This window comes from Simochromis diagramma, unplaced genomic scaffold, assembly GCF_900408965.1.
Source record: "Simochromis diagramma unplaced genomic scaffold, fSimDia1.1 OVJJ01000355.1, whole genome shotgun sequence".
NCBI classification, from domain to species: Eukaryota; Metazoa; Chordata; class Actinopteri; order Cichliformes; family Cichlidae; genus Simochromis; species Simochromis diagramma.
This window is the reverse complement of record NW_024387174.1, coordinates 158,386-220,566: the sequence shown is the minus strand read 5'-3', so window position 1 is coordinate 220,566 and position 62,181 is coordinate 158,386. Positions and strand designations below refer to the sequence as shown.

Here is a 62,181-nt window from a genome sequence, read left to right as displayed (position 1 = left end):
TGTGTGTGACCAGCAACCTCCAGCATCCACCCAGTCAGCGTTTACCATCGCCCTGCTGGATATTTATTTTTTGTCTGTGACTGGAGAGTCAGATTTTTTTTGAGGTTGGAGGAACAGCCTCACACTCGCAGAGGTGAGTCAGTTTTCAGAGGTCATTTAAAATCCTCCCACCCTGGTTTTTATGAAGTAGATCTTATTATGTGAAACAATAATATTTCTCTTCCTCTTCCCCCTCTACACATCTGACTTCAGGTACAAGTCTCAGTCATGTCATCTGCAGAAATTCTCGGATGACTCTGCCATTGTGGGTTGTATCAGGGATGGACAGGAGGAGGAGTGCAGGAGTGTGGTGGACAGCTTTGTCGAGTGGTGTGAGCTAAACCACCTACAACTTAACATCACAAAGACAAAAGAACTGATCATGGACTTCAGGAACCATGCTCCTCCTCCTCCTACCGCTGTCACCTTTAGAAGGGGCTGATGTAGAGATCGTGGAGGACTACTGTACTGTACCTGGGGGTACACTTGGACTGTAAACTGGACTGGACCAAGAACACCAATGCTGTCTTTAAAAAAGGGCAGATTCGGCTTTTCCTACTGAGGCGGCTCAGGTCCTTTAATGTTTGTAGGAAAATGCTGACCATGTTCTATCACTCTGTGGTAGAGAGCGCTGTGTTCTTTGCAGCTGTGTGCTGGGGCAGTGGGGTGAAGACAGCTGATGCCAACAGGCTGAACAAAGTGATTAAAAAGGCTGGTTCTGTCCTGGGTGTCAGACTGGAGAACCTGGAGGAAGTGTCTGAGAGGAGAATGCTAAAAAAGCTTCTTTGTATCATGGACAACCCCTGTCACCCCATGCACTCCTCCATGATGGACCATCGGAGCAAATGCAGCAAAAGACTCACTGCCCCGGAATGCAGAATTGACCGCCACAGGAAATCCTTTGTACCGGTGGCTATAAGACTGTTTAACTCTTCCTCACTCTGTAGGTGATTTTCCTGAGACTATTACCAATGTTATTCTGTTCCCTGATGCCTCACTGGCTGAGGATCTAAACCGTTTCTTCGCCCGCTTTGAGACGACCAAGCCCTCAGCTGCCACACCACTTCCACCCGCCCCCAGCACTGGCACACTAACACTTAGGGAGCACCAAGTGAGGTGTGTTCTAAGGTCAGTGAATCCCAGGAAGGCGGCAGGTCCTGATGGAATACATGGAAAGGTTCTCAGAGCATGTGCTGACGAACTGACCGGAGTCTTCACTAAAATCTTCAACCTTTCCTTGTCATAAAACACCGTCCCGCCCTGCCTCAAAACCTCCACCATCATCCCCATCGCCAAGAAGACAGCTGTGGCCAGCCCAAATGACTACAGGCCTGTTGCACTTACGCCTGTAGTGATGAAGTGCTTTGAGAGACTGGTCTGTCAGCACATCAGGGCCGGTCTGCCTCCCACTCTGGACCCCCACCAATTTGCCTACAGGACAAATCGTTCCACCGAGGACGCTATCACCATAGCGCTCCACACTGCGCTGAGTCACCTGGAGCACAGAGGAAGCTATGTGAGAATTCTCTTTCTGGACTTCAGCTCAGCATTCAATCATATCATCCCGGAGATCCTGGTCCAGAAACTGTCTCACCTGGGACTCTCCACCCCCATCTGCCTCTGGATCAAGGACTTCCGGACAAATAGACCACAGTCTGTCAGACTCGGCCCCCACCGGTCCAGCACCATCACACTCAGCGCCGGGTCTCCACAAGGATGTGTTTTGAGTCCCCTCCTGTTTACGCTCTAACACATCCGACTGCTCCCCTACCCATCTCTCAAACACCATCATAAAGTTCGCGGATGACACCACAGTGGTTGGACTCATCTCAAGGGGGATGAGTCGGACTACAGAGATGAGGTCAACAGACTGACTGAGTGGTGTTCAGTTAACAACCTCCAACTGAACACCACGAAAACTAAAGAACTTATCTTGGACTTCAGGAAGGGCAGAGCAGACCCGGCCCCACTTTACATTCACGGGAGCTGTGTGGAGAGGGTACACTCCATGAGGTTTCTGGGCGTGCAGATATCTGATGACCTCTCCTGGACTGCAAATACTACAGCGGTGGTTAAAAAGGCCCAGCAGCGTCTCCACTTTCTGAGAGTGCTCAGGAGGAACAACCTGGAGGAGAGGCTGCTGGTGACATTTTACAGAGCCACCATAGAGAGCATCCTAACGTACGGCATAACAACATGGTATGCAGGGTGCTCAGCTGCAGACAGGAAAGTACTGCAGAGGGTCATCAACACAGCCCAGAAGATCACAGATCACTGGCTGCTCTCTGCCCAGCCTGGAGGTCACTGCAAACTCTCGGTACCTCAGCAGAGCTGGCAATATCATCAAGGACCACTCTCACCCCAGCAACCAACTGTTTGAACTATTACCGTCAGGCCGACGGTACAGGTCACATAAAACCAGGACAAACAGATTCAGGGATAGCTTCTTTCCCAGAGCTATCACCGTAGTAAATAAGCACAAAAACAATTGAACCTATTCCATACCGTCACTGTCATTATATTATGCTGCTATTCATACTGTCATTATATTAATGCTGCTATCCTGTATATATTGTACATACTATTGTTTGAGTACTTACGATTGTTTTTTTTGTACTTTTTATATTTTACATTTATATTTATTATTGAAACTTGCACCAAGGGAGTGGCACTCCAATTTCGTTGTACTCTGTACAATGACAATAAAGGCTATTCTATTCTATTCTATTTCAGACCGTGCAATATTACCCAACAGTAACTTATTGAATATTTGTTTCATCCCTCCATCATACGCTGCTACTCCCTTTATTCAATTGCACAATAATATGTCACTTTATAGAATCGCCTGCACTGATAGTTAAGTTATTTATTCTCCAGGATATAGTTATATATATTACTTCGTTAGAGTTATTTGATACTATGTCTTGCACTATCCTACTGTATATTACTGTACACTACTATTCTTATTGTATATATTGTATATCTTATTCATCTGTTCCTCTGTCTCTCCTGCTGCTTTGAGCATGTACATGACAAAAGAATTTCCCTCGGGATAAATAAAGTTATTCTTATTCTTATTTCAGTGACTGCTGCGTATACCACAGGTGAATACACTGTACAGATCCCTGATGGGAGAATCAGCCCTATTTTAGGCATTACCTGTTCCAACAAAGAAGTCTGGTAGATGTTTGTTTACAGTCTGATGATTGGACCACATCCTCAGCGTCTCTGAGTTTGTTTCTTGGTTATTATTCATACACAGTAATGTGATGTATGATGATATCTAGTATAATTGGACCAACCTTGTGCTCTTCATTGATGAAAGCTGTTTGAGTCTGAATGTTTGACCTTGTGTATCTTGTGTTCTCTGGGCTTTGCTGACCTCAATCTTTTTACAGGATCAGAAAACAAAACCAGGATTACTGTAAATGTTTCTTCTCCAGGTGGATGATGATACGACTGTGTGACACAGGATGCCATCTTTAGTCTAGAGGAAGCAAAGCTCAGAAAGAAGTGTGATATTATATGGTACCCACATGTGTGCTGCTGAGGAGGATGTTCAGGGACACCTGCAACCAAATCCAAGCCTCCTCAGGTTAGTCGTAGTTGCAGAACGCTATAGAAGGACTGAGACAGCTGAGGTTTAAAATGTTTGATTAAACGGATGAAAAAGAGATTTTCTTCACTATAATTATCACTTTTTGAAAATTTTGGCAATTTCAAGTTTGTCAAATTACTTTGACACCTGAATTGACATGATATGATATATGATATCAGAAGATGCTCCACCATGCAACATCTCATTGGCTGTAATTTTGATATATAACACCAAACTGTCCTCTAATCTCCTGTCTGTTCACTGGATTGCTGAAATTAAGAGCTAGTTTGATCAATTTAGATCTAAATGATCCAAACTTGAGCTCTAATGTTTAATAGTAGTAATATTCTAGACCTCTTTAAGTCATTTTCACTATTCGACTGTCCAACCAGCCAACTCCAATAAAAGAACGCAGCAGCACTCAGTGATCACCACAGATGAGCGAGTTCCTGTAACATTCATCATCTGATCCCTGTTGGTCTGTGTGCTTCTGCTTTTGGTAACTATAGTTACCTAACTGTAGTTATCATAACGCAGTCACTATAAACACATGCCATCCACTTTCTAACTACTGGTTACTGGTTACTTCCTGCCAGTTATTTTAGACCCAACACTGTTTCTTCTTGTTCGCCTCAGTGTTGACGTGTCAAATGTTAAACAGCTGGAAATGAAACTACACCAGTGTACTGTGATGTTTCAGCAACATGTGGCAAACGCTGTTCCTGCCATTCATGGTGACGTCACCAGAGACAGCCCCGCCCACCTCAGGACCTCCCCCTGTCATATGTAGATCATGATGATTATGAAGATGACAGTGAGCGCAACTAAGACTGTAAAAATCCACGACCAGGATGTTCAGATGTTTTCTAATTATTAATGAATATTAAGAACCTGTTTGTGTTGTTTATCTTTGTTTTTGTGTCAGTTGTTATTAACAAAGTTCACAAACTCAGACAGTTTACATTCTGTATGTGTTTTCATCTTTACCAGCCACACTTTAACTGCAATTAAGAAAACAAACGATAGAAACTGTTGACTCAGTGACTTTATAAAATATTTAAGTGGTTCAGGTAGAGCCAGCTGTTGGATTCCCGTGAACACTTACCATATTGTACCTGTACAGCATGTTTTTGTATGAGACAGATTTGTAACAGAGGCCTTGCTCTCAGTAAGTTTGAAGTCATTTCCTGATTTGTTTTGTAATCTCTGCTCTTTCTGTGTTCTGCTCAGTTTGAATGCTTTGTCAGCAAAACAGACAACAAGTGAACAATTTTGAATAACAAACTGTAGCATGCACTAATATTACACATCTCCAAACAACAATCCACTGAGACCATGAACTCCACTTCTTTGAAGCAATCTTCTTCTTTTTGGCATGAAAAAGAAAGAAGAAACAGCACGAGCTGCTTTGATCTACCAAAAGGAAAAAACAAGATATCTGAGGTGAAATCAGTCAGGTGAAATAATTAAGATATAAACAATAATTCAATGCAATGTCTCAGGTAGCTTATTCTGCTACAACTGTTGATAAAAACTAAACAAATTAACACAGTGTCAGGGAACTGTTGTGTGGGAACTAGTGGCTTTTATGTCTGCAGTCATTTAACTTCCATCTATTCATTTAACTTAGGGGGAAGAAATGTCAGGTTGGTGCAGGCTGGTTAGGTGCATTTGGTCCTCTGCTGTTGTAATTAGATGAGTTGGTTCACTTTGTGGCTCAGCTGTATGTGGGGTTATATCTTGGGCTGGGTATCGATTTTGATTTCTACAATCATTTTGATTCCAATTCACAAGGTCCCGATTCGATTCAATCACCATTTCGATCCAATTTTGACTCAGCATATGAAGATTACGTGATGCTGCTGAAGTGAAGCAGAGCAAAGGTACAGAGGTTTTACTAGAGACACAGCTAAGCGTTTTGCAATTTGGCATCATTTTAAAAAGTTCAGATTTCTTCAGTATTGAACAGCCGAAATGAGGCTTTTTTGTCAGAGGTTATTTCATAAAAACAGCACCTGACAGCGCTGTACACAACGGTAGACTGGTGCATAATAAGCAAGTGAATAATGCAGAGAACAGATTTGAGATGGGAAACTGTTCTTGAAGTACACTGAGAGAGAGAGCTGTGCAGGAGGTGTGATTTTACCCTGGTGGAACCAAAACAGCAAAGGTAGGAGGGATTTTATGATGATGTTCATCAAATGTGAAGCAGTTTTGATCTTCTTTGCTGCTCGTTCTGTGAATTTTGGTCAGAGAGTGACAAAACCTGCAGCTTCAGAAAATGTGAGATGTCAGCATTCAGCCCCGACAGCGTGTCTGTGTACGTGCCATCGGGTGAACGATCCACGCTTTGTGTTTACATCTTTGTGCTGAATCTGTTTAGCTGCTCTCACTTGCTGTAGGTTGCCTCCTCAAGTGGCCGGTCTCCACCATCACTGCAGTGAAGCCTGTTCATTTAATCAATGTTTGCTAATAAAGTGTTTTCATTCACGGTTCTGTGTTGACAGCCCTGCTATCTAAGGAGTTTCTTTCCTGCAGCTCTACATTTGCAGTTATTTTGTCTAAACTTTGTTTTATGAAACTGACCTTCCTCACCTCTGACCTTTCACACATAGTGGTCACTACAGTGGACAGCTATTCAAAGGCTGTTTTCTTGTATTTGTGTCAGTGTTGATGGTATACTTGCACATAAACACAACACACAGTGTCAAATTCACAAGTTGAAACATATGTTGTCCACCTTAGTGGACATGTGAAAAACTCTTTGAAAACGACGTTTAAAAAACTCAAGTTCAAAAATCTTTTCTTCATGACTAAAGATGAATAAAAATACTCAAGAAAACAATCCTGAGTGAGGTTGTCATAATTCATCCATGGTAAATGGCCTGTATTTGTATAGCGCTTTACTAGTTCCTAAGGACCCCAAAGCACTTTACACTACATTCAGTCATCCACCCATTCACACACACATTCACACACTGGTGATGGCAGCTACATTGTAGCCACAGCCACCCTGGGGCGCACTGACAGAGGCGAGGCTGCCGGACACTGGCGCCACCGGGCCCTCTGACCACCACCAGTAGACAACGGGTGAAGTGTCTTGCCCAAGGACACAACGACCGAAAGGAATCGGAAGGTTGCTCGAACCGGCAACCTTCCGATTACAAGGCGAACTCCCAACTCTTGAGCCACGATCGCCCCCATCATCCATGAAAGGGTTAATAACGAGCCCGTGTGCCTTTTGTAACTGTTACGTTTGCACTGGCTATTGTAACCTCTCCTGGGGTGTAACTTCCTCCCCAGGTGGCGCTGTCAACACCATCTAGTTGCCTTTACCTGTTTTCCACCTTTGTGCCACCACATTTGCATATATCTCTATCAATTAAGTCTGATTTGAGGTCTGCCATATTTTAAATTCAGCTATTTCTCTCAGAAATTTGGGATCTAAATGACAAATCTGTTATACTGTCACTGTTTAGTGCAAATGACTCATTGGGACATATAAAATTACAAATTTAAAAATTTTTATTAAATCGCATCACCTGATATTGAGTGTCCAAGAATATCAAACCTGTAAAAATTGTTTACGGTCAGAATTCATAAAAACTAATTGTAAGTAAATTCAAACACGTGAGCTTTTCTTTGTGTTTAATATCAACACTTAAGACTGTGAGCTTTACTTTAGAACAACCAACAACTGAGTTGAGTTTGCTTTATGTTACATTGTAAATATGTTAGGTTCTGGTGTTTAGTATTAGTTAGGGTTTAGTTGAGATTTCACCTAGTTTATGTTTCTCCTTCGTCTCCTTGTTTGAGTCTCTTTCTGTTTTTTCCATGTGTTATCTCCTCGTCTGTAGGTTCCCTTTGTGTCTCGCTCCCTCTGTCTCGTGTCAAGCTTGTGTGTCCCAGTTCATGTCTCAATGTTTCCTGTCTTATTGTGGATTCTGTTCCATAATCAGTGTGTTTAGTTGTACTTTCCTGTGGCGTTCAGGTACATTTGTGTCAGCTGTGTTTCCACTTCCCTCATTACCCTTCTGTGTATTCATGTCCTCTGCCTTCCCCTGTTCTTTTTCAGGTTGTGTGTTTTCTCCATGTCAAGTCACGTCTGGTCACAGCGTTTTATTTCTACTTCTCAGGTTCATGCTCATGTTTTTTTTTCTTCATGTTCCGGTTCAGTTTCATGTTTCAGTCATCATAGTAATTTAGCTGCTCCCAGTTTAGTTTGTAGTTTAGTTTGTCCCAGGACGTTTTGCCCTAATTGTTTTCCATTTTTGACTTCAGCCCAAAAGAAACGGTTCACCTTTTTTACATTTTTTTTTTCTTTGATTTTCTCCTTTGTCTGCGTTTTCGGTCCACGTCATAACACTGTCATTCCAAATGTCTATTGATAACAAAAAAAATTTAGTACACAATCTAGATTTCTCCCCAACTTTAGAATCTGTCGGCTTTGTCTGCTGGTCTGAAGTCAAAAAACCACAAGAAAGATGATTTTAGTCATTTTATTTGCATCGTGCAGTTTGACTGTATCCATTCAATTAAACTTTATTTATATAGCGTCAAATCACAACAAAAGTTGCCTCAAGGTGCTTTATATTGTAAGGCAAACCCTACAATAATACATACAGCGAAAAACCCAACAATCATATGACCTCCTATGAGCAAGCACTTTGGGAACAGTGGGAAGGAAAAACTCCCTTTTAATACGAAGAAACCTCCGGCAGAACCAGGCTCAGGGAGGGGCGGGGCCATCTGCTATGACCAATGACATTCCAACCAATGTCTGATAAGAGATGAGACACAGCAGCTGAGCAAATGATCATTTCATGCTGAAGACATCCTCAGACAGAATTAAATACATACATAAACACAGCCTGGTGCCAATAACACAGCTAATGACACTGCTGTATCACTGGCTTTACTGATTAAAGACCATATCTGAAGGAAATCTTTCAACACAACAGAAAGTGACCTTTTGAACCTGCGACACTGAGGCTGCATTCAAGGACCATTAAAAACATCTGAAAGGACTTAAGAACATGAAGAAAATGTGACTTGTTTCTCTGTAATGAAGCTGTTTTAGTGAAGAAAGTTGAAAGGTCACAGAGCGACTGCTGAATCTTCTGCTCTAAACATGAACTCTGAACTTTGTGATGCTTCAGGAGGAAAACTGCTTCAGTTATTCTCTCAGATTAGTTTCATATTTTCTGCATCAGATTTGAGTGAGATCCTGGAATGAAGACAGAAGAAAAGACTTTGTTCAAAGTTTGATTTATAGTCAAACCTTCCAGTTTATTCACACAATAAAACATCAACACAATATATGAATTCATTCATTAAAATCACAGTTTTTCCTCATTTGTTTGATGATTTTGACAAAAACAAACACAAACACACACACATGGTCTGCAATACTCATAAAGAGAAATGTCGACATTTTTCAAGACAAATATTCCAGAAACATTTAGAGGATAGAGAAGTTTACATTTTCATGTGGAGAAATATTTTAGTAAATCAAAATGATGATGAGCAGTGATAGCCTCCATAAACAGTCACAGGAAAGATCTCCTTTAAAAACTCAGAAACATCAAGAGAACAACTAGAAGATGTGGAGGTACCACCCATAATGTTTGACTGACAGCTGATCTCTGTGCAGAAATGATGGAGAGAAAATAAAATGAAACTAAAAAACAGATTTAAACCCACAATATGAAAGACTTCAGTCTATTTGAGCTTAATCAACTCAGCAGTGTCTCCATAATAGTGAACCCAAAGTCCAGCATAGAGCGGCTGAGTGAATGTGGTCTGGACTCTGTGGAGGAGAGTCATGGTTTCAGAGACGCTGTAGAAGGACAAAATACCTGCTGTTGTTGTTACAATTTAATACCCAAGATTTGTCATTATGTCCAAATTTACATTTAATCCCTTTTCTGCTGATATTCTTGTATGCGACTGCTACAAAAACTTCTTTCCCTTTCCTCTCCACTTCAAAGTAACAACGTGCAGTCAGACTCTCTCTACTCAGAACCTGAAACCACCAATTGAATCTGTCTGGATGATCAGAATAAGACTGTTGTTCTTCCATTACTGTTGCTTTTCTGTTCCCCACTGATAATAACAGCTCTTTGTTTGCTGTGTTTGGATCCAGTGTGATTTCACATGAATATTTTAAGAATCCAGCTCTGGTCTTTGGCTCTGGTGGATCTGACAGTAAAACATCCACTTCAGTTTCCTGCTGGGATCTGATCTGCTGCTTCACATCAGAGCTTCTTTCTGGATGAGATGGATCAGCTCAGTGAAGATCTTCTCACTGTGCTCCACTGTTTGATCAGCAGACTGATTGATGGCCTCCACCTCCTGTTGAAGCAGCTTCACATCTTTCTCTCTGTCCTGGATTCTCTGCTGGATGTTTTGTCGACTCACCTCCAGCTCTCTCTGCCTCTCAGTCCTTTCTGCTGCAGCTGAGACTGTGTCGTGGCCTTTATGTTCATCCACAGAGCAGAGATAACAGATACTCTGCTGATCAGTACGGCAGAACATCTTCATCACCTCATCATGACGAGAGCAGATGTTCTCCTGGAGCTTCTTGGAGGGCTCCACCAGCTTGTGTTTCTTTAACTGAGCTGCTACATAATGAGGCTGAAGGTGTTTCTCACAGTAAGATGTCAAACAGAATAAACAGGACTTGAAGGCTTTCATTTTTCTTCCAGTGCAGACATCACAGGCCACATCTTCAGGTCCAGCATAGCAGTGATCAGCAGGAGCAGCTTGGAGTCCAGTCTTCTTCAGCTCCTCCACTAAATCTGCTAACATGGTGTTTTTCATCAGGACAGGCCTCGCTGTGAAAGTCTGTCTGCACTGAGGGCAGCTGTAGATTTTCTTCTTTTCCTCTTCATCCCAGAAGCTTTTAATACAGTTCATGCAGTAGCTGTGTCCACAGGGAATAGTCACCGGATCCTTCAGTAGATCCAAACAGACTGAACAGCAGATTTTTGTTTGATCCATTTGATTCATGTGCTGTGCCATTTCACCGTCTCTCAGTGACTGTCAGACAGTTTGACTTCCTCTGAACAGAAACTACCTCTGTGCTCTGAAGGGAAACAGATCTCTGCTCTTGTTCACCTTTAGACCCATCCTGATACAGACACATCTGTGAAGGGAGATATATTCTTACAGAGCGACCAAGAGCCAATCACAAGATGCAGGGTGTGGTATGTGTGATTACATCATGCAGTAACAAGTCTGACCCAGTTAAAGTTTAATAGTTATCTTTACTTGGTGCTTTGAAATGTGACAGTCAACACTCAGTGATTTCATTCTATTTTTCAAAAAGTTCAGCAAAGTTTAGGATGCTGTGATGAATAAAAATAAATCAAACTTTATATTTTGACATTTTCTAATCTTAGTTCATTCTCACACTTACAGAATGATGCATGGGAACAACTGACTCCACTAAATCAAACCTATGTTCAAATGAGATTATGATCATTAAATAGTAACAAATATTTAAATTTAGCAACAACAAATGCAGATCGGTCCACAGTGTTTACAAAAACAAACAAACAAACAAACAAACAAACATTATTTTGTAGTTTTTCCTGTGTACACAGTCACAGTGGAGTTTAAATGCAAACTTTCCAGTTTAATTCAAGGTTTTAGTAAAATTTTGCCTGAACTGTTTAGTAATTTTTCACAAAGTGTCCATGTCAGTAATTCATTCAAATGTATTTTGGTCTTAAACTGATCCAGTAAATGTAACTTTTTCTCACCTACTTAATCGAGTATTTTAGTTGTTTAACTGTCATTATAACTAAACTGAACATCCAAAGCTTTTCTCACTGCAGTTTTGTTGTGCAGTTATAGCAGCACTTTGAATCATCCACAGTTTTATAGAACTGTCTGTTGAATTGTTGTTTTGTTTGGTGCGATGGTTCATTTATTTAAATATTGATGATAATTTGATATATTTGATTATTTATTACTGGTGCAAACAATTCATTTCTTCATGGTGCAAATATATAGTAGACTCAGGAGTTTAACTCAGTTTTTCTTGGCCTTTGTTTATCGTTTCATTTAAAATCTTAATGGGTAAATCAGAATCAGAATACTTCATTAATCCCAAAGGAAATTAGGGTTACAGCAGGCAGCACGCTAATGGCGCATGCGCACTTACAAAGAAACCTTCTGACCAACTTTACACAAACATCACATTGGGGAGACATGTCAGAAAGGTAGGCTGATAGGAAAAAAACAACAAAAATACATAACATGAGGTGAGAGGAGGAGAAAAAAAAACTCCACTCAGACTGAGCTCCTAGTGGGAGAACAGTTTGATAACAGAAAAAACACCTCAGCACAAAAAGCACATGACTATCAATACACCATAGAAACACAAGATAAGCAACAGGGGCGGGTAAAGGGTAAGAGAGAGCCGGTGTAGACAGCGCATCCGATCCTGCAGCATGTCTGCGCTGGTCCAGTCGACTGCCATCTGCCCCGGTAGGGCACAAGCATCGAAGGCGTTTGGAAACGGAGGGGGGATCAGTGTGTGCATATCAGTGTAAGTGTGTGTGTGTGTGTGTGTGTGTGTGTGTGTGTGTGTGTGTGTGTGTGTGTGTGTGTGTCCAGAGTTCAGCTGAGACAGTGTCCTTCGCCCTGCTAGGCTAAGTAAACAGTCTTCCAGCCAACCCAAGTGGCCTTGCATGGAATGGGGGGAAAAGTCTTTTTTTGTTTCACACAGCAGTAATGCATTCCCACACACAACCTTCCTTTCAATTAAAGTAACACTGTTTCCATGCATGAAAAGGAGCAGGAAGAAGAATAAATTCTTATTGATACCTGCCCCCTATCTGTGGTAATACAAGTAGGCAACCAAAATTACACTATGACAATTTTCTGCACATAACAAAACAAAGCAAACAGAACAATATACTCAACAATGAGCAATACCACTAAATATCAAACTAAAAGATCATTTTTCTACAATTAAATTCTATTCTTTTCAACTTCTTCATATTGGTTTATCATTTTATTCTTATAGCAGATTTTAAATTGAGAAACATTTATACAACACTTAAGATGATCACTGAGAGAATTCCAGTTTCTTATGCCTATGACTGTTGGACACATTTGCCTTTGTGTGGTTCGAGCAAACCGGTGCTTAAAATAAAACTTCCTTCTGCCGTCCCCATTTTCTGAACACAATACAAATAAACTTTGTAACTTAAGAGGTAGTGTTTTATTTTTCGCCCTAAACATAATAGTTAAAGTCTGTAATTTCACTATGTCTTCTAGTTTTAACATTTCGATTTTATAAACAAATTATTAGTGTGTTCTCTATATTTAACATTATGCATAATTCGAAGTGCTCTCTTCTGTAATAAATATAATGGTTTCATATTAGTCACGTATGTATTCCCCCATACTTCAACACAATAGCTCAGATAGGGTAGAAACAATGAAAAATATAATATTGTCATTGTCTTGTAATCTAATATATATCTAACATTACCCAGGATATAAATACTTTTAGCCAACTTTTTTTAACATGTTCAATATGTGATTTCCATGTTAACTTGTCATCCACTATTACACCCAGAAAACAGAATTATGTCACTCTTTCAATTAATACTCCGTCTATAGATAATACTATCTCTTCCTCCTTTACACGGTTTCCGAATATCATAAACTTTGTTTTTTCCAAATTCAGTGATAACTCATTTACATCAAACCATTTTTTCATTTTTTCATTTCAATAACCATAATTTTAGCCAATTCTTTCAAGTTCTCTCCGGAACAATAAAAATTTGTATAGTCTGCAAACAAAACAAAATTCAACATTTTTGACACATCACAAATGTCATTTATATATAAATTAAAAAGTTTTGGTCCTAAAACAGAACCTTGAGGGACCCCACATTCTATTTTCATTCTATCAGATGAATTGCCTAAACACTGCACATACTGAAACCTATTATGTAAATAGCTGCTTAACCAGTTCAATACTATTCCTCTCACACCATAAGTTCTTAACTTAGAAATCAAGATGGAGTGTTGCAGAGTGTCAAAAGCTTTTCTTAAATCAATGAATAGTATATTTATTATGATGTGTTGCTGATGAAATGTCTTCAATAGTATTCATTAATGCTATTGCTGTTGATCTGTTCCGTCGAAATCCGTACTGACTTTCGCTTAACAGTTGATGTTTTTCAATGAAACTATCAAATCTTTGTGCAAAGAGTTTTTCAAGCACTTTAGAAAACTGTGATAGCAATGATATTGGTCTATAATTATTAAAACTATGTCTGTCTCCTGATTTATAAAGTGGGATAACTTTTACCACTTTCATTCGGTCAGGAAATACAGCCGAATAAAATGAGAGATTAAAAATATAACATAGAGGTTTGATTATACAATCCAAGGTCTTTTTTACGATGACCATGTCTAACCCATCATGGATTTCTTGTTTTTAGATTCTGCTACAATGATTTCTTTTTCAGTGATTTCCCCTAAAAACATAGACTTTACCACTCCATCTCAAAATCATCTCAAATCATCTCAAACTGGTTTCTTGAACATGAAGATGAGTTCACTGTACTCCAATAGAGCATCTTTGGGATGAGGTGGAACGGCAGATTCAAGTCAACAATTAATGAACATGACTTCATGACGCAGTTCTGTCAGCAACAGGGGTCATACCTGCTGTAAACAAGGTGTACCTAACAAAGTGACCAGTAATTGCATATATGCTGTTATGATGGATGTTTATAATAAATATTAACTGAGAGAGAAAAGATACACCAACGCTACTCTAGGGTAATAACAAAACGAGGGAAATTAACAAACTACATCTAACTGTTTTGGATTCAGAACAATTATTTTCAGCCTTTTATAAGGATTAAAATTTAATTCTGGATTAATTTTGGCAGCTTGAACTAGTTAAAGAAGATGCTGCCTATCCTGACATTTACATGAAAAGTCAAAACTACTATTTAAGCACAATGACGACAGACTCCAGGCAGACAATCCTGTAAAACATGCAAATATGAAGCATCTCTGATGGCTCAACACAGTAAGAAGAAGGGATGGAAATGATGTATAACTAGTTGAATACTGGAATCAGTGTTTTAAGCTGTGATGTAATAAACTAGTGCTGGGAAAATGAAAAAGAAAGAAGACAAATGTTTCCCTTTTGTGTTTTCCTGATTATGTGTCCGATATTTAAAAAACAACAACAACTATCTATCATGTACAAACTCTTTACAGGAATAAACCTGAAACCAATTGTTCTGCTGGGGAAGTTTTGTAAGTGGTACGAAGTTTAAAAAACAACATTCACCTGAGGGAGGCCCCCAGGAGCTCAGGTCTGACTGGTTTCAGCGACCAGAAACTGGAATGTACGGTGAGCAAACTGTGTTAAAATGCAGTGACTGATAAAAGACGGATGAGCACCATCACCATCACAATTAGTTGATCAATATTCTCAATAATATAACAAAAGGCTTTCTTACAGACTGTATTATAATACAAATACAAACCACACATGGATTATTGCATGGTCCTGAAGCCAGCAGCGCCCTTGGTCATGAGATTTGTTTTAAATGTTTGCTGTATTATTGTTTTTAAATCATTGGAGTATACAGATTTTAAAAGTGTTTTATGATTACAATAGTTCGTAAAGTAGCAGAAGTATTCACACATCACAGTGACGGAGGTTAAAGGTTAATTATCAACCTTCTGTGGAGGAAATAAGGTGCTTGTTGTGCATTACGTTCAACATTTTCCTAATGTACCTTCAAACAGCTAATACCGCTTGAGCATTCCTGTCTGTGCCTAATGTCGAGTCATAGTCATGTAGTTTCTCTTTTCAAGTTCTTCTTGATGAAAATCACACTTTAACCTTTGACTTTCATAAACGATGTGACAGACTTAACACCATGTTAAGTCTATTTGGCAAATTCTGATCAATTATGAAGGATTATCCAGAATATTCTGACCGGCTACCTTTGATAACGCAGAAACAGAAATCTTGAGTTGTGGTATCAGGGTGCTCAGCCCACAGATATTGAACTTCACATACCCCATCTGCCTCCATTTGGGACTGCAATGGCCTTAAAAACCCTACACATATCTTCCCTACTTAAGTGCAGCCTTTTTTCTAATGGAATTACAATATCGGCATCTGGTCTCTGACTTCTCATCAACTGTGTGGGCGTCCTTTAGAGGACATTTCATCGGAATAAAGGCAAATACGGTGGTGCCTTTATCTGCAGAAATATGTGGCCTGTAGCCAGTGGGTGGGGCACCACATGCTCGCTCTCACTGTTAGATTGGATAGAAAAGTCTGCAGCAGGACAAGCGAATATTAATGACGTTTCTGAGTGTTTCGATTCCATCAAGAACAAAAACAAATCTTAGCTAACCAACACTCACTGGGTTTTAGTGGATTACTATATTTCACAGAAATATTACAGAAACAGTTTCTTTGGTACAATAATCCAGCTGTGCAGAAATCAGGGAGTCGGGAAGAAGCAGCTCATTAAATTCTGTGCTTGTTTAAGACTGAAGCACATATTATATTATCATAATACCAGAGCTGAACTGGATGACTCATTCCTCGTTAAATTACTTCAGATGTTATTTAAAAAATATATATATTTTATGCAAGTGAAGCTGCTTGTGCTGCCACCTAAACCAATCATAACGTGGCCTCAAATGTTAAAGTAACCTTATGAGCAGAATCTGATATAAGAGACTATCAGTTATGGAGACAAAGACAAAGGCAAAAAAAAACTGTATTAAATTAAATAAGCAAACTGATATGAATGAACCTTACATTTAGATAATACAAATCATCAGCAAGAATAATAAAAAACAAGCAAAAACAAATAATAAAACAAACCTCAGCTAACGTGGAAGCTACACTGCAAGGTGGTCTGTTTAATAAATAAAATGTGACAGGTCACATACAGGACCACTAACATCTCTGTAAACAGAACTCAGCTCCCACAAAGCTCCAAATGAAGAAAAACTGCATCTGCATGCAGAGAACTGTTTGTGGAGACATCCAGCATATCGACGCACAGTGAGTGAATGATGAAGAACAAACCATAACGAGGGGCAGGGCTACTACACTGCATTGTGTCCATCAGGTAAAAAAAGAAAAGAAATCTGTTGGCTAATCTACACCATATCAATAACAGCTTCCTTAAGGTTTTAAAATGCACTGCAGCTGCATTTTAAAACACATCTACAAGCAATGCCAAAGAAACACACAGGTATGAGTACAGAGGTACTATGAAGGTAGCTCACTTCTTACTGGAGTATATCACCATAGTGACTTAAACTGTAGAGCAAAGCTGCTTCAGAGCAGGTTGTGTTTGAGATTACGGATCAACAAGTATGAAATCACCACTTAGCTACCAATCAGTTCTCTGGAAAACTGCTTTACAACAAGTACCTGAAAGATCCCTTTGGACTGCTGTGCCATGGATAGTGGGAGGATCTTTCCATTGATGAGCATCAGTAGTCTAATCAGTTTAGATTCTTAAATTCAACTTCATTCTTTGACTTTTCCCATTTGTCTGCAGAACAATTTCACAACATTTTCAATTCCTCTATAAACATTAATCTCGTTTTTTCTTTTATCTGCAACGCTTGTCCCTAGCATGCCCTCGTCCATGACAGCATTTAATCTTATCTGAGCAATTCCTCTTGGTCTCCTGTATCACTGCTCATCATTCGACATGCTTTTCCCAGTATATCCACGCCCATTTTTGTATTTATGCTTGTATTTTCTCCCAGACTGGTAAACATCAACAGAGCTCAGCAAAAGAACTTTTAGTTCCTATTTGAACTTTATTAATACAAGTGTTTAACCTGTTCATGTTTATACTTTTATCTTTCTTTGTAAAGTCAGCTGTTCTGCTGCTCTGTATGTGATTGGTCAGATGCCCCCAACACCACCCCTTTCATGTAAACAGGCTAGTAGCTAAAATGGGAAACCCTGGTTTACCTTATAGAGTTGATAACTAGCGTCATGTGATCACTTAGTCTGATTGACAGTGTTGGGATAAGTTAATCAAGATAACAGAAAGATTTCTTGAGTATGATGAACAATGAATTTAACTCCTAAATGTGACTTCCTAACACAGAATGTGATGACGTCATACGCTTTGTACTTTGATGTGTGGTGATTGGAAGTGTCTGTGTGGTGCAGCCTGGACAGACCAGACCAGCTGCACCACACAGACACTTCAAGAGAATGATTGTTATGAAACTTTCATACAAATTGAGGGAAAAATGGAGAGTTGTTGCCTATGAACTGCAGGAACAAAATGGTCACAGAGCAGTGTTCACTGATCTGGTTGCCTTCATAATAAAACAGGTGAAAGTAGCATAAGATCCAGTGTTTGGCAACATCCAAGACTCACAATCTGGAAGCAGCTTTAAAGTTTCAAGTTCCACCAAGCAAAGAAAAAAGGGAAGTAGTTTTGCCACTAATGTCAGTACGGTTCCAGGAGTCAAAACTCAATCAACTGGAAGCAGAACAAATTCCACTGTTCTGCATAGTTGTTTGTTTTGTTCACACAGCAATCATTTACTAGAGAATTGTAAGCAGTTTAAAGCTAAAATGCATCGAGATAAGTTGACTTTTATCAAGGAAAGGGGAATTTGTTTTGGTTGTTTAAAAGTTGGTCACATAAGCAAAGACTGTAGGAGTCGTTTGAGACACAGCAGCTGAGCAAATGATCATTTCATGCTGAAGACATCCTCAGACAGAATTAAACACATACATAAACACAGCCTGGTGCAAATAACACAGCTAATGACACTGCTGTATCACTGGCTTTACTGATTAAAGACCATATCTGAAGGAAATCTTTGAACACAACAGAAAGTGACCTTTTAAACCTGCGACACTGATGCTGCATTCAAGGACCATTACAAACATTTTAGAACATGAAGAAAATGTGACTTGTTTCTCTGTAATGAAGCTGTTTTAGTGAAGAAAGTTGAAAGGTCACAGAGCGACTGCTGAATCTTCTGCTCTAAACATGAACTCTGAACTTTGTGATGCTTCAGGAGGAAAACTGCTTCAGTTATTCTCTCAGATTAGTTTCATATTTTCTGCATCAGATTTGAGTGAGATCCTGGAATGAAGACAGAAGAAAAGACTTTGTTCAAAGTTTGATTTATAGTCAAACCTTCCAGTTTATTCACACAATAAAACATCAACACAATATATGAATTCATTCATTAAAATCACAGTTTTTCCTCATTTGTTTGATGATTTTGACAAAAACAAACACAAACACACACACATGGTCTGCCATACTCATGAAGAGAAATGTCGACATTTTTCAATACAAATATTCCAGAAACATTTAGAGGATAGAGAAGTTTACATTTTCATGTGGAGAAATATTTTAGTAAATCAAAATGATGATGAGCAGTGATAGCCTCCATAAACAGTCACAGGAAAGATCTCCTTTAAAAAACTCAGAAACATCAAGAGAAACAACTAGAAGATGTGGAGGTACCACCCATAATGTTTGACTGACAGCTGATCTCTGTGCAGAAATGATGGAGAGAAAATAAAATGAAACTAAAATACAGATTTAAACCCACAATATGAAAGACTTCAGTCTATTTGAGCTTAATCAACTCAGCTGCGTCTCCATAATAGTGAACCCAAAGTCCAGCATAGAGCGGCTGAGTGAATGTGGTCTGGACTCTGTGGAGGAGAGTCATGGTTTCAGAGACGCTGTAGAAGGACAAAATACCTGCTCTGTGATCCAGGTACACTCCTACTCTGGAGGAACGAGGACCTGAGACACGAGTTTGGATGTTGTTGTACCAAAATGTAAAACTGTTGTTGTAACACTCTAATGACCAAGATTTGTCATTATGGCCAAATTTACATTTAATCCCTTTTCTGCTGATATTCTTGTATGCGACTGCTACATAAACTTCTTTCCCTTTCCACTCCACCTCCCAGTAACAACGTCCAGTCAGACTCTCTCTACTCAGAACCTGAAACCACCAAATGAATCTGTCTGGATGATCAGAATAAGACTGTTGTTCTTCCATTACTGTTGCTTTTCTGTTCCCCTCTGATAATAACAGCCATTTGTTTGCTGTGTTTGGATCCAGTGTGATGTCACGTGAATATTTTAAGAATCCAGCTCTGGTCTTTGGCTCTGGTGGATCTGACAGTAAAACATCCACTTCAGTGACTGTCAGTGAGATGTTTGTCCATTGCTCTCTCAGAATGTCCTGTAGTTTATCTCTGACCTCTGACACAGCTGCTGTCACATCCTCAAAGTAGCTCAGAGGACGGATATTGATGCTGGATGAGTCTGTAGACTCACTGAGTGCTGACAGTGAGGGGTAGTTGTGTAGAAACTGGATGTGATCCTCTGTGTGTGAGAGCTGCTTCAGCTCAGCATCTTTCCTCTTCAGCTCAGTGATCTCCTGCTCCAGCTTCTCCTCAAGCTCTTTGACTCGACTCACTTCAGTTTCCTGCTGGGATCTGATCTGCTGCTTCACATCAGAGCTTCTTTTCTGGATGAGATGGATCAGCTCAGTGAAGATCTTCTCACTGTGCTCCACTGTTTGATCAGCAGACTGATTGATGGCCTCCACCTCCTGTTGAAGCAGCTTCACATCTTTCTCTCTGTCCTGGATTCTCTGCTGGATGTTTTGTCGACTCACCTCCAGCTCTCTCTGCCTCTCAGTCCTTTCTGCTGCAGCTGAGACTGTGTCGTGGCCTTTATGTTCATCCACAGAGCAGAGATAACAGATACTCTGCTGATCAGTACGGCAGAACATCTTCATCACCTCATCATGACGAGAGCAGATCTTCTCCTGGAGCTTCTTGGAGGGCTCCACCAGCTTGTGTTTCTTTAATGTAGGTGAATCATAATGAGGCTGAAGGTGTTTCTCACAGTAAGATGTCAAACAGACCAAACAGGACTTGAAGGCTTTTATTTTTCTTCCAGTGCAGACATCACAGGCCACATCTTCAGGTCCAGCATAGCAGTGATCAGCAGGAGCAGCTTGGAGTCCAGTCTTCTTCAGCTCCTCCACTAAATCTGCTAACATGGTGTTTTTCACCAGGACAGGCCTCGCTGTGAAAGTCTGTCTGCACTGAGGGCAGCTGTAGATTTTCTTCTTTTCCTCTTCATCCCAGAAGCTTTTAATACAGTTCATGCAGTAGCTATGTCCACAGGGAATAGCCACCGGATCCTTCAGTAGATCCAAACAGACTGAACAGCAGAATTTTGTTTGATCCATTTGATTCATGTGCTGTGCCGTTTCTCCGTCTCTCAGTGACTGTCAGACAGTTTCACTTCCTCTGAACAGAAACAACCTCTGTGCTCTGAAGGGAAACAGATCTCTGCTCTTGTTCACCTCCTACAGGAAATGAGGCTCACCAGCAACTGCATTTACACCATGTTGTTTAGACCCATCCTGATACAGACACATCTGTGAAGGGAGGCGCTAAACAAATATTTTTATAGAGCGACCAAGAGACAATCACATGATGCAGGGTGTGGTATGTTTGGTTACAGCATGCAGTAACAAGTCTGACCCAGGTAAACTGGTTTAACTGGTTTAAACTGTTAAAATTAGTTTGAACTGGGTCAGCCCAGTTTAACTTTTCTTGAGTTATGACAGTCAACACTCAGCGAGTTCATTTTATATTTCAAAAAGTTCAGCAAAGTTTAGGATGCTGTGATGAATAAAAATAAATCATTCTTTATATTTTGACATTTTCTAATCTTAGTTCATTCTCACACTTACAGAATGATGCATGGGAACAACTGACTCCACTAGTGGAGTCAGAAAATCGCAGATTGCTGGATCGAAGATGGCGCCAATGTGTATGTCTTGCCGTCTGTTCCTCCAAATTTCTGTTTTAATGTTTTTATTCTGCTATGATGTAGACTCCCTGCTAGTCTATCATCGCCACGTTTTACTTGATCTTCGACTATCTCCCAATACGCCGGTGTGTAGACTGGGAAATGCACACAAAATACCGCCTCCACTCCTGTCGTTGGTTCCTACTCACCTGCTCCGTGTACCTGTGCCGTCTCTGCGGAAGCGAGGTCGCCGTCGCGGCAAACGGAGTGGGAGATTAGTGAAATTGAAGGCCTGTCTCTCATTTGGTTTTGCTGTCCCTGGCGTTGCCTGTCGCCCCCCTTTTCCCTGACATCTTCGTAAGCCATTCTATTCGTATCTGGTGCCGCTTGCTGGCTCTGAGCTTTTCCCGCCCTTGCATTTTATTTACCCCCAAAACAGTTATGTACAAAACGATGAAGAACTTGGCAGGTCCGTACGAAGACAGACTTGACGAAAAGGCCAAAAAACAAAGTACGAGGAAAAAGTCAAAGGAGTGAAAGGGTCAGACCCATACGAGCATACAGAGTGGAGTAAGCACGTTAGCGTGCTGCCCAACTTTCATCATGCACATATTTATTATTATATGATCCTGAGTGAAGTGTCACAAAATGTTTAGTAACTTTAGATCCCTGCAACAAGCCCAGGTCCAGTTTACTTTGGTGATTTGGACTCTTCCATTTCACCGCTGTTGTTACATTTTTGTTCTTTATCTCCTGTACAGGCCAACGCAATCTATTTGTTGTTTCAGGTTGTAGTATTACACAACATTTTCAGATCTAATAGAAAAAAGAGTGTTTTGTTATTCATTCAATTTTTCTTTATTTATAACTGGCATTATTGTTTCATTCTATTCTAGAATCTTACAACAAAGAGGCAAAATTGTGTTCCATCATGCTTTATTAGCTGTGTTGGTGAAAAACAAATCAACAATGAAAAACAAAACATACTGGAAAACAGTTATTCATCACTTGCTTGCTTCAATACAACACTTGGGCACATATATGCGGACTTTTCGTGGCTGTTTTGATATCGCTCTCTCTCTTAACCGATCAAATCTCGCTGTGGTAGCAGCTTTACACTCGATATGACCAGGGCTGGACTGGGACAAAAAATCAGCCTGGGCATTTTGACTAGAGACCGGCCCACCAGGTATTATAGGAAAAACCATAAAGCCTTTGAATGAAAACAAACGTCGTTGTGACAGTGATGTACACTGTCTTGTTGGTACATATGTTTCAATCTAATAAACTTAAACCTACACCATCCTTAGCCTTAGTACTTAGCTGAAACCCAAAGTGTCATGGTCCCCGTGCCTGCTCGGTTGGCCCTGTGTGGCTACATGTTATGTTTTTGTCTATTCTCTCTCTCCTCTCTCTCTGCTCGCTGCCTGGGCGGAGCTCATTGTGAGCTCCCGGCCTCCACCACCTGTAGGCAATCACCTGTGGCTCCTCACCTTGTTTGCTCCCGCTACTTAAGGCAGTGACTGAGGGCACCTCGCCGCTGGACTATTGAGTAACGCTCGTCAGTGCTACTTTAGCCTCAGCCAGTTTGGAGCGCTGTCCGTGAAAGTTCCGTGCTAACTCTTGTTCTCTGTATGCAGATCTCTCGTGCTTGGTTTGGGGACTCTGGACGCTTTTCCCGACTCCTCTCTGCACCCCTGGGAACCCTGGCCCCCTTCTCCTTCACCTGTATATAGTGCACCTGGAGTGTGTAAATAAACCTGTTTTTCTGAGATTTCAGTCTGCGCCGAGTCCTCCCTGCTCCGCCGTGACACAAAGACTGCTTGGTTGAGTTAACTTCCTGAACTATCTACAACATATGGTGGAAACCTGAAATTAAGACAGAGAAGACTAGAGGTGAGACATGACCATTACTGAATATTAAAAATAATAAATGACAGATTTAGTGATATTTTCATAAAGTATTTATTTGCCACATCAATAAACAGCATGGCAGGGCAAAATATTTTTTCTAACATGGCAACCTTTTAAAAGTGAAAGGAGACAGAAAGACTGGTGAGAAAGAATAAAACTTAACTGACTTTTTGATGGCATTTTACACACAGTACTAGTACAGTATCTAGAAAATGTGGGAAAATACTGGCATCATGTACAGTACTTTCTTCTGAAGAAATTATGTTGGGACCCTGAAAAAAAACTTACTATGTACAATAACGGATTTCTATAAATTTGACATCAGATGAAAACTTTGATTGTAAGATTCGGATAATTACTTGTTAAAAGCTAGAAATTTTAAATGAGAATAAGAAAGAAAAGTATTTCTTTGTGCCCCCCTTTCCCTGTTAATGCCGTACATGGACCCCTGGCAACACTTTGCTAGACCCGCCCCTGCACAGTTACCAGCTGTCAGCTACATAGAAAAGGATCCTGGTGTAAGTTGTCTCTCAGAAACAGTTCATAGCTTTCCTTCAACCCATTCATGTCACCTAAAAGGTAAACCTGTTTCTCCATCACCTGTTCAGCTCTGATGAGTCAGTAAGGACATCTCCTGGTTTCATCTTCATGTTTAGCTCTCACCAGATATACAAACAGATATCATGACCAGCAGCTTTTACGGCCGTGGCTCCAGCAAACATCAGCTGATACTAGAAATTAATATTAAAAAAATTCTAACAACAGCTGATCAAGTTTAAAGGCGCTTCTGCTGTTTAACGCGACCTCCGCTAGTTTCCTCTTTCTGGCACAAAGCGGGAGATAAACAAGCAAGAGAGACGGGACTTGTGGCAGAAACGCCGATCAGCTGATCATTGATCAGTTTCATGATTGAAGTAGCAGCAGGAGAGGGAGGGGGGAGAATGAGAGAAGAACAGGCAGCTGACAGCGTAAAGACACAGAATAACTCCAGCTTTTTGTCTTTTTTTTTTTTATTGTAGCTGAAGTACCGGACAAATCGTGTTTATTTTCAGCTCAATACGAAACGCGTAATATTAACTCTGAATACCAGAGGATTCCGTTTTTTACGGGACGTATGAATAAAATAAAGTTCACCAGTAACATCATAGCACCCACCCAACTGTATAGAAACTCCGTCATGCTAGCTAGTACACAGTACGAGTTATTGTAACTGACTGTAAAAAGTTAGCACAATGAAAATAAACTACACCTAAACTTGGTTTATATCTGACCCAGAAAGTCTGCAGGTCATAACTTCTTACCTGAAGCTCATTTCACCTGACAGTCGGACCGGCGGCCGCCTTCGGTCTCTCCACCTCCACCTCCCCTTTCCCCCATCCACCTGCTGGCCTCCACCATAGGGGTGGGCAATATAAACGATATACGATAAAAACTATATAAATTTGGCCAACGATAGAGATTTTGACTATACCGCTCTATCGCGATAACGCATGTTGATGATGTCATCAAGCTGCGCCTGTTTTGGTCGAAAGCGTCGCAGAGGTAGCCGCTGATAAACCATTATAAACCATTATCATCTGCAAATTATGCCGACAGTCATAGCAAAGAGATGAAGCACTTTTGAAATATGGGGAAAGCCAAAAACTGCGCTTCCTCCACTTCTGTAACATTGATTCATTAATGTTGAATTCTCTCGCAGCTGCTCTATTCCCATGTTGTTGCAGTATATAATAACTAACCTCGTATTGTGGATGAATGATCTCAGTTGTTCTCCTGACTGAAGTTTGGCCCGTGTATAGCATCCTGCTATGTGATTGCATTTGTCCCTGACCACCAGAATCCGTCACGTTAACTTTTATCAAGTGGAAAAAAAGTTGCCATTCATCCTCCAGCTTTACTGTGCTAATGTTATGCTAAGTGTACAATAATGTTGATGTGATATACAGGATGTCAGGAAAGAAATTCTGGTTTTAATGTGATTCTTGATTTAAGAATCAAAGGGTGGGATTGTATAGGAATTTCTTTCACTTATGTATTAATCACATTATTGTATGATGCCTTGGTGCCACTGGATTTTAACATGTCTGACACTCATACGTTAAGAGGGGGTGAAGTAAGGATGTTGGGGGAAACAGGAACTCCACAGGAAGAGCCTTTTGTCTCTTCTAGGACTCTGGGAAGTAGCAAGGGAGTGTGAACCTTAAGGTGTGAAACAGCTGTGTACTGCCTTTTGTTCCTGGAGAAGCTATTTAACTGAGAGCCATGCTAGGCTCAGTGAGACTCTGCTGACCCTGCCCCGTGGTCATGTAGGCTCTCCATCAAGCTTGGTTGTCTGTTCTTTGTGTGTTTGGATTAAAGAATGTTAGCTACCGCTCACCGCTCGTCTGCAGGCTTTATTTAAATGGAAAACTTCCACAACAATGTGTTGATGAAAGGGTAAGCAAGCAAGCAGGACGTGGATCAACAGTTTTCTGACCGTTACCGTTTGTAGTTGTTTTAGATATAGTATCATAAAGATGTAAATTCAGTGTTTTCTCATCAGAAACCTGTGCATGAATTTAAAAATCATGCTCCACCCAGGCGCTACCGTATGTTACTAGTCAAAATGGAAACACTTGAAGTGTACAAGCCTTCTTATCCGCTGTTGTGTTTGCTCGTCTCTCAGGTGGAGAAGTACGGGACGGAGGAGTGGAGAAAAAGGATTCACTGGTGTTTTCGGGAGAAGGAATTCACACGGAAGGAGTGCACACCGACCTCACGGGGAAACTCACCTTCACCACTTTTGGGAATTGAGAGAAAGGACATTGTTGGATATCTCGCTGTTTAAAGACTATATTTCAAGCACTGTAAATAAACGCACTGTCTGCTTCAACCCAGAGCTCCGCGCCTGAGTCCATACCGTCCATTAGCCCTGACAGCTTATCAGGTGTCTCAGTCGCTTTCTTTCTCTCGAGTTTCTGTTAGACAGAGACTGAAGTCACTGCAAGAGCATACTTTCGCTGTGGAGTAATTACACAGGTGTTTTTATTTTGTCTGACAGGTTAGACAGGAATGTGTAGATGTAAACTGAATGAGCATGCATAGCATGTTTATGACACTGGTTAGTTTTGCTTTTGGTTAGCCTTTTTCTTAACACCATGAATTCAGTCTATTTTCATGGTACACACTTTCTCTGAAAGTAAAAAAAAAGTACGACATTAAACTGAGACAGAGCATTCATTAAAGAGAAGGTTCAAATTCTTAAAGTCCATCTTAAATAGTCATTCTCAATCAGAAACATCTATGGGCAGATGTTATGGTTCAAAAAGCAGCAAGATAGCAGGTTGAAATGTGAGGCCAGTACGTTCTCTCTAATTACTGGCGGGAGTTCAATCTGCTCTCTAAAAAAGAAAATCTGACTGTATAAAATACACACACTACTGCTCTAAAGTTTTAGACTGCTGGCTACTCCATGTTTTCAAGCTTACTATCAAAATATATGGAGTTATAATGAATAAACTTTGTACTTAATGTCACAATATTTTGTAATCTTACTTCTTTCTGACACTTTTGGAATAAGACATGGGAACAACTGTCTCCAATATATCAGACTAATTACCAAGTAACTTATTCATAATGGAGACTCTAATTTAAGAATTTAAAAGATAACATCATCAAAACCCAACAAACACTCCATTTAAATTACTAACGTTTTTGTAAGTGTGTAAGAAATCTTCTAAAAAATCTTTTTCATTTCATCATTTCGAGCTCACAGAAGTTTACAGTTTCATGTAAACGTCAGTCGTGGCCTTTATGTTCATCCACAGAGCAGAGATAACTGATACTCTGCTGATCAGTACAGCAGAACATCTTCATCACCTCATCATAACAGGACTTGAAAGCTTCAGTTTTTGTTAAGTGAAATGATTACACGTGTTGAAGCCCTTACTCTTAATGTCACAGGGGGAACTTTGGTTGAGACTTTACGGTACAACTTGTTGTGACATCATTACTATGTTTGTTATGGGCTCTCACCATGATGGTGGGGCGCTGTATGTAGATGAAGATGGACTCTGCTCTTTATGTTAAATAAATATGCCCAAAGGCTAAAGAGTAGTGATGGGCAAAGCGAGGCTTCAAAACAATCTGACACCATCTCCACAGCGACACCTGCTGGACAATTTGGTTATCGCCACATCTTGATGATGCTGTTCTGTGAAACAGTGACACAGACGAGCCGTGCACAATTAAAACAAAGCTACTTATTATATCAGACAGTCAATAACTGCGATCAACACGTTATTTTGGAGAAATTCTCACAGAACGAAGGAAAGAAAAATGATGAGACTGTTAAAGACAGCAATCTGTGAATGTAGTGATCAGTGTGCTTCAGCAAAGATCTCCATCTGTTAACATTCGTGTTGCTCACAATAAATCGATTTATAAAGTAACACATACAGAGAAAAGACTGCAGTGTTTACTATAATAACCACACAGGTTTACGGCTGTTTTTGGGCTCAAAGTTTGGATGTGTTTGGTTGACTTTTAAGTTTTCTGGGAGTTCGTGTCTGTCATCAGGTTTTTTCTACACCTGTCAAGCAAAGCTAGAAGCTGGCATAGTGTTAGCTTTGATTTTAATCAACTTAATATTTATATATTGAAATGAAAAGACTAAATGTGTTGTCTTTCTTTATAAAAAGTTAACATTCATCACATTCTCTGACCAATCGTAACACTCCATTTCACACACATCTTTAAATCATCCTCTGCTGAGCAGCCTGTGAAGCATGAAGAAACCTTCCTGAACTTTCCACTGCTGTGGATTTTCCATTTTCTAACATGTTTTGCTGTCAGTCTGGAGTTTTGGTTATAATGAACCTGCATTACTTCAGTTGTTTTTGAGTTATTCACAAAGAAGCATCAGTGAGAAAAAACAGGAAAAAACTCTGTCGTGAAAAGAAGAAACAGATCACGTGTAATTAATGAAAGTGTTTTTCTAGCTTTTCTTTTTTACAGTATAAATATATTCTTCACGGTGACACAGTGAGTAACAGGTTATAGTGAGGATGACGTCACTTAATACTGAAAATAACATTTTCTGTTGAAAGTAGAAAAAAGATCGAGTCAGAGCTGAAATTCCCGCCTGTTTTATTTTCTCACTGTATTACCCTTCAAGGACCTGCAGCTCAGTAAAGCGTCCCTCTGACAGCCACACCCATCTGTTCTCTGATTGGATAGTTAAATTTGTGATTGACATGACATTGACCAATCAGCTGAAAGGAAGAAAAATCGGGTCAAAATTCGTACTTGTAAGTTGAAACTTGAGGGCGGAGTTTCACTCGTGTTTTTCTGCTTTGTATCTGTAACCAGAGCTTAACAAAAATAATTTGTAACTTGTGTAAATATTTTTACACACAAATCTTTTTTACATACACACAAATACAGATGCAAAAATATATGCATTCTGATTTACAAGTACAAAATATTTATGACCACAATTTGAGCCCATACAGGAGGAGGCTCCACCTCTATACACACACACACACACACACACACACACACACACAGAGAGAGAGAGAGACTGCTGAATCTTCTGCTCTAAACATGAACTCTGAACTTTGTGATGCTTCAGGAGGAAAACTGCTTCAGTTATTCTCTCAGATTAGTTTCATATTTTCTGCATCAGATTTGAGTGAGATCCTGGAATGAAGACAGAAGAAAAGACTTTGTTCAAAGTTTGATTTATAGTCAAACCTTCCAGTTTATTCACACAATAAAACATCAACACAATATATGAATTCATTCATTAAAATCACACTTTTTCCTCATTTGTTTGATGATTTTGACAAAAACAAACACAAACACACACACACGGTCTGCCATACTCATAAAGAGAAATGTCGACATTGTTCAATACAAATATTCCAGAAACATTTAGAGGATAGAGAAGTTTACATTTTCATGTGGAGAAATATTTTAGTAAATGAAAATGATGATGAGCAGTGATAGCCTCCATAAACAGTCACAGGAAAGATCTCCTTTAAAAACTCAGAAACATCAAGAGAACAACTAGAAGATGTGGAGGTACCACCCATAATGTTTGACTGACAGCTGATCTCTGTGCAGAAATGATGGAGAGAAAATAAAATGAAACTAAAATACAGATTTAAACCCACAATATGAAAGACTTCAGTCTATTTGAGCTTAATCAACTCAGCAGTGTTTCCAAAGCAGTGAAGCCAAAATCCAGCATAGAGCGGCTGAGTGAATGTGGTCTGGACTCTGTGGAGGAGAGTCATGGTTTCAGAGACGCTGTAGAAGGACAAAATACCTGCTCTGTGATCCAGGTACACTCCTACTCTGGAGGAACGAGGACCTGAGACACGAGTTTGGATGTTGTTGTACCAAAATGTATAACTGTTGTTGTAATACTCTAATGACCAAGATTTGTCATTATGTCCAAACCAGCATTCATTACCTACTTTTCTGCTGATATTCTTGTATGCGACTGCTACATAAACTCCTCTCCCTCTCCACTCCACCTCCCAGTAACAACGTCCAGTCAGACTCTCTCTACTCAGGACCTGACACCTTCCAGTGAATCTGTCTGGATGATCAGAATAAGACTGTTGTTGATTCATTACTGTTACTTTTCTGTTCCCCTCTGATAATAACAGCCATGTGTTTGCTGTGTTTGGATCCAGTGTGATTTCACATGAATATTTTAAGAATCCAGCTCTGGTCTTTGGCTCTGGTTGTGACAGTAAAACATCCACTTCAGTGACTGTCAGTGAGATGTTTGTCCATTCCTCTCTCAGAATGTCCTGTAGTTTATCTCTGACCTCTGACACAGCTGCTGTCACATCCTCAAAGTAGCTCAGAGGACGGATATTGATGCTGGATGAGTCTGTAGACTCACTGAGTGCTGACAGTGAGGGGTAGTTGTGTAGAAACTGGATGTGATCCTCTGTGTGTGAGAGCTGCTTCAGCTCAGCATCTTTCCTCTTCAGCTCAGTGATCTCCTGCTCCAGCTTCTCCTGAAGCTCTTTGACTCGACTCACTTCAGTTTCCTGCTGGGATCTGATCTGCTGCTTCACATCAGAGCTTCTTTTCTGGATGAGATGGATCAGCTCAGTGAAGATCTTCTCACTGTGCTCCACTGTTTGATCAGCAGACTGATTGATGGCCTCCACCTCCTGTTGAAGCAGCTTCACATCTTTCTCTCTGTCCTGGATTCTCTGCTGGATGTTTTGTCGACTCACCTCCAGCTCTCTCTGCCTCTCAGTCCTTTCTGCTGCAGCTGAGACTGTGTCGTGGCCTTTATGTTCATCGACAGGGCAGAGATAACAGATACTCTGCTGATCAGTACGGCAGAACATCTTCATCACCTCATCATGACGAGAGCAGATGTTCTCCTGGAGCTTCTTGGAGGGCTCCACCAGCTTGTGTTTCTTTAATGGAGCTACTTCATAATGTGGCTGAAGGTGTTTCTCACAGTAAGAGACCAAACACACCAGACAGGATTTCACAGCTTTTAGCTTCATGCCAGAGCACAGATCACAGGACACATCTTCAGGTCCAGCATAACAGTGATCAGCAGGAGCAGCTTGGAGTCCAGTCTTCTTCAGCTCCTCCACTAAATCTGCTAACATGGTGTTTTTCACCAGGACAGGCCTCGCTGTGAAAGTCTGTCTGCACTGAGGGCAGCTGTAGATTTTCTTCTTTTCCTCTTCATCCCAGAAGCTTTTAATACAGTTCATGCAGTAGCTGTGTCCACAGGGAATAGTCACCGGATCCTTCAGTAGATCCAAACAGACTGAACAGCAGAATTTTGTTTGGTCCATTTGATTCATGTGCTGTGCCGTTTCTCCGTCTCTCAGTGACTGTCAGACAGTTTGACTTCCTCTGAACAGAAACAACCTCTGTGCTCTGAAGGGAAACAGATCTCTGCTCTTGTTCACCTCCTACAGGAAATGAGGCTCACCAGCAACTGCATTTACACCATGTTGTTTAGACCCATCCTGATACAGACACATCTGTGAAGGGAGGCACTAAAGAAATATTCTTACAGAGCGACCAAGAGCCAATCACATGATGCAGGGTGTGGTATGTTTGGTTACAACATGCAGTAACAAGTCTGACCCAGTTAAAGTTTAATAGTTTATCTTTACTTGGTGCTTTGAAATGTGACAGTCAACACTCAGCGAGTTCATTTTATATTTCAAAAAGTTCAGCAAAGTTTAGGATGCTGTGATGAATAAAAATAAATGACACTTTATATTTTGACATTTTCTAATCTTAGTTCATTCTCACACTTACAGAATGATGCATGGGAACAACTGACTCCACTAAATCAAACCTATGTTCAAATGAAATTACTGTACAAGACAGGCAGCAAGCTTGATTTCTTGATTTTTTTTTTTAAATGGTAAAATATATGTAAATGTATATGTTTAAAAAACAAATACAGATAGTGTTCTAATTCTACATTCTTTAGTAATGTTTCCTGTGTACCACCATGTATTTCGAAACAATACATTAATATGTGCTTTAAATGCAGACACTCAAATATAGCTCAACATTCACACTGAAGATACACAGTAGACATAAGAATCAGTTTTTATGCCCTTTGTTTATTCTTTCATTTAAAATCTTTGTGGTGAAGATCATCATAATTACCCATTAACTTTCATGTTCAGCTTAAATGTTTCACTACACTGTTGGCAGCAAAGATTACACAGCAAATCCGATTAAACTAGAAGCTAAACGACTCTTCAGTCCTCTTTTGGAAGCAGTCTTTAAATGGGGACAAGCATTAACTTTTGTCATAAACTGTATAACCACCAGATGGCGATATTAGTTTGTAAGTAATAAAACGGCATCAAAACAAACCTCTAGTCCGACCTGAGACACAGCTCCTGATCGAATGATTATTTCATGGTGAGGAGATCCTCAGACAAAATGAACTTAAATACAGATTAATAACAGTTTGCTAAAGATGGAAACTCACTGCAAGGACAGAGAACTGCGTTTTTTTTCACTTTGACATTTTTGTTTTCACATTGAACTTGAACATTTTTCTGTTATTTTGCAAATTCTCCTATTTTATATATTTCAATAGAAAACTCAGGAGAAATTCTTTGGTAAGTTGAACATTTTTTGGAAATAAAACTGTTTCTGAGGGCAAAGCCAAATATTCATCGCATCTCACCACCTGAGAAACATCCCCATAGCAAACAGGTTTCACAAATTCACATTTCTCAAAAACCTCCCAAAAGTCTTTACACGTCTCTTCTGTTAATCAGTGTCTAAAAGTGAATCGACACTTTTAAGGTGTATTGCTACTCTCAAGTGTCAGTGAAATATTTAATCTAATTTTACATGTTTTTGTTTTATGAAAGTATTTTTGTGACCTTCAGTAACTCCATATTGTGGACAAAACCTCCACCAACAGCAGGGAACAGTTTCAATAATTTAACACTGTCTTGGTCATGATGTGCTGTGCAGCAGACAGAGGCATAAACCCAACATGCAGATACTCAGATGCAGAAGTGAACCTAAAAGGCAGCTTTATTGCTGGACTTGCAGGCAACCATAGTACAAAGAACTTCACTAGGAAGCTAGACTACAACACAGACAAGACACACAGCAAGGGTGAGCTCATGACAAGGGCTGTGTCCCAATTCAGGTTCTGCAGCCTTAAAGTACGCAGCCTTAATGCTACTCAAGGTCCGCGTACTCAAAGACCGCTAAGACCGGAAGTGCGAGGCTTGTAGGCTTGTTAAAGCCTCCGTCGCGCTGCCCAGGTTGCCTAGCAACCATGATACAAACCGCTGGAAACGTTTCATTCAGCTTTGTTTGACAGAAATGAAGGAGAAGATATTTTGTTCATTTGTTTCTACATGAGCTCTGTGTGATTTGATAAGTATCTGAGGCTGAGACCACAGGACTGTAAAACATGATTGTTGGGCTTCATTTCTGTACTGAACGGTCATTTTAAGATTAGCTAGTAAATAACAATTAGCTAATGTTGTTCATGAGACTAAAGTCATCTCACTGTGGTAATGTAAATATAATATGGCCAATATTATAGTTATTATATTTATCATTATTAGTTATTACAGCAGTGAGTTTGAACTCTGTGTCAAATACTGAGCTGGAGACAAAAGGACAAAACACAGATGATATCAGAGAGACAGAGAGACGACAACAGGAGAGACTAAAGACAACACAAAGATGAGACAAATACAGACTAGACATGAAAAGGGGACAAACATGAACAGAAACAAGAACCAAAACTTAGAAACATAAGCAACAAAACTCAGAGGCTCTCAAAACCTGAACATAACTATTTCATAATTCTGAAAAATGAATAAAATGTCCAACAAACTCAAAAACCTGGGTCAAATTCCCAGGAGCATGACAGTCAGACATTAACCTTTTTCATTGAAAGGTATTCTGTAAAGTTCAGTTTTCAGATTCCACTTGAAGAGTCTCTTAAAAGCACCTGAAGGTAACTTCAGATTATCTTCCAGTTTCTAGGGCAGAATGATGGTCTTGTGTTATCAAACCTCAGGCTGGTGCCTCCAGTGTCCATGCATGCAGAAGCTTCTGGTTCATGTGTCAAACCATCCAAAACAGGAGTTTCCAAAGTTGCCGGGGTGCAGTCTGTTCAATGTTTCATGTCATCCCTGCAGAGCCAGAGCACCAGGCCTCCTATTTTCAGTCAAGGAAGGTGAGACAAGCAACCTGTAACCATAGTGCTCTGTGTCAAATATTTTCTATTCTATTGTTTCTTTTCTATTCTGTCACTGTGTGTTAACCCTGTGCAGGGTGAACGCTGCCTTTTGCCCAGTGAAACCAGAGGTTGATGGATGTTACTGAGTATTACTAATCATATCACAGAATCTATAAGACAAACTCATTTTACACTGTGGGCCACTTACAGGTAACTTTGATCACAAGTGGGCCGGACATGTGAAGCTGCACGATTAATGTGTAAAATTACAGACAAGTTCTTTTAGTTGATTCCCCAGACTGTCCTGTAATTATAAAATATAAATTCTTTCATTAACTTAAAAATAATATCCTATTTTTCAAGAATCCACTATAAAAAAAAAAGACAAAGAAATAAACTACAAATTTAGTGAAAAAAAACAAACAGGAACTTTAATTGTTTAACTGTCACCTAATGACTTTGGTGTAGTATGAATAGCAACTAAGGGGGATTCTTTAAAATGTCAAGAAAACCTAAAATTGTTATTATTATTAGTGATAAATGTTAAAATTCATTTCACAGTTTCCAGTTTCTGTAGGCTGATTCTGCCCCCAAGCTTTATGTTTGAAACCTTTGTTATAAGGGATGTAAATATAATAAATGAGGAATAATCATCGTCTTTATCAGAAAAAATTATATTGCTATACAACATGTGCAGGTACAATTTAATAAATTTTAAAAGATTTTTTGCAAAAATTAAGACATAAGTGAAGTGATTATATTGTATTTATAGAAAAAAATGCCTGACATAAATAGAAATTAATTACAAATATTAATTAATTAATTACACATTCCTCCAGCCAACCTAAAAAAATACCTTGTGGATAAATTTAGGCCCCTGCAGGTCAAAAAGGATGTCGCCTTATAGGAAAGTCTTATTTGGTTAATCTGCTCTTTATTTTCTCAGTTAATCACTTCACCGGCTGGTCTAAGGAACTGATCTTTTTCATCCAACCTTCAGTGCAGTACACACTCCAACATGCACAATGAAGCAAAGCACTAAAGAAAATCTGCAGGATTGAGATTTGAGGAAGCAGAAATAGAGAAAAACTATTCAAAACTATTCAAACAATAAACTCAGTCATTAAAATTGAAGCAGATTAATTTTCTGGCTTTAAATTAACGAATTCATCTCATAATCATTTGAGTTATTCTGATGTTTTTGTTTTTATTGAATGAACTGAGTTTGACAGAGCAGGTGGATTTAAGTAAATACTTTCCATTTTCATGTATAAGCTTTAAACTGGAGATGTACTGATAGGACTGGAGGAGAAAAGAGCTCGTCTGTAGTCTGTGGCTTCTGACTCTGACAAACTCTTTGTGCTCCAGGAAAAAACAGATGTTTATACCTCTGGAGTCCTCAGCAGGAACTGAAAGACTGAAGATTTGTTTCATAAAACTGAGCAGGCACTGAGTCGTCTCCAGCTACGGTACATTTCTCATCTGCTCTGAGATGCTTCTCAAAAGCCTGCTGATGGATTAAATTTCCTTTAATTGTAGCTAAAGGCGCTGACTTTTTGTTGGATGCGACAGGCGCGATCTAAAGCGACTGTTGCCGTAAACGCCTTTATTTTCCATAAACCTGCAGACGTTGAGCTGCAGCCATCTGCAGAAGCACGGTCATGTTAAAGCTACATCTGATAAAATGAAGCGTTCACAGCAGCAGCATGGGGATGTGCAAAAGTCTCCTCAACTTCTGCCTCAAAACTTTTAATACTCAGTGATAAAGTTTTATTGAGAAAGTGACAAACTGGGTCACGTTCTTTTCTTTTTTACTTTAAGTACAGCTGCATGAAGAAAGTTATTTATACTTTATTAAGTATATTTTACCGCTTTCTGATTGTAGCACAAAAAAGAGATTAAAGATAAAAAGAGTCATTTATGGGAAATGACAGAGACAGACACCTTTTTATAGGCTCACTGTATTATTATCAGTTAAAACCCAGCAGCACTGTCACCAAAGCACTTGCTCATAAAGGTCATATGATTGTTGGGGTTTTCTCTGTTTTCTGTATTATTGTAGGTTCTTTACTTTACAATAGTAAAGGCATTGAGGCAACTGTAGTTGTGATTTGGTGCAATATCAATAAAACTGAATTGAACTGATAATGATTTGTAAAAAAAATCTCTTAAACTTACTTAAAGAACATCAATCTCTAAGCACAAATTAAATTCCAGAAAGAAAGACAACATATATTCAGTCGTCTGGCTCATCGTGACAGGTTTGATGAGCCCTGTGGTGTTCAGGTGTATAACGTGGTGTGGAGGTGTGTATGCAGCAGCACCGAGGTCCTCAGCTGATTTTAATTTCAAATATGTGTCTTGGGCGTAACTTTGTTTATGACAGCCTGTGTGATTCATGCTGTATTCACCTTGCACGCTAAGGTGCTGGCCAATTAAATCACCAGGAAGGCCGATGAACACCCGCCAGGCTGCATAAAGTCTGATTAAAATCTGCTGCAGAACATAACTGTGAATTCTGACAGCCAATTTCACATGTTAGTGTTTCAGTCACTAAAGACTGGCAGTAAATGGAAATGTCAAATGATTCATTACAAGGAGCTGCCAACTTTAGAGGCTGGTTAATCGTGACAAATCTTTTCCTTCACTCAGGTTAGCTAGTAGATTGCGGCTCAAGCAGTGAACACATGTTATCTCTATTCGTACTTCCCCAAGTGTTCTTTATTTTTTGCTCTTGCTGTTTTCTTGTCCCAGCTGTGGTTCAGGTGGTACAATTGGTACCAGTCACAGGGTCAGTGGATTGGTCCACAGTTTCCTCCAGTCCACATGCCAAAGTAACCTTGGACAAGACACTGAACCCCAAATCCATCAGCGTGTGTGAATGTTGGCTAAAGCCCTCAGGCACAGATAGAAGTGCTGCATGAACGTGTGTGACTGGGTACATGAGACATGTAGCAGAAAGTGCTGTGAGTAGACAGGACCTATGCAAGTACCACACCGTTTACAAACAACCAACACTTTTCATTTTCACTTTTTTCACTTTCATTGTGTTTTTATTTTGCCAGGGTGCATGCCTTATTTTCTCTCATCCAGTGTTATGTTGAATTATTCATCATTCAGTCTTATGTGGAGTTCAGGTCCAGAGATAATAATTGAGGCCAAACGCCACTTTTAAGATTGGATATAAAACTTTCTTTTTAAATAAAAAGGGCAGTGATGCTAAACCAGCCTTTAGTTATGCTGCTATCTCCTTAAATCTAGTGTTGCTAGCTATTTCCCAGGCTAACTGCTGCTCAGTTCCCCCAAAACAAACAACCACTGAGGCACAACTCAAAGTTAAAAATGTGCTCTGATGAAATGATCAGTTTGGCTGGACTCTCTGCTGTTGCAATAAAGTAATAATGTCTTAACATCCATCCATCCAGGGTTTCTGGAGATGAGAGGATTTAGAGGTTAGCAGTGAAATAGCTCAATAAAGGAGAATCCATGTTCTAGTATTTCTGAAACAAACAAACAAAAACATGGAAAACCATCTAAACTTTGTATGAAATGTAAGGAAAGTTGTGTCTGGTCATTTATTTCTTTGTTGTAAAAATGCTTCTTGGCAGCAAATCTTATGCCAGTTTACCTAATATGACATATGTAGTAGCAAATAATAAATAAATAATAACCTGTGGTATGCTTACACTTGATCTACATGCAACTATACAAACATGTCAGGATTATTATATTGACTGCTTGATCTACTGCAGTGACAACACTGAGGCCTCAAACCTGTCACGATCCTGGATCATTGACGCAGCGTTTTGAGTTTTCTTGTGTTTTGATGTCATTTTGTATTATGTCTCATGTTTAAGTCGTCTTTGGTTAAGTTGATTCTCTAGTGCCGAGGTTGTCCCTGTTTAGATTTGTATTAGTTAGTATTTCCCCCCTTGTGTCTTTGCCCTCTGTGTCTCCCTCTGTGTGGCTGTGATTGTCTTTGTTGTGAGTTCTTGCTTCCCTCATGTTTCCTTCTGTTCCCCTTCCTGTCATGTTATCCATGTTTCCCCAGTCATGTTCTCTGGGGCTGTGTCCAAATTCAGGGGTATCATGCTTCGAAGGACCCGACCTACCCGGTCCACATAGGGTCGGTCCTTCGAAGGCCGGGTAGGCCGGAAGTGAGCTGCTGTGAAATTGGACAGTCTTCTAGCCTTCAGTAAAGTCTGCACTCACTTCTGTGTTTTTCCGGAAAGCGTGACAACTTTAAAATGGACCCAGAAATGTCACAGTGACTGAATGATTGCTGGTCATTCATGCACATTTACTATATTATATAAAATATGTTAATCAAATCTCTGTGAAACTTATAGAAGAACATTTTCTATTTCTGTTTATTTTCTATTATTCATTTGATCCTGTAACTTATTTGTGTGCATAGATGGCCCTGGAGTGTCCTCAGGGAGAGAGGGAATTAGGACAAGAAGCAAATCAATACAACACAACAACTCTTAGTAATTGCATTTATTAACTTGTGTTCTTAAGAATTATCTTCTTGATATCACACATACATACTTTGTATTTTTAAGATATCCCATTTCTTTCTGGCCTGCAGGGGGTGACTTTCCCCTGCAGGCTCATCTTCTCCAGAATTGTCCTGATCACACACAACAAATAAGAGACGAGAGAAAATTGTACAACCACCAGATGGTGAAAGAGTCCCACTGCAACTTTAAGCCATGAAGGATGTGTCTTGATGTTTGCTTGTGATAAATCTGCTTTATGTGAGTCTTTTTCAGAAAGTAACAGTAATATGTCTGATTATATGTCTTTAATCAGTAAAGTCTCGCTTTGCTAGAAATCAATCAATAAATAATAAAATTGTAAACATGCAGCTGTATGTTAGAAGTCAAAGGGTCCTTAAGTCTTCTGTAAATTGACGGGGATCAAATGAAGGACACAAGTATCTGTTCTTACTCTAATAAATGCTGCTTTAATATCCAACAGACTATTTTCCTTCCTCATCAGCAGTAAACAGCTCGACTGCGTCTGTGCATTTGTGTCCTCCATACTTGTTTCCACAGACATCTCAGGCTTGATGCCACGATGCAGTGTAGAAACCTGACAACCCTCTGACTCATGTTCAAATGTTCAAGGACATTTCTCAGGATCATGTATGACCCCTTTTTGACATTTGGACTTTCATTAATAATATTTGTGTTTCTGAGTCATTTTTGTGGAGACTTCTGTCCAACGTAGTGTCCAAATGAAGCCTGAAGCTTTCCTTCACCCTCTTGTCAGATGGTCAGCAACAAAACTCTGTTCCAACCAATGTCTGATAAGAGATGAGACACAGCAGCTGAGCAAATGATCATTTCATGCTGAAGACATCCTCAGACAGAATTAAACACATACATAAACACAGCCTGGTGCCAATAACACAGCTAATGACACTGCTGTATCACTGGCTTTACTGATTAAAGACCATATCTGAAGGAAATCTTTCAACACAACAGAAAGTGACCTTTTAAACCTGCGACACTGATGCTGCATTCAAGGACCATTACAAACATCTGAAAGGACTTAAGAACATGAAGAAAATGTGATTTGTTTCTCTGTAATGAAGCTGTTTTAGTGAAGAAAGTTGAAAGGTCACAGAGCGACTGCTGAATCTTCTGCTCTAAACATGAACTCTGAACTTTGTGATGCTTCAGGAGGAAAACTGCTTCAGTTATTCTCTCAGATTAGTTTCATATTTTCTGCATCAGATTTGAGTGAGATCCTGGAATGAAGACAGAAGAAAAGACTTTGTTCAAAGTTTGATTTATAGTCAAACCTTCCAGTTTATTCACACAATAAAACATCAACACAATATATGAATTCATTCATTAAAATCACAGTTTTTCCTCATTTGTTTGATGATTTTGACAAAAACAAACACAAACACACACACATGGTCTGCCATACTCATGAAGAGAAATGTCGACATTTTTCAATACAAATATTCCAGAAACATTTAGAGGATAGAGAAGTTTACATTTTCATGTGGAGAAATATTTTAGTAAATCAAAATGATGATGAGCAGTGATAGCCTCCATAAACAGTCACAGGAAAGATCTCCTTTAAAAACTCAGAAACATCAAGAGAACAACTAGAAGATGTGGAGGTACCACCCATAATGTTTGACTGACAGCTGATCTCTGTGCAGAAATGATGGAGAGAAAATAAAATGAAACTAAAATACAGATTTAAACCCACAATATGAAAGACTTTAGTCTATTTGAGCTTAATCAACTCAGCTGTGGCTCCAGGGTAAAGAGTCAGTCCAGCATAGAGCGGCTGAGTGAATGTGGTCTGGACTCTGTGGAGGAGAGTCATGGTTTCAGAGACGCTGTAGAAGGACAAAATACCTGCTCTGTGATCCAGGTACACTCCTACTCTGGAGGAACGAGGACCTGAGACACGAGTTTCAATGTTGTTGTACCGAAATGTAAAACTGTTGTTGTTACAATCTAATGACCAAGATTTGTCATTACGTCCAAATACACATTCACTCCCTGTTCTGCTGATATTCTTGTATGCGACTGCTACATAAACTCCTCCCCCTCTCCACTCCACCTCCCAGTAACAACGTCCAGTCAGACTCTCTCTACTCAGGACCTGCCACCTGTTAGTGAATCTGTCTGGATGATCAGAATAAGACTGTTGTTGTTTCATGAATGTTGCTTTTCTGTTCCCCTCTGATAATAACAGCCATGTGTGTGCTGTGTTTGGATCCAGTGTGATTTCACGTGAATATTTTAAGAATCCAGCTCTGGTCTTTGGCTCTGGTGGATCTGACAGTAAAACATCCACTTCAGTGACTGTCAGTGAGATGTTTGTCCATTCCTCTCTCAGAATGTCCTGTAGTTTATCTCTGACCTCTGACACAGCTGCTGTCACATCCTCAAAGTAGCTCAGAGGACGGATATTGATGCTGGATGAGTCTGTAGACTCACTGAGTGCTGACAGTGAGGGGTAGTTGTGTAGAAACTGGATGTGATCCTCTGTGTGTGAGAGCTGCTTCAGCTCAGCATCTTTCCTCTTCAGCTCAGTGATCTCCTGCTCCAGCTTCTCCTGAAGCTCTTTGACTCGACTCACTTCAGTTTCCTGCTGGGATCTGATCTGCTGCTTCACATCAGAGCTTCTTTTCTGGATGAGATGGATCAGCTCAGTGAAGATCTTCTCACTGTGCTCCACTGTTTGATCAGCAGACTGATTGATGGCCTCCACCTCCTGTTGAAGCAGCTTCACATCTTTCTCTCTGTCCTGGATTCTCTGCTGGATGTTTTGTCGACTCACCTCCAGCTCTCTCTGCCTCTCAGTCCTTTCTGCTGCAGCTGAGACTGTGTCGTGGCCTTTATGATCATCCACAGAGCAGAGATAACAGATACTCTGCTGATCAGTACGGCAGAACATCTTCATCACCTCATCATGACGAGAGCAGATGTTCTCCTGGAGCTTCTTGGAGGGCTCCACCAGCTTGTGTTTCTTTAACTGAGCTGCTACATAATGAGGCTGAAGGTGTTTCTCACAGTAAGATGTCAAACAGAATAAACAGGACTTGAAGGCTTTTATTTTTCTTCCAGTGCAGACATCACAGGCCACATCTTCAGGTCCAGCATAGCAGTGATCAGCAGGAGCAGCTTGGAGTCCAGTCTTCTTCAGCTCCTCCACTAAATCTGCTAACATGGTGTTTTTCTCCAGGACAGGCCTCGCTGTGAAAGTCCTCCGGCACTGAGGGCAGCTGTAGATTTTCTTCTCTTCCTCTTCATCCCAGAAGCTTTTAATACAGTTCATGCAGTAGCTGTGTCCACAGGGAATAGCCACCGGATCCTTCAGTAGATCCAAACAGACTGAACAGCAGAATTTTGTTTGATCCATGATTCATGTGCTGTGCCGTTTCACCGTCTCTCAGTGACTGTCAGACAGTTTCACTTTCTCTGAACAGAAACAACCTCTGTGCTCTGAAGGGAAACAGATCTCTGCTCTTGTTCACCTCCTACAGGAAATGAGGCTCACCAGCAACTGCATTTACACCATGTTGTTTAGACCCATCCTGATACAGACACATCTGTGAAGGGAGGCACTAAAGAAATATTTTTATAGAGCAACCAAGAGCCAATCACATGATGCAGGGTGTGGTATGTTTGGTTACAACATGCAGTAACAAGTCTGACCCAGTTAAAGTTTAATAGTTTATCTTTACTTGGATGTTTGAAATTTCACAGTCAACACTCAGTGAGTTCATTTTATATTTCAAAAAGTTCAGCAAAGTTTAGGATGCTGTGATGAATAAAAATAAATGACACTTTATATTTTGACATTTTCTAATCTTAGTTCATTCTCACACTTACAGAATGATGCATGGGAACAACTGACTCCACTAAATCAAACCTATGTTCAAATGAGATTATGATCATTAAATAGTAACAAATATTTAAATTTAGCAACAACAAATGCAGATCGGTGGTTTTGCATATTACTGGTGCAAACAATTAATTTCTTCATGGTGCAAATATATAGTAGACTCAGGAGTTTAACTCAGTTTTCTTGGCCTTTGTTTATTGTTTCATTTAAAATCTTAATGGGTAAAGATCATCATAATCAAATATGAAATTATATGTACAAATTATATGTTCCATTACACTATTAACAGCACAGATTATACAGCAAACATCAGATTCATGGATGGAGCCAGAGGCTAAATGACTGTTCAGTCCTCTTTAGGAAACGATCTTCATATGACGACAAACACGACAACAATCAGCTGTCAAACTGTACAAGAAGTTCACAGTAATGTAAAAGAAGTTATATCACTTTATTTTTAAACGTACGCACTCAGGGTCAGGACTGAAGACACTGATCGAGAAAATACTCTAAATATAAATATTCACCTAAACATTCAAAATGATTCAATTGCATGAAAAGAAATATGAACTCTCTACAATACTGGCTTCTGATTGGTTGAAAAAGCAGGTGCTGAACTTCAGAAGAGCTAAACCTGCAAAACTGTGTAAACCCAGAGTGGATGCTGCCCTCTGACCTTTCAGAAGTACGATCTTTTTATGAGGACACAGAGGCAGAGTTATTATTCATCACTTTAAAGATGATATTCGTTACATGTTCTTCACTCGTTGTCTAGTAAAGTCCAGAGAATGAGACACATGATTTGAAAACATACAGCTGCATGTTAGAGATCACAGAGTTCTTCAGTCTTATGAGAACTCATGGAGACTAAATGTCAGACACATCAACAGTAAATGTCGTTCCTCCCCCCGTGAGTTTGTGTCCTCAGCACTTGTTTACACAAACATCTGAGGTTTGAACAGTGTGCAAAACCACATGTTACAAAGCTGCTGAGCTACTGAATACTGGAATATTTCATTCAATATCACCATCTGACCAAAGGACAAACACAGAGAGGATTAGAGCGCCAAACTTTGTTTCAAACTGATTCAGATTTTAGAAATTTTTCTGCAAAAAGCAGAATTTCTACCTGGACAAAGAAATCAAAGCAGGAGAAAAACAAGCTTTTTACATTTATTCAAAGGCATTATGTGAATGTACTCTGAGCCACAGCCTCCTAAAGTAAAGACATTTGATCATCTAAACCAGACAGAGTCATGTTTTCAGCAGTGTCTGTATCCTCCATATAGACCATGCCATGGTCCACCTAGGGTGAGCAGGTGTCTGACTTTATGTGGGACTACACAGCGCTCAGTCCTTGTTTCCCTGTGCCACACACACATTGAGCCAATGTCCAGTTTTTTTATTGACTCTAGTTTCTGTCGATCGGTAGGCCCACAAAAAAACCCTGTACAGGAAGTAGATTTCATCTCTCTGATAAAAGGAGTTCTAATCCCTGATCCTATGAGTCTGACCCAGTAGATAATATTGATATGATCATATTTATGCCTTTGTTGTTCCACAAAGGGTTAAAAACATTCACAGGTTGGACTGTGGTTCTCCTTTTAGCGTCTCTGCTGGAATTTGAACTGTGAACCTCTTAGATCCAAACTTCTGAACTGCTCATCTCACAGAGGACAAAAGGGAAGAACCCCGAATCTCTTCTTCACCTCACTTTTATACCTGCTCACCCTTTCTCCCCCCTTCCTTCACTGGACGCCACATCTTCACACTTGGGCCAATCAGGTTGTTGACATTTGATCATCTGATGTGCACCCACACCTCATCTCTCTCTCTCTCTCTGACTTACAAGATTTAACACAAAGTTTAAACTTTAAAATCACTTCATTACATTTTCTTTGTTATTCTTAACACAGAAAATTCACATTCAAAAACTTAACACAGAATAAAACAGAGTAGCCAGTAGTGGGACATGGTTCCAGCAACTCTGATGGTGACGGCCCGTTTGAAGCTGAAGCTCCGGCACATGTGTCAAAAAATCAACACACTGCTTCAGAAACGCTGTGCTGAGGCTTGGTTTGACTGAACAGAGTCACGTGATCAATGACGTCTGAAGCTTCATTCAGCACGTCACTGCTTCAGTACCTGATTCAATGATTTATAAGGAATTGAACCATTGGTGGGATTTGTGCTGTGTTTTGGTGATTTTGTGAGAGCGAATCAGTGTGTGACATAATTATAGACATGGAGCCAGGAAGAGAGGACGCTCTGCCTGTTCCTGAATAAAAACCAGTTCATCAGCATTTCTGCTCCCAGGTCTAAAATGTACATAAGAAATATGATATACATGTAATTATAATGATATAACTTATAGTATATTATATATAAACGTACCAGTCTGCTGGTTAATTACATAATCAGGTGGAGGCAGTGACCTCACAGCACAATACTCACAACTATTATAATATTATGCTTTACATTGTTATATTTAGTGTATTTTTTATTACTAACAAACTACAAGAAGTCACAAGCAACAGGAGAACACACCATGGCACATGTTTACACAAGAACGTTTTATTCATCTAAATTATTTATTATTAAAATCGACATAACAGAATTTTTTTCACGTAAAACAAATACATGTTCAAAGCACCATATCAGCCCGATATCAGACACAACTGTCACGTGACATTAAAGAGAAGCTGTCAGTTCATCTCTGCAGAGTGGGCAATCATAATGAAGCAGTTCATTATAAGCTGTAGATTCAAGCTGCGCTTCATAGTTTTGTCCACCAGATGTCACCAAACAGGACTGTGTTGAAAAGCTTCGAGTAATGAACCGTTTTTCAATCCAAGCTTCAGAAAGCTTCATTTGGACATCAGAGGCCGTCTGATGTTAACTGGCAGCCCTTTATAGACTGCTGCTACTTTACCCTGAAGTCAAACCACTATCTGGGGTTACATACTGAACTAAGCTACACACACATTTTACACACAATCAAGAGAAATCACAGGTAAGACAATCGTATCCAAAATTCTTGTCTGCAAGCAAAATACAAAAACATAAGAACAAGCAAAATATAAGAACGGGTAAATCTGAGGATTATAAACAAACATTCAATAAAACATAACAAACTTTTGTTTGAGTTAAATATCAATATTAAAACCACCCATGTGTGTTTATATGGTTAAGTAGTGAAGACGACCTTCATTATACCCTCACACACACACACACACACACACACACACACACACACACACACACACGCTGTGTGAAGCTTAGAGAAATGAACGTTTTGTGAACCACTTGGCTGGAAGACTCAACTGCTTCTAGGTGCACATGGAGTAAAGACAGGAAAGGCACTCACACGAGCTAGCTGCTTACCCTAACCATCAAAAATGAACGCCTAACCCTGACCCTTACCCTAAACCTAACCATAACCTAATTGTAACCCTGACAATAAAACCAAATTTTTAGTCTCAAAAATGCCTTCAAACATGTGGGGACTGGGATTTTGGTCCTTGTGAGGCCTGTTTGTCCCCACGAGTATAGAAAACTACCAAGTTTTGGTCCTAACGAAGATGTTAATACCAGCTCTGGTAAAAAGCAGCTCTGATATTTAATGCTGAGCATTCAAACTGGGCAAACTTTAAAATGAGATGCCTGACCATCACTCCTGAACCCCAGAAAGTTTACACTCATTTAAAGCCACCTGTTTCATTTGCTGCACAGTTTGAGCTCCAGCAGGTGAAGGACAATTTTTAAACCGTTTTCTGGCGTTTAACCTCTTTCACCAAACTAATAAAAGCGTAATAAAAGCAGCTGTTTAAGCAGTAAGACTTCAGACAGATACCAACAGGTCGACTTGGGCTGTATTTTTATGCATTCATCAAAGATTCAGTAAAAGGACTCGATGTTGCAGTCCCTGACAATGCATTGCTTTAAATGGAGAAAATCTTGAGGGATGGCTGTTATGAGGAAAAGCAGCCCAGAAACTTGACCAGCGGCACACATCGTTGTGTGCCTAAACTTTCGTTCTTTTACCCAAGCTAATCTGCCCTTTTTCCTTGGTTAGATTTAAAGAATTTAAAATTCAAAATAGTTCAACTCAAAGGTTTGAGCAAGTCTAGGCATACCTGTAAAAAGAGAACAGTTGCTCATACGTTTACGTTATACCTGCATTATTGACACAGTATTGTCACTTCATTGTAATCGTCAATACACGGTTATCATGAAACTCATAACAGCCAACAAACAATCGATCAGTCGACCCTTGTTTTTGTTTACAGTTACTGCATTATTATTATTATTATTATTGTTTTACACGTGCTTCCTATTTTGTTCCCCTCAGAGAGTCGCGGTGCATCTTGTGCAGCAATAGGATAAAAAATAAAATTCAAGCTGGAATATTTCAAGATGAGGCGCGTGCTGGAGCTGATGACTGACTGGTGAGCTTTAAGGGTTCAGTGATGTTAAAAAAGATTCTTGTTTTAATTAAAGTGATTATCATGGTTGAACAGGTTAGAGCTCATGTCTGATGCAATAACATGTTTCTGTAATGTTAGAGTGACTTTTGAGGTGATAAAATTAAGGACAGGTGGACAATAATCACACACAAGAAACGTCGTTGGGACAAAAAAAAAAATCGCACCACTTCTCAGTAAATGGAAGGAAAACTTGACGCACGATTCCAGTAGAGAAAGTAGAGTAGAATCAAATTTCAGCACATCATTCCGTTTTCATGTACAGCGAGAACAACTAATACAAATCTCACCCGTGTCCGTCTGTGTCGTGTTAGAGATGCTCGTCCATCCGTTTAACATTTAACAACCAGAACATCTGCTGTTTCAGTTTGTCCATGCAGCGCTGCGGTTTAGCTGCAGGCGGCGCTGTTTCACGTCTCAAACGACACTGGGGGGATGAACTGCTGACACCAGTATTTCTTGATGGCTGGCTTTTTTTCCCTTTTTGATACCACACAAAAAGAAAATGGGAAGTTTTTGTTTAACAGGAGGAAAAGGTGCGTTTATTGGGGACTATTTTTCATGGCGGATTAGTCAACCTGTTACTTTTGGGGCAGCACAGTGATGCATGTGGGAGTGGGTCTGTGTTCATGGTAACAAAGGAACATTTCAGTCGTCTTTGGACAGCGGTGCAGTGCTGTTAGGAGGAAGTTTGTGGCTTTCTGGGTGTCGTACAGCTTAATAAACCTCGTAATGAGGCACACAGGAAGCCTCCTAATCACACACCTGGACCACCTGATGCACTGATAGATATACTGTAATCTTTATAATGAAGCTCAAAGCTTTTTAAGGGGTTCAAAGGTCCAGAAATTCTCACTTCTCATTTTAGCCGCACATAACCAGCCGTGCAGGGTGGTGTCAGTATTTCATCCTCCGGCTTCAGGATTTTACCACATCGAGTCGTTTACCTCACATGTGGTTTTATACATTTCTTATATGTTAGATTTCTGTGGTTTGCAGTTCTTTAGATGTTATTCTGGGTTCTTATGTGACCTGGATGAGTCACTGGTAGCTTCTTGGAAAGTTCACCTCTCCGTTGTTCACTGGAGCCCCAAAGCCTTACAAACATCTGCAGACTAATAGATGCCAATAACTTTGTAATTTTTCTTATAAGTTTTCTTGAGCGTCTTTACATCGTGGTGTGATGTTTGTTTTTCTGAGCTTTTAGCCTGCTTCACTTTGACAGACAGGTTCTGTTTTGAGTGATTTCTGGATTTCTAACGAAATCATCATTATAATAAAACACTTTTTTTACTTACTTGGGTTATTTTTTATCTAATATTAAAATTAGTTTGATCTTAAAATACAGGCCAAATTAAAGAGAAATGGAAACTAGAACTAAATATTATTATCACTGATAATGTATGGGAAGATGTGTAAAACAAGGGAACAAGTAGTCAATTATGGAGAGTTTGACTGGAAATTTAAAATTTACAATTTTTTAATACACCTCTTGTTATCTCCTCATATTGTAAGGAACCCAATGCAGAACTATGTTGGAGAAAATGTGGGGGAATAGGAGACGATTCACATATATTTTGGGACTGTCCAATAATTCAAGGTTTCTGGATAAGAATCAAAGAAGAAACAGAGAAAATCCTACAAGTAAATCCTGCACTGAACCCACCATATTTCTCTTGGGAGTTATACCTAGAGAGAGGTACACCATAGATGAAAAATATATACTGATAGCTAAGAAAAGGATAACTGTGAAATGGAAACAAACAAACTCACCATCCATAACTCAATGGAAACAGAGACTGAAAAGAGTTCATACAATGGAAAGAATGACAGCAAGCCTGCAACTGAAGGTGGAGATCTTCCACCAGAGATGGATGTGTGGCCAGATACTTGGGTGAATGAACACGAACTTTGGAACATTGTAATATAAAGCTATAAATCTCCCCTACGACATATCATTATATTAATCGTGGTCTGTTTTTTTTCCTCTTTCTCTCTTAAATGGTCTTATGTCAGAGAATGTTAATATGTTGCTTGTTTGTTTGGTTATTGCAACAAAAATTACTAAATAAAAAGTCCCCCCCCCCAAAAAAAATTAGTTTGATCTTATTTAATGAATAAAAACTACATTAAATTAAACAAAGGTTGAGCTGTATTTATGGATGCAGCATGCTTAGCAACAAAAAACAAACTAAAATTTAATCTAATCTAAACCCAAACTGAGATAAAAATAAAACATTTCAAGACTTTGAACTTGGAAAACTAAACTAAAAATAGGGGGTAAATCTTTATTTTTAGTGATCTCTCTGCTGATTTTCATAAATGTTCCCTCTGACATTTGGCCTCCATATAACAATAATAATTTAAAAGCCTAAAAGTAACTGAAACTACTAAAAACTACACTGAAAGAAGAAAATTCACTCTGGAGACTAACTGACACTAAACTGACCTTAAAAAGTCAAAATGGAATGAAAAATAAAAACTAGAAAATTCAAAACTAATAACTCTAGTAAAAGCTCACCTCCATCTTTTATCTACAGTCCATGTATTCAGTAGCATGTCTTCTTTAAAAATAAGGCTTAATCTTTATTTAATTCAATAAATGTAATTAATATATTACACACAATTAAAATAAAAGTCCCCCTTTCAGTCTGTTCACCTTAATTAAGACTAGTAATTAGGTTTAAGAAAAAAATAGAGATGAAAAAGGAATATTTTTTTAATAAACAGCTGAAACAAACTGATATTTTCACATTTTATTTATTCATAAGGCTAATTTATGTCCAAGTTCTTATTCTGTTGATCTCTTTAAGGTCGACGTTTGACATAAACAATTAAACAAAACCACATAACCTTTAACATTTTAATGATTCTGTTATACAGACGGGCTTTTCTTTAAAAAGAAAAAAAAGAATAAACATCCACTGAGCTTGCAAAGCATGCATGAAGATATGTACATTTGCATTAGAACGTTTCCCCGCCCGTCACAGCAGCTTTCGAGAGCAGCGTCCCTTCTGTTCAGTGCACTAAACCCAAATCTCCGAGTGTACATGCTGCACGTTTATGGCTCGTTTTCTTTAACACACAATCCTTCACTCTCGTTTCAAAACAAACAGTATCGTTCACATCTCTATATGTTACCTTAATATTCTTTCATGCACATTTTTAAGACATTGAAGTAATCATAAACATCTCTAAGAGTTTGACTTTCTCTTCCTGCTACAGTCTGGTCTGCAGGCTCAATACTGGCTGAACAATCCTTTCTGTGGCATCCATGAGCTTATTTTCCTTTGCAGTGACTCAACCGAAGCACAAGAAAATGATCACAGAATTATAAGTAAACATTATGCTGGAAATAAGACATTAACACTCTGTTTTTTAATTGAAAGTGTAAATATATATTTTTTAAGTTTTAAAATGAATGTAATGCTTTGAATGATGGATGGATACTGATAAGGATGTAATGATTTATTTCTGATAAATCTCTTGTAAGGTCTCGAGTTCCTTAAAGGTGGAGAAACAAAACTCATACAGTAACCAGAGTTCATGACACTGAAACTTTTAAGTGGCACTTTCCCGGTCGCGGTGTACGTGCAGAAGGCTGATATCAGAACGTGAGCTGCATTTGTGGATATGAACAAATACAAACTAAAATGGCTGAAGGTGTAAGGCAGAAGTTTTCCCCTCAGTAGCACAACGCTGGAGGACCCAAAAATCCCTCCATGTTCAGGATCGGAGATCCTGTGGAGAAAAAAACAGCACATCAGACTAATACTGTGGATACGAATCCTGACTGACGTCGGTCATTACGTATTCTTACCTGTTAAGTCACTTGTGTAATGAGCCCTTTTTCAGGTTCGTGTTTATCATCCAGCTCCTCGTCAGAGTCTGAACACGAAAGGGAAATCGGTCAGCGTTTTTATAGAAACACCACAGAAAATGTAGGATGATAAAAGAACGGCGGAGCCAGGATTTTAACTGCCAACCTTCAGATTAGAAGACGACCCCTCTGAACCCGGACGGCTCAGGTATTCATGCCAACTAAATGTATTATCCTTAAAGACATTAATGGCATCTACAACTGCTTAATAGCAGATGATGCCCTGAGCTCTTATTTTGAAAATCCAGCCACTGATAACCAGCCTGACAATTCCCGTCTTGTCAGGTTTCATCATTTTTAAATTGTCTTGTTTATTGACCTGTGTGAAACATCTGAGGCGCGCTTGTCTTAATCGTCTGCAGGAGGCTGCAGGTTCAAAGCAGCTGCAGGAGGCTGGTGTGAGAATAAACCTTCACTTTTAATTCTTCACATTTTACAGAAACGGGAATTATTTTTGTATTTTGTGTTATCGACTGCAGCTCTGCTTCTGCTCTGGAGAGTGTCTGTGTCTGCAAAGGATGGGCCCACCCATTGTAGGGAAGGCTCACTGCAGAGGCAGCTGAGTAATTGAATTATTTTCTAAGCAATAAGATGTCTGCAGATGAAAAAGCTCCTTTCACTGTGCAGTGAAACAAATACTGAAGGAGCTACGCCACTCATTGCTGGGTGTGAAGTGCAAAGCTGGAAATCTAAAAACTCTAATAATAATAATAATAATGACAATAACATGAACTGTATATCTTCATATTTTGTGTCTGTGCGCTCATTTAAATGGGGATGAAGAGTCAGAATCATCAGACTGAGCAGTCTGAAGGAGCGACAGCTGAAGCGAGTGTGTCGGGTGTGTTTGGGTTTGTCTGATGTCAGTGGGAGGAAACAGACCTGCCAAAGACTCTGGCGGAGAGTAGAACTGCCCATCAGATAAAGGACCTGGACCCAGGAGAGGAGCCCTACTTGTATCTATGATGGACTGATGTCCTGAAACACAGAAGGATGAAGGAAGCAGGAATAACTGCATCAGCAGGACATCAATGAGGTTAGAATAACATAACAGTGGTGAAATAACTTTCATTTATCAATTGAGTAAACACATTTGCAGATTTTGTTCATAGCATATAATTATTAATAATTACCTGTGAAATAGCAACAGGAAGCTGATGCATTACACTTTTTACTCTAACAGTATAATAAATAATTATAATATTAACTTCTTATCCCATGATCTTTTATTTTAAATAAAACTACTGAATAAAATTACTCAGTATGTAGCTTTGAATGTTCACCAGCAGGTGGAAGTGTTTCACCAGAGCGCCTGCTGCTGTTCTTTATCGTTTTCTTGTTTCTTTTTCATTCTCCACTCAGAGGCTCTTGAGTCATAGTACTTGTTTTTTCACATTCTTTTGCTAACTTAAAGGAAGGTTTTAAAAGGAGCCTGTAAGGTAAACGATCTGTTGACAGAGATCACAGCAGTGACAGCAGCAGTACTGCAACAGTAATGAAGGTGCCTTTTTTATTATTAGCTCAATTGAGACTCACTGTTTTTGTCTTCGATCTCCTGAGGCAGGACCTTGAAGTCGAGCAGCCACGTTTCTATCCAGGCCAGAACGAAGGAGATGATGGGCAGCAGGTACCCAAAGGCCCCCTGACTCAGCAGCTACACAAGAAACACACACGTCCCAATATGAATACGTAATTCTACACAAAGCATACAAAATCTGACCATTTAAAATTTAGAAGCTGCAAAAACAAATATTTATTATTGTTAAGCAGCAGCAATTACAGGTTTTCCTGTACAGGAAGTTTGCTTCACTTCCTTAAATCCTCATACATGTTTGCATCGCCATCGGGGAATATGGAGCAAAGACTGCAGAGGAAAATTAACTCCAACAACAAACTGTCCTCTAAGAGGTTTTTGTGTGTGGACATTGACACCAATACTAAAATAAATAAAGATATTATTAGAAGTAAAAAACTAAAGTCAGTGCAACATTTTTGTTACAAACAATGAAAATATTAGATGTTGTCAGGTTTCTTAGATCAAAGCTTTAAGTACCACCCTGTTTTCTGAGGTGCTGTTAAGGTGTTTGTGTGTGTGTGTGTGTGTGTGTGTGTGTGTGTGTGTGTGTGTGTGTGTGTGTGTGTGTGTGTGTGTGTACACCCAGGAGTGCAGACAGTTAGGAATTGTAAAGCTTTTTCTTGCCTTCGACAAAATGACTTTAGCAATCAGGAAAGCACAGCTGACTGCAGTGGTGATCTGCACAAAGACAGAAAACATCAGAAATGCTCATGCTGTTATTTTTGCTAATATTTTAAACAGAACCCCTTTTACCTGAAAACATCCTCATGTTAATGGTCTTTAACTCTCTAAATATACTGAATATAATGAAGTGAAATGGAAAATCACAGAATCAGCCTGTAACAAACACTGATGCCCCCTGATGACATATTTAATGCACAGAAACAAGAATTAGTGCATCCTCCTGCCAGACACTTCACTGTGCACCCAACAATGTGAGCTCTTGCTGGGCAGCGCCCTCTGCTGGCGCAATTACAGAAACACTGTTGTGGCGTACAGCCTTAAAACCTACCGCGATGGCCCACCAGTGACGAAGCTTGCAGACAGCGTAGGCCAGGATGAGGACGGCAAACCTGAAAACTGCCAGCAGCTGAGGGAGGGGAGGAAGGTGGCACAGAAGGAGGAGGGAAACAAAAAGGAAGGAAAAAATAGTGAAAAAAAAGAAACCCCACATAAAATAAATGATATAAAGTTGATCATTTAAAGCAAAAGAAAGAACCTTACAAAGATGTCGAAGAAGGAGGCGTGGTAGTCGTAGTGCAGGACTTCTTGTTCCAGCCGATTCTGAATGCCGCCGTTCACCTGACAAACACAAACAGCTCATCATGACAAATACTCTGAATGTTAAAGTTAACCCTGACACAACTGAGGCTAAAATGACCTGAGTGAGGCAGTTATATTCTTTGTTACTAGAGGAATATTTTATGTAAGTTTATTCCATCTAAAATAATAATCATAAGTTTTAATACAACACAAAAACATGAGAAGTTGTAGGATTCAAATAAACATTTGGGGTTAGGGCTGTGCGATGACCAAAATCTCATATCCTCATGTAACACATTTCTCATCCTGATAACGATGTACATGACAAAAAAGGGCTTTTTATGTAAACTCTGTGAATCCAGAGTGAATGATGAAGAACAAACCATAACGAGGGGCAGGGCTACTACACTGCATTGTGTCCATCAGGTAAAAAAAAAAGAAATCTGTTGGCTAATCTACACCATATCAATAACAGCTTCCTTAAGGTTTTAAAATGCACTGCAGCTGCATTTTAAAACACATCTACAAGCAATGCCAAAGAAACACACAGGTATGAGTACAGAGGTACTATGAAGGTAGCTCACTTCTTACTGGAGTATATCACCATAGTGACTTAAACTGTAGAGCAAACCTGCTTCAGAGCAGGTTGTGTTTGAGATTACGGATCAACAAGTATGAAATCACCACTTAGCTACCAATCAGTTCTCTGGAAAACTGCTTTACAACAAGTACCTGAAAGATCCCTTTGGACTGCTGTGCCATGGATGGTGGGAGGATCTTTCTATTGATGAGCATCAGTAGTCTAATCAGTTTAGATTCTTAAATTCAACTTCATTCTTTGACTTTTCCCATTTGTCTGCAGAACAATTTCACAACATTTTGAATTCCTCTGTAAACGTTAATCTCGTTTTTTCTTTTGTCTGCAACGCTTGTCCCTAGCATGTCCTCGTCCATGAAAGCATTTAATCTTATCTGAGCAATTCCTCTTGGTCTCCTGTATCGCTGCTCATCATTCGACATGCTTTTCCCAGTATATCCACGCCCATTTTTGTATTTATGCTTGTATTTTCTCCCAGACTGGTAAACATCAACAGAGCTCAGCAAAAGAACTTTTAGTTCCTATTTCAACTTTATTAATACGAGTGTTTAACCTTTTCATGTTTATAGTTTTATCTTTCTTTGTAAAGTCAGCTGTTCTGCTGCTCTGTATGTGATTGGTCAGATGCCCCCAACGCCACCCCTTTCATGTAAACAGGCTAGTAGCTAAAATGGGAAACCCTGGTTTACCTTATAGAGTTGATAACTAGCGTCATGTGATCACTTAGTCTGATTGACAGTGTTGGGATAAGTTAATCAAGATAACAGAAAGATTTCTTCAGTATGATGAACAATGAATTTAACTCCTAAATGTGACTTCCTAACACAGAATGTGATGACGTCATACGCTTTGTACTTTGATGTGTGGTGATTGGAAGTGTCTGTGTGGTGCAGCCTGGACAGACCAGACCAGCTGCACCACACAGACACTTCAAGAGAATGATTGTTATGAAACTTTCATACAAATTGAGGGGAAAATGGAGAGTTGTTGCCTATGAACTGCAGGAACAAAATGGTCACAGAGCAGTGTTCACTGATCTGGTTGCCTTCATAATAAAACAGGTGAAAGTAGCATAAGATCCAGTGTTTGGCAACATCCAAGACTCACAATCTGGAAGCAGCTTTAAAGTTTCAAGTTCCACCAAGCAAAGAAAAAAGGGAAGTAGTTTTGCCACTAATGTCAGTACGGTTCCAGGAGTCAAAACTCAATCAACTGGAAGCAGAACAAATTCCACTGTTCTGCATAGTTGTTTGTTTTGTTCACACAGCAATCATTTACTAGAGAATTGTAAGCAGTTTAAAGCTAAAATGCATCGAGATAAGTTGACTTTTATCAAGGAAAGGGGAATTTGTTTTGGTTGTTTAAAAGTTGGTCACATAAGCAAAGACTGTAGGAGTCGTTTGAGACACAGCAGCTGAGCAAATGATCATTTCATGCTGAAGACATCCTCAGACAGAATTAAACACATACATAAACACAGCCTGGTGCCAATAACACAGCTAATGACACTGCTGTATCACTGGCTTTACTGATTAAAGACCATATCTGAAGGAAATCTTTCAACACAACAGAAAGTGACCTTTTAAACCTGCGACACTGATGCTGCATTCAAGGACCATTACAAACATTTGAAAGGACTTAAGAACATGAAGAAAATGTGACTTGTTTCTCTGTAATGAAGCTGTTTTAGTGAAGAAAGTTGAAAGGTCACAGAGCGACTGCTGAATCTTCTGCTCTAAACATGAACTCTGAACTTTGTGATGCTTCAGGAGGAAAACTGCTTCAGTTATTCTCTCAGATTAGTTTCATATTTTCTGCATCAGATTTGAGTGAGATCCTGGAATGAAGACAGAAGAAAAGACTTTGTTCAAAGTTTGATTTATAGTCAAACCTTCCAGTTTATTCACACAATAAAACATCAACACAATATATGAATTCATTCATTAAAATCACAGTTTTTCCTCATTTGTTTGATGATTTTGACAAAAACAAACACAAACACACACACATGGTCTGCCATACTCATGAAGAGAAATGTCGACATTGTTCAATACAAATATTCCAGAAACATTTAGAGGATAGAGAAGTTTACATTTTCATGTGGAGAAATATTTTAGTAAATCAAAATGATGATGAGCAGTGATAGCCTCCATAAACAGTCACAGGAAAGATCTCCTTTAAAAACTCAGAAACATCAAGAGAACAACTAGAAGATGTGGAGGTACCACCCATAATGTTTGACTGACAGCTGATCTCTGTGCAGAAATGATGGAGAGAAAATAAAATGAAACTAAAAAACAGATTTAAACCCACAATATGAAAGACTTCAATCTATTTGAGCTTAATCAACTCAGCAGTGTCTCCATAATTATAGTAAACCAACAGACCAGCATAGAGCGGCTGAGTGAATGTGGTCTGGACTCTGTGGAGGAGAGTCATGGTTTCAGAGACGCTGTAGAAGGACAAAATACCTGCTGTTGTTGTTACAATTTAATACCCAAGATTTGTCATTATGTCCAAATTTACATTTAATCCCTTTTCTGCTGATATTCTTGTATGCGACTGCTACAAAAACTTCTTTCCCTTTCCTCTCCACTTCAAAGTAACAACGTGCAGTCAGACTCTCTCTACTCAGAACCTGAAACCACCAATTGAATCTGTCTGGATGATCAGAATAAGACTGTTGTTCTTCCATTACTGTTGCTTTTCTGTTCCCCTCTGATAATAACAGCTCTTTGTTTGCTGTGTTTGGATCCAGTGTGATTTCACATGAATATTTTAAGAATCCAGCTCTGGTCTTTGGCTCTGGTGGATCTGACAGTAAAACATCCACTTCAGTTTCCTGCTGGGATCTGATCTGCTGCTTCACATCAGAGCTTCTTTTCTGGATGAGATGGATCAGCTCAGTGAAGATCTTCTCACTGTGCTCCACTGTTTGATCAGCAGACTGATTGATGGCCTCCACCTCCTGTTGAAGCAGCTTCACATCTTTCTCTCTGTCCTGGATTCTCTGCTGGATGTTTTGTCGACTCACCTCCAGCTCTCTCTGCCTCTCAGTCCTTTCTGCTGCAGCTGAGACTGTGTCGTGGCCTTTATGTTCATCCACAGAGCAGAGATAACAGATACTCTGCTGATCAGTACGGCAGAACATCTTCATCACCTCATCATGACGAGAGCAGATGTTCTCCTGGAGCTTCTTGGAGGGCTCCACCAGCTTGTGTTTCTTTAACTGAGCTGCTACATAATGAGTCTGAAGGTGTTTCTCACAGTAAGATGTCAAACAGACTAAACAGGACTTGAAGGCTTTCATTTTTCTTCCAGTGCAGACATCACAGGCCACATCTTCAGGTCCAGCATAGCAGTGATCAGCAGGAGCAGCTTGGAGTCCAGTCTTCTTCAGCTCCTCCACTAAATCTGCTAACATGGTGTTTTTCATCAGGACAGGCCTCGCTGTGAAAGTCTGTCTGCACTGAGGGCAGCTGTAGATTTTCTTCTTTTCCTCTTCATCCCAGAAGCTTTTAATACAGTTCATGCAGTAGCTGTGTCCACAGGGAATAGTCACCGGATCCTTCAGTAGATCCAAACAGACTGAACAGCAGATTTTTGTTTGATCCATTTGATTCATGTGCTGTGCCATTTCACCGTCTCTCAGTGACTGTCAGACAGTTTGACTTCCTCTGAACAGAAACTACCTCTGTGCTCTGAAGGGAAACAGATCTCTGCTCTTGTTCACCTTTAGACCCATCCTGATACAGACACATCTGTGAAGGGAGATATATTCTTACAGAGTGACCAAGAGCCAATCACATGATGCAGGGTGTGGTATGTGTGATTACATCATGCAGTAACAAGTCTGACCCAGTTAAAGTTTAATAGTTTATCTTTACTTGGTGCTTTGAAATGTGACAGTCAACACTCAGTGATTTCATTCTATTTTTCAAAAAGTTCAGCAAAGTTTAGGATGCTGTGATGAATAAAAATAAATCAAACTTTATATTTTGACATTTTCTAATCTTAGTTCATTCTCACACTTACAGAATGATGCATGGGAACAACTGACTCCACTAAATCAAACCTATGTTCAAATGAGATTATGATCATTAAATAGTAACAAATATTTAAATTTAGCAACAACAAATGCAGATCGGTCCACAGTGTTTACAAAAACAAACAAACAAACAAACAAACAAACATTATTTTGTAGTTTTTCCTGTGTACACAGTCACAGTGGAGTTTAAATGCAAACTTTCCAGTTTAATTCAAGGTTTTAGTAAAATTTTGCCTGAACTGTTTAGTAATTTTTCACAAAGTGTCCATGTCAGTAATTCATTCAAATGTATTTTGGTCTTAAACTGATCCAGTAAATGTAACTTTTTCTCACCTACTTAATCGAGTATTTTAGTTGTTTAACTGTCATTATAACTAAACTGAACATCCAAAGCTTTTCTCACTGCAGTTTTGTTGTGCAGTTATAGCAGCACTTTGAATCATCCACAGTTTTATAGAACTGTCTGTTGAATTGTTGTTTTGTTTGGTGCGATGGTTCATTTATTTAAATATTGATGATAATTTGATATATTTGATTATTTATTACTGGTGCAAACAATTCATTTCTTCATGGTGCAAATATATAGTAGACTCAGGAGTTTAACTCAGTTTTCTTGGCCTTTGTTTATCGTTTCATTTAAAATCTTAATGGGTAAATCAGAATCAGAATACTTCATTAATCCCAAAGAAAATTAGGGTTACAGCAGGCAGCACGCTAATGGCGCATGCGCACTTACAAAGAAACCTTCTGACCAACTTTACACAAACATCACATTGGGGAGACATGTCAGAAAGGTAGGCTGATAGGAAAAAAACAACAAAAATACATAACATGAGGTGAGAGGAGGAGAAAAAAAAACTCCACTCAGACTGAGCTCCTAGTGGGAGAACAGTTTGATAACAGAAAAAACACCTCAGCACAAAAAGCACATGACTATCAATACACCATAGAAACACAAGATAAGCAACAGGGGCGGGTAAAGGGTAAGAGAGAGCCGGTGTAGACAGCGCATCCGATCCTGCAGCATGTCTGCGCTGGTCCAGTCGACTGCCATCTGCCCCGGTAGGGCACAAGCATCGAAGGCGTTTGGAAACGGAGGGGGGATCAGTGTGTGCATATCAGTGTAAGTGTGTGTGTGTGTGTGTGTGTGTGTGTGTGTGTGTGTGTGTGTGTGTCCAGAGTTCAGCTGAGACAGTGTCCTTCGCCCTGCTAGGCTAAGTAAACAGTCTTCCAGCCAACCCAAGTGGCCTTGCATGGAATGGGGGGAAAAGTCTTTTTTTGTTTCACACAGCAGTAATGCATTCCCACACACAACCTTCCTTTCAATTAAAGTAACACTGTTTCCATGCATGAAAAGGAGCAGGAAGAAGAATAAATTCTTATTGATACCTGCCCCCTATCTGTGGTAATACAAGTAGGCAACCAAAATTACACTATGACAATTTTCTGCACATAACAAAACAAAGCAAACAGAACAATATACTCAACAATGAGCAATACCACTAAATATCAAACTAAAAGATCATTTTTCTACAATTAAATTCTATTCTTTTCAACTTCTTCATATTGGTTTATCATTTTATTCTTATAGCAGATTTTAAATTGAGAAACATTTATACAACACTTAAGATGATCACTGAGAGAATTCCAGTTTCTTATGCCTATGACTGTTGGACACATTTGCCTTTGTGTGGTTCGAGCAAACCGGTGCTTAAAATAAAACTTCCTTCTGCCGTCCCCATTTTCTGAACACAATACAAATAAACTTTGTAACTTAAGAGGTAGTGTTTTATTTTTCGCCCTAAACATAATAGTTAGTCTGTAATTTCACTATGTCTTCTAGTTTTAACAATTTCGATTTTATAAACAAATTATTAGTGTGTTCTCTATATTTAACATTATGCATAATTCGAAGCGCTCTCTTCTGTAATAAATATAATGGTTTCATATTAGTCACGTATGTATTCCCCCATACTTCAACACAATAGCTCAGATAGGGTAGAAACAATGAAAAATATAATATTCTCATTGTCTTGTAATCTAATATATGTCTAACATTACCCAGGATATAAATACTTTTAGCCAACTTTTTTTTAACATGTTCAATATGTGATTTCCATGTTAACTTGTCATCCACTATTACACCCAGAAAACAGAATTATGTCACTCTTTCAATTAATACTCCGTCTATAGATAATACTATCTCTTCCTCCTTTACACGGTTTCCGAATATCATAAACTTTGTTTTTTCCAAATTCAGTGATAACTCATTTACATCAAACCATTTTTTCATTTTTTTCATTTCAATAACCATAATTTTAGCCAATTCTTTCAAGTTCTCTCCGGAACAATAAAAATTTGTATCGTCTGCAAACAAAACAAAATTCAACATTTTTGACACATCACAAATGTCATTTATATATAAATTAAAAAGTTTTGGTCCTAAAACAGAACCTTGAGGGACCCCACATTCTATTTTCATTCTATCAGATGAATTGCCTAAACACTGCACATACTGAAACCTATTATGTAAATAGCTGCTTAACCAGTTCAATACTATTCCTCTCACACCATAAGTTCTTAACTTAGAAATCAAGATGGAGTGTTGCAGCGTGTCAAAAGCTTTTCTTAAATCAATGAATAGTATATTTATTATGATGTGTTGCTGATGAAATGTCTTCAATAGTATTCATTAATGCTATTGCTGTTGATCTGTTCCATCGAAATCCGTACTGACTTCCGCTTAACAGTTGATGTTTTTCAATGAAACTATCAAATCTTTGTGCAAAGAGTTTTTCAAGCACTTTAGAAAACTGTGATAGCAATGATACTGGTCTATAATTATTAAAACTATGTCTGTCTCCCGATTTATAAAGAGGGATAACTTTTGCCACTTTCATTCGGTCAGGAAATACACCCGAATAAAATGAGAGATTAAAAATATAACAGAGAGGTTTGATTATACAATCCAAGGTCTTTTTTACGATGACCATGTCTAACCCATCAGTCAATGGATGTCTTGTTTTTAGATTCTGCTACAATAGCTATGATTTCTTTTTCAGTGATTTCCCCTAAAATCATAGACTGTACCACTCCATCTCAAAATCATCTCAAACTGGTTTCTTGAACATGAAGATGAGTTCACTGTACTCCAATAGACCACCTTTGGGATGAGGTGGAACGGCAGATTCAAGTCAACAATTAATGAACATGACTTCATGACGCAGTTCTGTCAGCAACAAGGTGTACCTAACAAAGTGACCAGTAATTGCATATATGCTGTTATGATGGATGTTTATAATAAATATTAACTGAGAGAGAAAAGATACACCAAAGCTACTCTAGGGTAATAACAAAACGAGGGAAATTAACAAACTACATCTAACTGTTTTGGATTCAGACAAATTATTTTCAGCCTTTTATGAGGATTAAAATTTAATTCTGGATTAATTTTGGCAGCTTGAACTAGTTAAAGAAGATGCTGCCTATCCTGACATTTACATGAAAAGTCAAAACTACTATTTAAGCACAATGACGACAGACTCCAGGCAGACAATCCTGTAAAACATGGAAATATGAAGCATCTCTGACGGCTCAACACAGTAAGAAGAAGGGATGGAAATGATGTATAACTAGTTGAATACTGGAATCAGTGTTTTAAGCTGTGATGTAATAAACTAGTGCTGGGAAAATGAAAAAGAAAGAAGACAAATGTTTCCCTTTTGTGTTTTCCTGATTATGTGTCCAATATTAAAAAAAACAAAACAACTATCTATCATGTACAAACTCTTTACAGGAATAAACCTGAAACCAAT

At 39.3% G+C, this 62,181-nt stretch overlaps 5 protein-coding genes and 1 long non-coding RNA gene across 6 annotated transcripts; 1 reads left to right on the top strand and 5 right to left on the bottom strand.

The window, feature by feature from the left end:
• Nucleotides 1–9,234: 9,234 nt before the first annotated feature.
• On the bottom strand, nucleotides 9,235–20,932 carry LOC120744886 (tripartite motif-containing protein 16-like). The gene is made up of 2 exons (XM_040049477.1): nucleotides 19,420–20,932; nucleotides 9,235–9,495 (listed from the first exon to the last, which is right to left on the bottom strand). The coding sequence occupies exons 1-2, from the start codon at nucleotides 20,930–20,932 to the stop codon at nucleotides 9,359–9,361; spliced, it is 1,650 nt and encodes a 549-aa protein (XP_039905411.1). The 3' UTR covers nucleotides 9,235–9,358.
• A 1,903-nt stretch (nucleotides 20,933–22,835) lies between these two features.
• On the top strand, nucleotides 22,836–23,275 carry LOC120744889. The gene is made up of 2 exons (XR_005698480.1): nucleotides 22,836–23,062; nucleotides 23,142–23,275. It is a non-coding gene; the product is annotated as an uncharacterized LOC120744889 (long non-coding RNA).
• A 6,916-nt stretch (nucleotides 23,276–30,191) lies between these two features.
• On the bottom strand, nucleotides 30,192–31,238 carry LOC120744888 (E3 ubiquitin/ISG15 ligase TRIM25-like; the record flags this gene model as incomplete). Its single annotated transcript, XM_040049479.1, has 1 exon — nucleotides 30,192–31,238. A coding segment is annotated over exon 1 (1,047 nt), but the record flags the coding sequence as incomplete, so codon positions are not given.
• Nucleotides 31,239–40,259: 9,021 nt separating this feature from the next.
• LOC120744887 (tripartite motif-containing protein 16-like) lies at nucleotides 40,260–58,069 on the bottom strand. The gene is made up of 2 exons (XM_040049478.1): nucleotides 58,052–58,069; nucleotides 40,260–42,146 (listed from the first exon to the last, which is right to left on the bottom strand). Exon 2 carries the CDS (start codon nucleotides 42,029–42,031, stop codon nucleotides 40,385–40,387), a length of 1,647 nt encoding a protein of 548 aa, XP_039905412.1. The 5' UTR covers nucleotides 42,032–42,146; nucleotides 58,052–58,069; the 3' UTR covers nucleotides 40,260–40,384.
• On the bottom strand, nucleotides 52,236–54,327 carry LOC120744871 (STARD3 N-terminal-like protein). Its single transcript, XM_040049463.1, has 5 exons — nucleotides 54,312–54,327; nucleotides 53,682–53,776; nucleotides 53,470–53,547; nucleotides 53,082–53,135; nucleotides 52,236–52,535 (listed from the first exon to the last, which is right to left on the bottom strand). The coding sequence occupies exons 1-5, from the start codon at nucleotides 54,325–54,327 to the stop codon at nucleotides 52,398–52,400; spliced, it is 381 nt and encodes a 126-aa protein (XP_039905397.1). The 3' UTR covers nucleotides 52,236–52,397.
• Nucleotides 55,680–58,075, bottom strand: LOC120744870 (E3 ubiquitin/ISG15 ligase TRIM25-like). The gene is made up of 2 exons (XM_040049462.1): nucleotides 57,278–58,075; nucleotides 55,680–55,754 (listed from the first exon to the last, which is right to left on the bottom strand). The coding sequence occupies exons 1-2, from the start codon at nucleotides 57,953–57,955 to the stop codon at nucleotides 55,680–55,682; spliced, it is 753 nt and encodes a 250-aa protein (XP_039905396.1). The 5' UTR covers nucleotides 57,956–58,075.
• Between the last annotated feature and the right edge of the window lie 4,106 nt (nucleotides 58,076–62,181).

Excerpts from the sequence above, each read along its gene's own strand:
- LOC120744886 (XM_040049477.1), bottom strand. The coding sequence starts at position 20,932 with ATGGATCAAACAAAATTCTGCTGTTCAGTCTGTTTGGATCTACTGAAG. Across the intron at positions 9,496-19,419 it reads GTACCTGGATCACAGAGCAG|GTATTTTGTCCTTCTACAGC; the intron begins GTATTTTGTCCT and ends CAACAACAGCAG.
- LOC120744887 (XM_040049478.1), bottom strand. The coding sequence starts at position 42,031 with ATGGATCAAACAAAATTCTGCTGTTCAGTCTGTTTGGATCTACTGAAG.
- LOC120744871 (XM_040049463.1), bottom strand. Across the intron at positions 53,548-53,681 it reads CCTCCTTCTTCGACATCTTT|CTGCTGGCAGTTTTCAGGTT; the intron begins GTAAGGTTCTTT and ends CCCCTCCCTCAG. Across the intron at positions 53,136-53,469 it reads GTCACTGGTGGGCCATCGCG|ATCACCACTGCAGTCAGCTG; the intron begins GTAGGTTTTAAG and ends GTCTTTGTGCAG.
- LOC120744870 (XM_040049462.1), bottom strand. The coding sequence starts at position 57,955 with ATGGCACAGCACATGAATCAAATGGATCAAACAAAAATCTGCTGTTCA. Across the intron at positions 55,755-57,277 it reads TGCTTCAACAGGAGGTGGAG|CATGAAATGATCATTTGCTC; the intron begins GCCATCAATCAG and ends GGATGTCTTCAG.